This window comes from Heloderma suspectum, chromosome 4 (assembly GCF_057233095.1).
Source record: "Heloderma suspectum isolate Gila_16-S chromosome 4, 16-S_ref, whole genome shotgun sequence".
NCBI lineage: Eukaryota > Metazoa > Chordata > Lepidosauria > Squamata > Helodermatidae > Heloderma > Heloderma suspectum.
Window position 1 is genome coordinate 170,982,053 of NC_139461.1, and position 71,739 is coordinate 171,053,791.

Genomic DNA, 71,739 nt, shown 5'->3' on the forward strand with positions numbered 1-71,739 from the left:
GAAGGCGAAAGGAAGAGGGGCTGACCAAGGGCAAGGTGGACGGATGATATTCTGGAGGTGACGGACTCGACCTTGGGGGAGCTGGGGGTGGCGACGGCTGACAGGAAGCTCTGGCGTGGGCTGGTCCCTGAAGTCATGAAGAGTCGGAAGCAACTGAACGAATAAACAACTGCAGAATCCACAGTTTGGTTTCATATAAATCTGAACACATTTGAATCCATTGCAGATTTCTCCACCATTCCTATTGTTAGGAATGCTGGCCTGCTGTTGAGTCCTGCAGGCACCCATGGCAATGCCACTGATCTGAAGATAGCTGTCCCCAAATTGAAAATAACTGGGTGAGAACAAAGTGGCAGGTTTACAAGTAAATGCTAAATCTTTTTTTTATATTTCCTAAAAATATAAATTGAATTTAATATGGTTCTATTCTAATTGCAGTCTGACAAGAATATCAGCATGCACAATTGCATTAAGTAAATACATTTGGTTTTTGTGGTGCCCAGTTTGATAAACCTAAAAAAAACCAAGATTATGGCAACCAGCTTGATTGATAACTGGCAAATAGAGGGAGAAAACGTGGAGGCAGTGATAGACTGTGTATTTCTAGGTGCAAAGATTACTGCAGATGCTGACTGCAGCCAGGAAATCAGAAGATGTTTACTTCTTGGGAGGAGAGCAATGACAAATCTTGATAAAATAGTTTAGAGCAGAGACTAACTCTGATCACACTGACAACAAAGGTCCACATAGTTAAAGCAATGGTATTCCCCGTAGTAACCTATGGCTGTGAGAGCTGAACCATAAGGAAGGCTGTGCTTTTGAACTGTGGTGCTGGAGGAAAATTCTGAGAGTGCCTTGGACTGCAAGATCAAACCAGTCCATACTCCAGGAAATAAAGCCAGACTGCTCACTTGAGGGAATGATATTAAAGGCAAAACTGAAGTACTTTGGCCACATCGTGAGAAGACAGGATACCCTGGAGAAGATGCTGATGCTAGGGAAAGTGGAAGGCAAAAGGAAGAGGGGCCGACCAAGGGCAAGGTGGAGGGATGATATTCTGGAGGTGACGGACTCGACCTTGGGGGAGCTGGGGGTGGCGACGGCCGACAGGAAGCCCTGGCGTGGGCTGGTCCATGAAGTCACGAAGAGTCGGAAGCGACTGACCGAATAAACAACAAGAAGCTTGGTGAAACCTGCTTTTTAAATGCACACACAGACACACGTTATATGAGCAACAGCACGAGCTGCTGCTCCGAATTTTACATCCTCTTACGTAGAGTCTTCACCTCTGTTTAAGCTACAGGTGTGTTATTGGTGTACCAGTTTTAACTGTCATGGCATCGCCCTCTGAGAATGGCGTGATCCTACAGCTCAGCCACTATGTGGCGCTGGACTTATTTATAGCCGGATGGGGGCCGGAGGTTCCGGTTCTGTTCAAGAGAGAAAACTGAGTTCCTGCGTGTCTGTTAAGGCCTCATGGAAGGCTTAGAATCCTGGGAATTGTAGTTTGTTGTGATGCTGGGACCCGTTTTCCCTCAGAGCTGGGGGTAGCGCGGCGTGCGTTTAAGCCTAGATTTATTCCCCTCCGTCCCTGAAGCTTGGGCGGCCACGCATTGCTACGCCAAGGTCGCCGGTCCTAGGCAGTGCGCTCCTCCCACCCTTAGGGGGCAGCGTGAGCCTCCCGCTGCTGAGGGAAACTATAATCGCAGCCCTTCTTTCCCACTGCTCTCTATGGTTTTTGAAACCAGAGGGGGTGGGCGGAGTCGTTAGTTCCCTCAATGTCGTCGTCGTCGTGGCGAAAAGGGCGCGCGTGTGCCGTTCGCGCATGTTCACGCTCTGCGCGTGCGCAGCTGGGCTCGCGGGCGGGTTGGTTGTGAAGGCGACGCGCGTCGAGCGGGGCGGAGGGGCGCGCAGGCCGGGAGGGACGCGTGTGTTTGGTAGTGTGTGAATGTTAGAGCGGGTGGACCTTCTGTCAGAGAGGGTTGACTGTAAGTGTTGGAGGGCAAGAAAACCTATATAAATAAGGTGTGTGTGCGCGTGTGTCTCGGTTGGCTGAGGGGGCGGTTAACCCCAGGCCAGGCAAGAATGGTCTAGCGCTCATGGAGTTGGCAAACCTGTGGCTGGGCGGTTGTTCCACTTCAGACGCGCTCGGGGAGGGGGGTCACAGCATTGGGCGCGTCTGCAGTCACCCACCCGAGCAGACCACATAGAGAACTGGCATATCTGTGACAAAGCTATGTGCTACCTCCAGTACCTCAGGCAGCGAGCCTATTACATTTAGTTTCATTTATTATATTTCTATACTGCCCCAAAGCCGAAGCTGTCTGGGTGGTTCACAAAATGTGCACCGGTTGCTGGGGAATGTGGCTGAGAGGGTGCTGTTCCACTCATGCCCTGCTTGTGGGCGTCCTGGTCAACAGCTGGTTGGCCACTGTGTGAACAGAATCCTGGCCTAGATGGACCTTTGGTCTGATCCAGCAGGGCTCTTCTTACGTTCTTAATTAGGCAGGTCACGAAGAGTCGGACGCAACGACTGAACAACAACAACAAACTTCCTTCAGACCCACAGCACAAGTCTATCCATGCTTACTTAGAAGTAAGCTGCATTAACTCAGGGTTAGGGAGAAGGTTTTGGAGAACTTTCACATGTCATGTTCATGTGGACTGGCATTCCTTGACCAGGGTTAAAGAGGTGTAGTATGGGGTAGCCTGAATTGAGTCAGCTATTTTGTTTGTAACATGTTCAGCTCTCCCAAGACCTTGGGAATGGGAGGGATAGAAACGGAATTAACTAAATTTCCTAAACAGAATTATTTCCATGGATATGGTTTAACCTGGAAGATATACATGATGTAAAATGTTTCATGTACATATGGTGATATTGCATGAGGTGATCACAGGTATTGTACAAATTCTAAGTGCCTTTCATGTAGGACTTTTCTCTGTTTTTTAAAGCGTGCATATTCCTTCCTTTATCAGCCAGCTCACAAAAGTATGTACATCCAGGTTGAGGTTACTAGCTCTTCATGAGAATAATCTGTAGGCTTCTTTATGTTTAATGCTGCACTGCTTTATGTAATGTTCTATATAATCTGTTAGGATGCAGAAGGGCCAGTCACCTCAAACTGGACTAAGAATGTGGCAGTTATTGCAGAGGAGATCAAATGATGGTGGGAGCAGTGCCACCAACCTTTGGGATGGTCTCCTGTGCAAGACTCGCCCCTCTTACCCCCCCCCCCCAAGACATGTTGATGAGATTCTAGCCATATGATCAGGGAAGATACGTTAACCAATTTCTGTTTACTCATCTTCTCTTCCTGCTGAACCACCCACCCATGGGATAGTGAAAAAGTAAATTGCACCAAGCCAGGAATGTTTTGTAGTCCCTAAATCATAATACTACCAGCTCATAACAGTCACAGTGGTTGTTGAATGCATTTACGTGCACAATCCAGGCAATGTTAAACATCTTTATGTTCAGTTGATCTCAGTGTGGGAGTTAAGCACATGTTTATCAATTTTCAGTGGGAGAGAACATAAAGGAACTTAACTTTGGCTGGATTGTGCCTATGGTGTTTGCCAGTATTGCTTTTTAGGAGTCTGAATGTTGGTGTTTGTCAGTGCAGGGGAAGAGGGATGGGAAGGAAAATAACTTTATACCCAGTTCACTCAGATTTAAGTGTGGGTTTGTTTTGTGGTTGTGTTTCTCTGAGCTTGGGACAAGTGTGCTTTAAAACTTATTCTACCTTTTGAGGGCTCCTAACCCAGAAGAAATCTGTTCCACAGGGGAGCGTGCAGACCTCCTTGCAAGCAATTATGTTTAGCCAGCATGTTATTGGTGTATTCGATGCTCTGTGGTTTGGGAAACTATCCCAATGCTGGCATTAGAAAAAGAATAGATTTCCAGCTCTCTCCTAAAATCATGCATAGGGTACCCCCATATGAACAAAGCAGCATCTGTTTCTGAGTTCCTTTCCCCCCCAAATTGCACTGTGATGATGGGGCAGTGAGGGTTCAGCCACCCACATGAATCCTATGTGGATCAGTGAAAATCCTGTGCGAGGGATATTCAGTCCATCTAGATCTGGCTGGTAAGGGTGGAAAGCATCACTTGCTTCAAGATCCTATCCATCCAAGGAACTTTGAGTCTCCCCTCCAGGGCTTTTTGTCCCCAAGAGTGACCTGCTGCATTGGTTTATAGTACAAGCTTTGTGTGCTCCTCTGTTTCAGTTCATATGCTGTGTTCTCCCTTGTCTACCAGGTGATAATGTTCTCTGGTGGTTGTGGACCCTGTTTTCACCCAAAACAATATTTATTTTCTGTCTTTTTCACCCCCTCAGTGTAAACATGTCAGATCAAGAACACCTGATGAACTCATTGAAGAAGGAAGTGAGGTCACTCCTAACGCCAATCAAGGAAGGCCTCACACCTTCCCAGTTAGAAGAAGAATACAAATCTATGATAGGACAACAGCTTCCATTTCGTGCCTTGGGTTACCATTCCATCATGGAACTGGTGCAGGATATGCCTGATGTTGTTAACGTATGCCCTAAGGGAGACGGCAGTGTTATCCTCAAAGGTGGGTTTGAGACTAGTCTGGCAAGAGCAGGGGAAATGTCCATAAGGTGGAAGTTATGTTTTGCAAGCACACAAGGAGGATAAGCTGGGCAGTACAACAAGGAATTGAAGTTGGCCAAAGAGTTGTCTGTTGTAAATATGCCCTGTAGTTTTGATATAAGATTTCACAGGCTCTCTGAGCATAACACAGTCAAGGGCATGCTTGCAACCTTGCATTTCCCGGCGGAGTGTTGATTTGTTTGCATTCCATAAATACATTGCTTAAATATGAACCAGTTTTTAGACCTGGGGTGATAAAATCTGAAAGCCAACAGTGGTGCTTAATATATTTTAATGAGCTTAGACCTTGCTTCACTCTCTGGGGTATCAGAATTAAGGTACTCCAGCAGCTAATAGAAAGTTGAGATTTGGACACGCATCATCCAAGACATCCCAACTACTTCAGCAGTATGGGCACAGCAGATTTTAATGTCTTATTTGAAACTAGGGGCAGTATGTCTACCTAATAATAGCAGCCAGAACGTCTGAAGGAAGCAAGTCAAACTATGCATCTAACAGAACTGAGAGTTGTGGGCATTTCCCTTCACATATGTTACTATTTATTTAATGCATTTTACCTTGCTCTTCAGCAGAAAAAGGCTCCCAGAGTAGCTTACAAAGATGAGTCATAAAACAGATCCTGCCCTCAGGCTTACAGTCTAAAAGATCTGACAAAAAAGTCAGAGGGAGGAGGAAAATGAACCACAAATAGTCAGGGGTGGATGGTTTAACTGTAATAGCTAGTGAAGTAAGTCTTGAGATGGAGGACATCACACATGAGACAAAATGGAAAGGTGTGGGAGTTTCTCTTCATGCACTTCAATAATCCTGGCATTGGGGTGGGTGAGGGGAGAGGATGAGCTTGTGGTCTGGAGAGTTGAGAAAATACATATGTTTCCAGAATGTGTGTACCAGTATTACGATAACTAGCTTTATTCAGCATTCTGTTGTAAGAGGTTGGCCAAAAGAAAGAGGTGCTGGGGGAAGGGAGAGTATTGCTAACATGTCACTTTAACCATATTGGCTTTTGTCTTTTAGCTATTGCAGATGAGTCCACCAAGGGAATTGCAAGCTTGGTTGCCAGACAGAAGAAGAACAGACCTAAGCCACAGCCTTCCAGGCATAGGCTGAATTTCTCTTTTCATTCCACATCTTGGTCTGGCCTGCCTTGGCACCCCCAAATTTCTCTAAGCTTACCTCGGCGAGGCCAGGTCCCTCCCACTCTGCCAGCTGTCATAAAAAGTGAGCTGAAGGAGCTGCTGAGCTTTTCCCCTGTCCTGCTGTCAGATTTTGACAAAGCCTTTGTTAGGCGCTTTGGACGGACATTTGAATTTATTCGTTATGGGTTCTTCTCTATGTTTGAGGTGCTGAATGCAGCTTCGGATATCATCGCAGTTGTGCAAACAAGGGCAGGCTCCCTGTTGACTCTAAAAAAGAACCCGTCCCTTAAGAAACTTCCAGAAAAGCTGCCAGAGTGTAAGACAGTGTTTGCTTAAATTCAGATGGGGGTCGGGGTACTTCTTATTTAGCACTGTTGCATCCTCATTTGATTTACTCACTAAGATCACATAGAAGTGCCCACCCAATAACAATGTTATGGTTTTCCCCTTTCAGTGAAAAACTTAAGTCCTAGATTCTCAAACTGTACCTCAGCCCTCATGGGCAGTGGTATTGCTACCAGGGGGGATCCTGGAGAAATCATCTGCTGTTGGAAGACAAGTAGTCACAGGGGTGGTGGTGGAATTAATTGCTTTCTGAGAATATGCTCTGTCTCTCTCACAGACAACAAGCAGGAACAAGCCGGCAACATTCCAAGAAAGGAGCTTCTCAGCTCCAGTTTAAGTTAATATCTGCAGAGCCAGGCTGGCTTTGTTGCCAAGCAAGAGAGTTAGAGTAGTGGGTGTGAGACAAAGATAATCTACTTGTATTAGATAATCGTTAATGTTAGTTCTGTTGCATAGATTCTTACACACAACTGCAAGTTGCACATATTGTTGTGGACAAGAATTTATATGTTTGTATGTATATATACCCATACATAAACACATTCCAACTAGATGATTGATTTAGGCTAGGGCATGTGTTTGTCCCAGATCTCAGTAAGCTTAGGAAGAGGTAGGATGGGCAGGGTGTTTGTGTCAGATGCATTGATTTTGACAAAAATAGGCTGCAGTCCTAAGCACAGTTACCTGGAAGTAAGTCCCATTTAACTCAGTAGGGCTTACTTCTGAGTAAACATGCATAGTATTACACTGTTAGTCTATTCAAGGCAATGTTGCTGCAAAATTATTGCCACATACTTTTCCTGCAGCATTTGCTAATGTATTCCCCCCACCCACCCCGAAACTCAGGGGAAAGCCATCGTAAAATTAGTATTCACAACAACTCTGACAATAAACTACCTTTCCCTTCCTGGAATGTGATGCTTTATCAGCAGTATAATGCTCATCCTTGTTCTAAGACACATGCTGGTTAAACATGCAAGTGATAAATAACAGTAAGGGTCTGGCTTTGTACTTCAGTGTTGACTGAAACTGAGATTTTCTTGCTCCTGTGAGTCTTCCAACATAGCTACCTAAGGCAAATAGAAACTGGTCAAGTGAGAGCTGAAACCCCTTTCTTGTTGTTATTAAGGCAAAGTGGTGACTCTACCAGAGAAAAGAAAGGAGACCTTGCCTACTACTGTGCCAGCACCTGCAGTGAAGACACCCTCTCTGACCCCTATGCTGCCTGTGGATAACCAAAGTCTGACCCCAAATCAGGAATTGGATATTTCGCAAGTGCAGTTGGAACAAGTGGAAACCCCACTGGTGAGAACTGACGAGGGGATGAAACAAGTAAGTAGTCGAAGTATTGCTCTCTGAAGGTGGCTGAGCTAAGGAAAGATTCATTTAGATAGTTATGAGATAATGAGTTTGAGAATACTTATGGACATACTGTATTGTGTTGGCTGTCTTGCTCTTCTTTAACTTCATGCAGAATGTCTCTATATCAGGATTTTAAATCCTAACTTCTTAGATCTTGTTAGCAAAGCTGAGAAAAATCTGCTTTAAAGTGGGCAAAGAAATGAGAGGAAATGGTTCCACTTAATAATGCTTTTTATGTCTAATTAGAGGCAGGCTAAAAAAAGGAACAAGTCCTTGTGCACCCTTTGACAGAAATATATTTATTTTGTTCATTACATCCCTATACCACTTTTCTACACCAAGTGTACTCAAGGTGGCTCACAACAAAAGTAGAACAATAAGCACACATACAATCAACAGTAAAATATGAATAGTAGCTTTAAAATGGTACAGAAGATAGGCCAAAATGCATTAAACATACTCTGGAATAAAACCATCTCCACTGCTACATGGGTGGAATGTAGCAGGATATACACACAGAAAAAGTGCAGTACCCTTGATTGTGTGGAAGTCAGTTGAAATTCCACTTGTAGCTTGCAGTAAAGAGTAACCATTAGTTGTGCTAGGAGCCACCTGTCTGGAAGCAGCCTTCGAATTGTTCCCTTAGTTTATTGGGTTTTGATCAGTGCAAATGTGGTTCAAAAAGCAGACTGCTTTGTAAAAACAGGAGGGTTCTTGCCTGAACGTTTTGACTTGATAATGGATAAACATTCACTTGGCACTTGAGGCAGCAATGCTATAAACACTTGCCCGAAAATAATGGAACTCTTGGGACTTACTTCTGAGTAGATATGTAGAGGATTGAGCATATCCAGTGTGTTTTTTAAAAACAACAACTAAAGACTTAAGTTTATGCCTAGTAATATTCAGCAAATTAGGAGTGAACAGTGACCTGGCCAAGTTTGCTGATGACACCAAATTATTTAGTTAAAACTCCAAAAGAATCTCTGCAAACTGGGAGATGGGACATTAAAATGGCAAATGTAGTTCAGTATAAGGAAGTGTAAAGTGATTATGTTGGGGTAAAAAATTCCAACTTCACATGTACATTGATGGGGTCCGAACTGACAATGACTGAGCAAGAAAGAGATTTTGGGGTTGTGGACAGCTCGATGAAAACGTTGATACATTGTGCAGCAACTGTGAAAAAGGCCAATTCCATGTTGGACACAGTTAGAAAAGGAGAATTGAAAATCTGCTAATGTTATACTGCCCTTTTACAAGTCTGTGGTGCAACTGCACTTGGAATACTGTCCATCACTGCACCTCAAAAGGGATATTATAGTTTTAGAAAAGGTGCATAAAAGGGCAACCAAAATGATCAAGGGGCTGGAGCAACCTGCCTATGAGGAAAGGTTACAACCTCCGGGACTGTTCAGCTTAGGAAAAAAGACAAGTAAGGGGAGACATGATAGAGGTGTACAAAATTATGCATGGTGTGGAGGAAGTGGATAGGGATACCTTTTTTCTCCCTGATAATCCTAGAGCCATGAAGCTGATTGATGGGAGATTCAGGACAGATAATAGGAAGTACTTCTTCACATAGCATAGTTAAACTATGGAATTCACTGCCCCAAGATGTAGTGATGGCCATTGTAACATATGCTTGTTAATATAAATGTATGTGTTGGAATTTGTAAAATGTGATCCAGGTAAGTTAGGGTTAATAGAATGTTAGAGAGTGAGTGAAAGGTGGGAGGGGCTTGTGAGTGAGAGTCAGTATTCTGAGATTTAAAGATAGATGAACTGACAGTTAAATGGTCAGACAAGAATTGGGGATTGAAGGAGTGTACGTCTAGTGAGCGAGGTTTCGGGAATAGGATTTAGAAGAGGTAGAGTAGGTAAGTTAGAAACAAGTATATATTTATTAATAGTATGTATAACTCTTCTTTGTGATTAATACATTTTATTTGTTTTATTATACATGTTGTTGTTCAGTCGTGTCCGACTCTTCGTGACCCCATGGACCATAGCACGCCAGGCCTTCCTGTCCTGCGCTCTCTCCCAGAGTGTGCTCAAGTCCATATTCATTGCATCGGTGATGCTATCTAGCCATCTCTTCCTCTGCCGTCCCCTTCTCCTTTTGCCTTCAGTCTTTCCCAGCATCAGGGTCTTTTCCAGGGAGTTTTCTCTTCGCATTAGGTGGCCAAAATATTGGAGCTTCAGCTTCAGTATCTGTCCTTCCAATGAGCACTCAGGGTTGATTTCCTGTAGGATGACTGATTTGACCTCCTTGCAGTCCAGGGGACTCGTAAGAGTCTTCTCCAGCACCACAGTTCGAAAGCATCGATTCTTCGGCGCTCAGCCTTCCTTATAGTCCAGCTCTCACAGCCATACATTGCTACTGGGAAAACCATAGCTTTGATTATATGAACCTTTGTCGGCAAGGTGATGTCTCTGCTTCTTACTATGCTGTCTAGGTTTGCCATAGCTTTCCTCCCAAGGAGCAAGCGTCTTTTAATTTCATGGCTACAGTCACCGTCTGCGGTGATCTTGGAGCCCAAGAAAATAAAATCTGTCACTGCTTCCATTTCTTCCCCTTTCATATGCCAGGAAGTGATGGGGCCAGATGCCATGATCTTAGTTTTTTTAATGTTGAGTTTCAAACCAGCTTTTGCACTCTCCTCTTTCACCCTCAACAAGAGGCTCTTTAGATCCTCTTTGCTTTCTGCCATTAGGGTGGTATCATCTGCGTATCTGAGGTTGTTGATAATTCTCCCGGCAATCTTAATTCCGACCTGTGATTCATCCAACCCGGCGTTTCTCATGATGTACTCTGCATATAAATTAAATAAGCAGGGTGACAATATACAGCCTTGTCGTACTCCTTTCCTGATTTTGAACCAATCGGTTGTTCCATGTCTGGTTCTTACTGTTGCTTCTTGACCCTCGTACAGGTTTCTCAGGAGACAGGTAAGGTGGTCTGGTACTCCCATCTCTTTAAGAATTTGCCAGAGTTTGTTGTGATGCACACAATCAAAGGCTTTAGCATAGTCAGTGAAGCAGAAATAGATGTTTTTCTGGAATTCTCTTGCTTTCTCCATCATCCAGCAAATGTTGGCGGTTTGATCTCTAGTTCCTCTGCCTCTTCGAAACCCAGCTTGTACTTCTGGTAGTTCTCGGTTCACATACTGCTGAAGCCTAGCTTGTAGGATTTTGAGCATAACCTTGCTGGCATGTGAAATGAGCGCAATTGTACGGTATTTATTATACATACAAAACCCCATGTGTTGGTTTGTTTTATTACTCTACCAGATTTAAAAAAAAAACCCTATTTCCTTGTTACTTCTCCTGTACTGGGTAGAAGAATCCAATTAATCATATTGGGTGTCTCCTTGACCCAGGGTAAAAGGGCTGAAGCTTTGTGGGTTAGTGAGGACAATTGACCAAAAGTAGAAGCAGACATCTTGAGGGGTTTTTCAGTTTCAACAGGTGGAAGCTGGAAAAGGTATAACCTCAGAGCAGGAACATCACAGCCACCAACTTGGATGGCTTGAAAAGAGGTTAGACAGATTCATGGACGATAAGGCTATCAATAGCTACTAGTCCTGATGGCCTTATATTACCTCCAGTATCAGAGGCAGTATGCAGTACAGCAGTCACTGGGGAACACAACCAGGTGGGTGCTATTGCACTCATGTCCTACTTGTGGGCAGGCTGCTGGTTGGTTGCTGTGTGAAAAGAATGTTGGGACTAAATAGGCCTCTGGCCTGATCCAGCATGGCTGTTCTGATGTTACCTTGTTGGCCTAGGGTTGTTTGCAGTGGTGTCATTTTGTTAGCGCGAATGGCATTCCATCAGTGGAAACCAAGTTCCCAACTGTACACAAGGGGAGAATCTAAATAAAGTTCCAGTCATGCAATCACTTGCACATCTTAGGTTTACAAAGTGGTCTGCTAGTGCTTGCGCAACTGTTTGCTGATCAGGAAACAGCAGCGGAGCTCCATTAGCGCAGCAGTTTCTTCCATTAATAGTAAATTGGATTTAGGCCCTAGTTTCCATCAAGGCTCCTTGAGGGAATTTTTAGTTTCTGGTAGTGACTAGGAGACTTATTAACTACCTGTGGTAAAGTAAAAGATTCTGTGAGATTGCTCAAAATATTTTCAGTTAACTTTCTTTATAAAGGTCCTCCTAAGACTAACGTAAAGGAAGGGAAATTTCTGGAAGTCAGGGTTTTGGTGAATTAGACTTCACTAGCCTATATAATTAGTGGTGGGACGTATAACTTGTTACATTACATTACCAATCACATTCCAGTCACATGTTGGATGTACCAATCACATTCTAAATTATAGTCTTTAAGAGTGAAGTCTTACGCATGTTTAGACAGAAAAAGTCCTACAATTCCCCGCATTCACCAGCCAACGTATCATAGCTGGCTGGGAAATGCTGGGAGTCGTAGTACTTTGAAGCTTCTTGTAACATTTACATTAATATTCATAAAATACCTGAAATGCAAGTTCTTGCAAAAATGAATTCCAATTTGCATGCACTGGCTTTCCCTCTCACTGTTTGGTTATCTGTGGATTCCCCCCCACCCCCCTCCAAAGTTAGAGAAGGAGATGAAGATAGTACTTGCCCAGAAAGGACCTGGAGGGACAGTCAGCTCAGAACTCAAGGAAAAAATAAAAACTGTAAGTATTTTGATTAAGGTAATTTAACTTAATCTTTTAAGACAAAGGGCTGATGCTGTTTGAATGAGCCTTGAAGGACCCTCAAACTTGCATGCTTCCTCTTCCCACCATGCTGTGATTTATGCACACAAACCCTTCATGGTGTGAGGCCAATGGTCTGCCAGTTTGTCTGGCAAATTCTGGTTTTCACTTGCCATGCAAACCAGGATTGGAAACTAAGGGTAGCAATCCAGTGGGGCCACTGCCCCATTATGTGAGCACCACTGACATGGCATGTTCCAGAAACTAGCTTTCCCACTCATTTTTGGTTCCTGTCTGAAGTGCTACATCCCTGTTGCATAAGTGGTGGGTCCTGCTGGCTCTTCGGCAATGCTGGATACTGTCCCAAGGAATTTAACTTAAAAACCAGCCCTTGTCCCCCTCTACCGGACCACCTGCTTTGTATTCTAGAAAGTTTATAGGTGCTTTATAAATTTGTGAAATTGTAGAGTAGCCAAATTGCATGCAGTTATGTACAGAGTAGTATATAGTGACCTGGTTCACATGACACAACAGGCCACGTTGGGTTAATTTACCCATGGGGGCTGTTGTGTCATGCTGGGTGCCTGCAAGCACCTAGTTAGCCATGGGTTGTCATGTTGTGCGAACCCAGGTGGCAAGGATTGTTTGAGGGTTAGATAACCCTCAAACAACCCCTGCCGCCTGGGTTCGTACAACATGACAACCCATGGGAAGGTGGGGGCCTGGCATGGCACAACAAGCTCCACTGGTGAATTAACCCATGGTGGGCTGTCATGTCATGTGAACCAGCTCAGTGTTTGTGGCAGGATGTTTTTCTATTATAAATGTTTTAGATGGTGAAACATAAATATTCTGGCTTGAGTGCAATTCATAAATACTCAGATATTTTATACCAGAATTCATTTTGTGCACAACATTCTTAATCCACTGTTTGGGCTGAACTTTTAAGTAGGCACAACAATCAATTTCTGGTTGGTTTGTTTTTAATTTAGATTGTATCACAACACCCAGAAGGCTTGCTTGCTTCTAAGTTACCTGGTGAATTTGAGGTACGTTTTCTCCCTTAGTTAGTGGTGTTAACGTGAACTTTCCTTGGCTTATTGCCTTTTGCTCTGTATGTGTGTGTTTTGTTGAAACCAATATTGGAATAAGAGTCAGCTAGTAGGGGCAAACTGCCAAATTGCAGTTTGAGCTTCAAAACATATAATAGGCAAACAGTGGCTTAGAGTTGCTTCTCTACTTTTGTTTTTTATCCTCATCACTCTGCTTCATACGTTCATTTCCATCTCCATGGTGTATCAGCCTCTGGAGGTGGAGTGATGGCCATAATTATCAGTTTGTCAGTTCAGACACCACTTCAAACCCTGGTTTAAAAAGCCACTTCGGACCATGGTTTCTGATTCTGACTTGTTGGCTGACTGTAAATTGTGGCCTGTCAGTTCAAACATCATAGTTTGCCAGCCATAGTTAAACTGTCTTAACTATTCTTTGGCATCATATCTGTGTTGAGCCATTGCGGCCTCCCTTTCACTTTGAGATGGAGCAATGTGTGAGCTACATAGTCTCATTCTATTTTTTGGAACTGTTTCCTTTCTTCTGATTCTTCTGCCTAAAGCTAAAATTGTACAGTTGTGCAAATGATCTCAATTTGGGCTAAAACTTGTTCCGATTAGATCAACGGTGGTGGGCAATACAAATTGTGGTAATTTTTACTGGGCTATTTTTTCTGGGTGAGAATGGAGACGCTTTTCACTTTTCACAGACAATTTTCATAAAAATCTCCTATTGAAAGTTAATTTAGCTCAAGAGTTTACCTCATTCTTTGGGACCAGTCAGTTTCATCACTGCTCAAGCTAAATCTTTTTAGGAACTTGTTAGCCAAAGTATCTAGTTTTTTAAATCGCTGTTAGTATAAGTACTGCAAGTCAAGCGATGGGGGAAAATACTGCAGGGCACTCCCAAGCATTCTTTGATTTGTAAGATTTTCTTTTCATCTAGGCGCATTTTAAAGAAACTTTGCCAGTAAGGAAGCTGGGTTTCTTAAACCTGGTGGAGCTTGTTGGTGCCCTTAGTGATGTTCTCCAGATTGAATGCAAAGAAGGGGAACAAGACTGGCTTATCTTTGACATTGATTCACAGTGCTTCACAGGTGGTAAGTGGGGACACTGCATTTGCAGATTCTTCCAAGGCAGCTGTGTGGATTGCTTCCTTTATATAATTTGGTAATATAAGCTTGCATTTGAAGTATCTGAATGCTTACTATGCAAGAATAATGCAAGAATAAGTATTAAGGTATAAGGCTGCATGTCTTACACTTCATACGTATATGAATATTTCTGCTTTACTAAAGAACAAGTAATGGACCATTGTTTGTATGCCATTAAATAAGTTTGCTGCTGGGATGTGTTGATGGCCCCCTATAGTGGCTTCCTTGGTATGCAGTATACTATGTGTTTGTTTTTAAAGAAAAAGTGCAGCATGTAGGCACTTCCACTCTGGAAATCAAGAGTCCATCGTTTATTTTTTCATCTCTGTTTAGACAGCTCAGGGAGATTTTGACATTTACTTATTCACAGTGTGATGTCCTGCGGGCCCTTCAGAGATTCCTTACCTTGGCACCCCAAGTGGTCATTAGGGAGACTGAAATAAATGGGTGTCTGCCACAACTTTATATTTGTGAATAAACTACCTAAAAATATCCCAGTGAATTGCTAACTGTCACCACCTATTAAGTTGACAGAGCAATAGGACTAAAGTATTATGAGAGGAGAGAGTTGAGCAGGATACCAAGTCACCAAGTGTGTTTAACTTGGATGCTTTTATTTTGGAGGACTCAAATCAGAGCCCTGCCCCAGTTTTCTGCTGAAAATGGCTCTTGGCCACTATGCACCTTTGGGATCAAATACCAGCTGGGGGTGGGTGGGTAGGGGGTCAGCAGAAAATCAGCACAGGGCTCTAGATTGGGAGTGTTTGGGATTGAAAGCCCCATTACTTCTTTTTCACCAAAATGAAAGCAGGCAGGTTAAGCACACTTGTTTAAACACATGTCTAGCATGTGTAGTTTGGCACTATCTCTGTTATATAGGGTTATTGAGTGCAAACTTCCTTTCATGCAGTTGAACTTTAGGAACGGACAATTCTGACTTTTGAATGTGCACGTTGTGTGCATGTCTTGTAATATAGTCTGTGTTGTTCCTGCAGATGAACAAGCAAATGATAAGATTGGCCAGTCATTAGCATGCGAGGAGACCCCTGATCAGCCTGAGCTGCCCAGTTGGGATTTTCCTTTGGAGGATGCTAAGAATCTGGAGACTAAATTCAGCATAGTAACAAAGATGATGACACCGGTAGGGGTGATATCACAGTAATATCATTGTTAAGTAGCAACATATTTCAGAATGGTAGGCTGGCTATCAAGAGACAACTAACAGTTGATGGTATTTATTTTTATTAAAGTATTTTGAATGCCATGCTATGCAATTTTTACATTATTTTATCATTTCAGAATTGTTTTATTAGCCAAAATACAAAGAACTGTGATAGTTCTCAGTGTGCAAAGGGGCTATAGACTCACTTTCTGAACAGCAGCTGCCCCCTCTCCTCCTGAATGGCAAACTGTCTTGGAAACTGAGGGGAGTTTCAAAAGCAGATAGTTGTGACTTGGAATGGAGGTCTATTGGTGAAAGAAGAACAATAAATAGTTCTACTAGGCTAGTCCAAGTCCCTCGTGTGAGCCTGATCATCTCTTCGGATTCCAGTCATTTTTCCATTCAGATAGAACTTGTGAAATATTCATTAACGGATAGATTTGTTATGCTTTTACTTCGATCAGTGATATTAAAATCTGGCTTATTGATCATAAACTAGTTTTATTTATTTTATTACTTGTTAACATTATACGTGGCTGTGATGTGTTGCCCTTCCCCCACCTGTGATTATTATAACATCACTCCTCATAAATATTTTTACAACACCAAGTACTGATTCTAGCTCCAGAATTTCAGTACCTCTATATTCTCCCAACCTCTTCCTTGAGGTAATACCTTAGAGTGAGTGTGTGTGGAAGGAATGCATCAACTAAAACCCCAGCAACCACTACTGTTGTGTTTGTCTCCCTTTTTTAATAGAAACCATTTTTATAAACCTTTATTATGACACTGCCAACATCCTCCTCATGAGGCGAGAACCTTTGATTTTTGTGTATGAGTGGGTGTAAATTCATAGACTGTGGCTTATTTCTTTCATAGCTTCATCTAACCCTTTTTCTGTAACAAATGAGACCAAGAAAAGCATGGTTTGCAAATCAAAACTGAAACTTTATTTACAAGGTATAAGATGTTTCAATGTGGTTTGAGCTTTATGTGATAAAATTCTTGTTTCAGGTTTTTATTAAGTCCTTACCTACTCTACCCCTTCTAATAATAAAGCTTTAAAATAATAAATATACCTCCCTCCATCTCCCTAAGCACCCCCGAAGCTAGTGCCCTAATCCTACCTGAGGTTATAAAAGGAATGAACTGATAGTTAGAAATCAGATAGGGCCTTAAGGATTGAGGAAGCAACATCTAGTGAGTGGGGTTTGGGGAATAGTATTTAGAAGGGGTAGAGTAGGTAGGTTACAACCAAGCATAGATGGATTACTAATAATACTTAAGTTCTCTTTTATTAAATAATTTTGTATTTGTTTTATTGTAGCTATAAAATCCCACAGGTTGGCTTGTCTTATTGCGCTACTGTTAGAAAAACATATTTCCTTGTTACTTCTCCTATATTGGGTAGAGGGAACCAATTAGGCATATGGGGTGTCTCTTTAACCCAGAGAGTAAAAGGGGCTGAAGCTGTATGTATCAGTGAGGACAACTGACCCAATGGAGGCAGACGTCCTAAGGGGTTTTTTCTCAGTTTCATCGGGTGGAGGCTGGAGAAGTTAGAATCTATGGCAGAAGCATCACAGTCGTCCACATAACCACTTCAAATCTCAGGATGACCTCCCTCAGCACCTTTGTGTAGATCTTGAACATGGGGGATAAAATAGAACTCTACGAGGCTCCAAAGCATAAATGCTGAGTCGAACAGAAATCCCCCAACACCAGCTTCTGGAATCTGCCATCCAGATCAGAGTGGAACCATTGAAAAGCAGCTCCCTCTACCTCCGACTTGGACAGCCTCTCCAGAGGGATACCATGATCAGTAGATTTGAAAGTCACTGAGAAGTCCAGGAGAATCAACAGAGTTTAACTTCCCTGTGTCTCCCCTGGAAAAGGTCATTCCACAGAGCAACCAAGGCAGTTTTCATGCCAAAACTAGGCTTGAACCTGATTGAAATGGATCCAGACTAAGTTGCATCTAAGAGTGCTTGAAGTTGACTAGCAACCATCTGCCTGTCATTCTAGCATACTCCCCTGAAGAAGAGTATTTCTGGTGTTAGGATAAATCATCTTCAATATGTTAAAAGATGTGATTTGTCACTCCCCCCCGTCTATTTTTATTTTTGTGCATTCCTTCTTGTTCATTAAATTAACATGAGTTGGTGTGTGAAATGGATGAGAAGTTGGGGTGGGAGAGGAATATCTTTCTGCAAATGATGTCAGTTTCACTAAATAGGGAGATGAACTTGGTGGGCTTTGTTTTACCATTTTCAGTGGAGATGTGCGCTGTAGTGATAGAGAGGGTGGGAGTGCACAACAGTCAAATACGAAGGGTGGACGAGTTATCTGGCATGGTGGAGGGATGGATTTGTGTTTTCTTGGTAGCTAAAGCAAGGAAGTTCTTGTATACCTTGATTTAAAAACCTTAATATAAAAAGGAATATAAAATGACACGAGAGAAGGAGGGATTTCCCAACCTCTGAAGCTTTAACACTGCAAAATGCATGTCAAAAGGGGTTATCTTCAAATAGAATCCACTTCTTCCAAGGACTTGTAAAACTTAAGGCTTTAGTATGCATTGTAGAATTAAACCTCTAATTGAAGGCTTACCTTTTTGGGGAGCAGTTTAAGCATTGCTACAAAACAGTCAGCAAATTGTCATGAAGATCTTGTGTTTGTTTACAAAGCATTCCTATAAACGGGAATAGCAGAGAAAGCTGAAGGGAGTGGATGAGGTGGGATGCACCTGAGTAGAGCATGGAGTTGAGCAGGAGGCAAAGGTGAAGTGGAGCTGTGAGCATCATCACTCTTGGGAAGCATCAACTGTGCTATCATACAGTTCTTGCGATTTGCAGTTGGGGGGTGGGCTAGGGAACAGAATGCTAGGAAAATGCAATTTCCCAACAACAAATACTTCAGGGATTATTGGCAGTTGATTACAGTTGCGCATTGTTTGTGCTAAAAACCAAGAGTCTAGAAATGCCTGTTGGGCACTAATTAACTATTGGCCCTAATGAAGATCCCCTAGGAATACCATCCACTGATGGTTCCCTAGTTCATTGCTCATCTTATTGCTCATCTTATTGCTGTTTTTTGCTTGTTACTGGGCAGGTCTAACAAGGATCTATGTATTACTGTGACCAGGCAATGTACAAAGCCTATTTACTTGTGAGCCGTTCTTTTCTCTTTTTTTTTTTTTAACCTACTTCCTTCTTCATGGCATGCCTCTGTCGATCCTGTGGATCCAAGTAATTCAGGGGAAAGAGGGAGAGGCTTTGATCTTTGAGTAGAGCCTTGTCATGGAGGAATTCTTCTCTGATATTTTTGAAGCCTTTCTGGCTAAGGAACACAGGAGTGGGGGAAGGGTGGTCTGTGGGTTCTGTGGTAGTGTACAATCTTTTTGAGCCGTAGGGAATGCATTCAGTGCTGTGTTTATTGGGAAGGGAGACTGCAGGTCTAGAAAAGCATTTCAAATTCTTTGGTGACCAGGCATATGGGATCTTCCACCATTGTTTTGGATCTTGCATGAACATGGGTTTCTTCTGTTTTCTTTGCATTTGCAGCACCTGGGTATGGAGGAGCCTCACATTATGCAGGAGATAATGGAAGAAGAAATCCCACCAGATGCTGTCCAGGGCAGAAGCCTTTATAGACTCCCCCAGCTTGGCAGCAGTGCTTTGGTGGGCGTGTTTGTGGAGTACGTTGTGTCTCCTTCACAATTCTATGTCAGAATCTACAGTGCAGAAACCTCTGACAAACTCGAAGACATGATGGTTGAGATGAGGTGAGAATATCCTTGGTCGGTTCTGTCAGGCAGTGGAGATGTCTGGGTTTCACGTGTATATTTATATGCCTTTTTTAGGGAGAATGAGAACCCAATCTGATGTAGTGTGACTGCATGCTTGTGGGATGTTGAAACTTGTGTGCACAAATATCGATGCATTTGCAGTATTAACTACTAGGAAAGGGTATTTGTTAATGTGCGCATTTCAAAGTGTAAAGCTTTCGCATTTGATGTTATAATCATGCATGTTAAAAACAAAGGTTCTGAAAAATGCCGTATGTACAGTAATACAGATGCAGACAAGAACTGGCTAATCAAAGTGAGAAAGGAATAATGGGGCCTCATTCTTATTAGATTAAATTTAAGTGAAATCCAGACTAATAATTAAATTGTCTCTGGTGGGGACCAGAGTTCTTGGAATTCTAATTGAAGCCTCAAATCCTGTATGGGTTGTTATATTCTTCTAGTTTCAGGCATTTCGATTCCTCTATCCCTGACAATAAGGTATGTGCGCCATTTCCACAAGGACAAGCTCCACAAATGTTAGGGTGAAGTAGGGATTATTTCTGCAGACTAGGGATAAAGGCTGCTAAAACAGCACTGGACTCCCTCATGGGAGAACAAAATGCAAGCAGACATATAAACAACGACTTCAGATAATACAAATACACTTGGTCAATTTCTTTGGAAGAGTGGGTCTCTGACTATCTAAATATTAACCATTTCTTACAGAATTGGATATCTGACGTTCACAAAAGTTGGCTTTCCAAGTTATACAACTTTTTGTTTCCTAGGTAACAAAATGTATAATGCCTGTTTTGCTGGAGCAAAACTTCCCAACGTTTTGTGCATACCCGGTGACACCAACAAAATTTCTAAATTCTGGGTACTTATCCAGCTGGTTTTCATTGACCCTAAATTAGTTGCAGATTGTGTTAATCTAAGGTTATATCAGCAATAGGTCAACTTTTATATTGTAACCTGACAGGCTGATATTAAGTATAGATTCATATACAGTATATATTGGGATGTTTGATGTTGGCAGATTGCCCCTGCCCCCCCCCCCCACTTACAACATAGATTACTGCTGCAAACTGTGGTTAGTTCCAATGTTTCTAAACTGAGGTTCCCAAAAGTTTCCTTTGTGCGAGCTTTTTATTAAAACGTGGGCAGCAAGCTAGGACTTCTTAAAACTGAAATTTTTCCTATCAGTTCTAAACTTAGACTGCAGTCCTATATCCATTTACCTGGGAGTAAGCCCCATTGAATTCAACAGGCTTTACTACTGAGGCATGCATAAGATTGCATTATTCATGACCTATTTGAATCCTGTCTTTCAGACGATGCTATTCTAGTAAAAATGTAGTTGACCGTTACATCATACCTGAAGCCTCAGTCCGACCTGGCCACCTTTGTTGTGTAAGGAATTTGGAAGACAAATGGTGGTACCGAGTTATCATTCATCGAGTGCTTAATGACCAGGAAGTGGAAGTGTTTTACCCAGACTTTGGAAATATAGGGATAGTCCAGAAAACTTCACTGAGGTTTCTCAAGTAAGTAAATTGTACATTGGCTAAGGGCTAATCATGTAGCTGCCTGGCATGGCACAAAGAAACATAACTGAGTCTTCCGTAGTCTCCTGATGTTTGTTAATTTTGGAAACTGGATTATTTTGGAATTTTGTTGTAGAATTGGGGTACTCCTTTATTGAAGGGAACTATGGTGTTCAACTCCCTTTTGTCTCATTCAGCTATAAAAGTGTGTGTCTCTGAGCCCTTGTAGACAACAAAAGTACCTTAGTGTTAGCCTTCTCACCCCAGAGTAGCTTGGTAGTTTGTATCATCCAGCCAACTAAGAGAGATAATTTTAATGCACATTGGGTCCAGGTATGTTGTAAGGTGGTCATCTGTTTGGGCTCTGTTTGTAGCACCACGATATGAACAAGCCTTGTGGTCATACTCTCTTCTCCCCTTCCCCTTGTGAACTCCGTTCTTCCCATGGTTTGCCATTGCATCTGAACCAGACAAATGATGGCTTGCTGCTAAATTGGAAGTGACAGTGGAAACTGGAATGTGCATTATGTCTGAACTACCTCAATGTCTTGTTTGGACTCAGACGTCCTTACCTCCGTGGGGCGTGTCACATCTCAACCCTTGCTTCGTTATCCAGTGTGAAACAGATAAAAGAGTTGGCCTGGGGCAGCAAGGGAGAAGTGGCACTGGGCTGCATGTGCTGATCTTTGTTGATAGCTGGGGTTCTAGCACTTGCATAGTTGTTGTCTTTTTACTCAATGTGAAAAGGGTCTCTTTTGGAATGCTTGCTTCATAGGCCACCTAGAACCACCCTTACTTCCCAGTTGTATGTCTTATTGTTCTAGTCTAGACTTGTTCTCTAACCACTCCTGCCCTTCTCAGTTAGAGGCAACCAATAATTTCCTGGTTCAGACAAAATGGCAAACTACGGTTTGCCTCAAACCAGGAAGGCAGGGAGGGAAGCGCAGTGTATGTGGGGAGCAGGGAGCAGCAAACCTGAGCTTCCTTCAAGGTTCATTCTTGTAGCACCAAACCATGGTTTGGCAATAAGTCTGAAGCAGCCCATTATGTGGTTCCTGTTACAGGTATTGCTATGCAAAGCTTCCTGCCCAAGCTATCCCTTGTTCCTTAGCCTGGGTGAAACCCACAGAGGTACGTATGTAATTTTCACTTTTTAGTTTGTCTCATCCCAAGTGTTTGCTGGAGGTAACAAATTAAAAGTAAAACATGGATTTTGCTTGTTTTGAAATTAACAGTGTATCATTCTGGCCAAAGTTATAATGTTGCTTCCAAAAGGTGCTCAGTTTTCGGCAGGTCCCCAAGGGAGGGAATTTCATAATTCAGCCTTCCTCAACCTGGTGCCCTCCAAAAGTGTTCAACTTCTATCAGCCCCAGCCAATATGGCCAGTGGTCAAGAATCCTGGAGCTGTAATCCAAAACATCTGGAAGGCACCAGGTTGGGGGAAGCTATCATAACTGCCAGGCATTTATTGAGACTTCCTCTCTGTATGCCTTTTTGCATAGCTGGTGTGTGGAAGGAATAATCAAAGGGACACTTCCCAGTTAGGTCTGTATATAGTTTCTTCCATTTGTGAATGTCAAGAGAGTATGGAGTAGAAATTGAATTTTTGTTTGCTAAAAGGAGAGCATGGTGCCCTAACCTCCAAATTCTTTAGCCTGCTCCTACTCCTGTGATTTATCTCTAGGGAGTTGGCAATTTGCTTAAATCAGGATGCTTCTGACAATCACTTCTCAACTTATTTGGCGGCTGGTTCACATATGGATGTCATATTCACCACTGATGACTTGTAGAATGGATTCCATTAAAAAGGATTGTTTGGGGGAATGTGAGGTAGTTGAACATTCAATCACTGATGCTGGGTTTGTAATAGGTCATGCACACATGCAAGTTGCTACTTGGTGTTCGTCAGTCAAAGTGATGAATTATTTATTTAATCAATTTATTGACTGGTTGACTATATCTAAAAAGACATCTCGAAGTAGTTTACAACATAAACAACTAAAATACAAAACATCTCAGTTAAAAATATTTAAGCACAAAAGATAAAATCCTCAATTTAAACATTTTAAATCGGAGGGTTATTTACTCACTGTGTGTGTGTGCACGCAGCCCCAAGTCTTTTCCCTTTCTGCAACGTATTATTTTGCATTCTAATTATTCATGCTGTAAAGGTGTTCGTTTCCAGGCCCAATTCAAAGTGCTGGTGTAGAAAGCCTTTCACTGGTTGGGGCCATTGTATCTAAATGTGTGCATTTACCTGTATATTCCTACCCAACCCCTGAGATCGTCAGCAGCAGCTCTGCCCTGTGTGCCCTTTTATACTAAGGAATGACAGGTGGCTGTTCAGGAGCAGGCCTTTTCAGTAACAGCTTCCCAGTTATGGAATACTCTGGGGAGAGGGCTGCCTAGTGCTTACTTTGTTATCTTTTCGGCACCATGCAAAGACCTTTTTATTCTCTCAGGCCATTTACTCTTCTGTATATTTCTGCTGATATATCGTAAAGTAGTTTTATTTCTGTGACAATTCTTAGGCTTTCTTGTGATGCATGTTTTAGTTTCTGCTGCTTTTAATGGATGTTTCTATTATGCTGCTTTTATTTTGATTTGTATGGATTTCAGTTTTATTTGTGTTTTTATTGTAGGTTGCCCTGAGAGCTTTTAACTGTAGAGCAATTAATAAATCTTAGAAATCATGGATAGGAAAAGTCTATTTGAGCCCTTTCTGACCTATCTTTGGTATTAGCTTTTCTTAAATCTAATAGTTAATGCAACAATCAGCATGTTTACTGTACGAATCCTCAGCTAAAGTCAAATTCCTTAAGTATCCCAAAAGTACAAACTTAAGATTATATGGTGTAATATATATCATGGTATTCTTAGTTTTATCAAAACTATTTTCCCCAAAACTAACAACGACTGGACAACTGCAGAAGATATGACAGATGTCCACCGTTAAATCTTATTTCATAAAGATGGGCCCAAGGAAAAATAAATTGCTAGGTAGTATGGACAAAGAAGAGAGGAAGAATTTACAGTAGTTTTAAAGGAATTTTAGTATTGGAGTTTAAATACAAAGGGTAGAATGCCTCAATAAATGAAAGGCAGGAAAAAGAAAAAACAAGTAGAAATGTGGGATGGGGGGGAGTTGGAGGCATATTAAGAAACTAGAGAAGAAATTAGATTTGAAGTTCAGTGGTATTTTAGAGAAGGCTTCTTCCTGTGAAGAACAGTGTAGACACCATGAAAAGCAATTAGTATGTATTAAAACTAAGCAAATACAATCTGAGGAACAAATTACATGATATTAGTTTTTCCATTTTGCTTGGCTTTGTGCTTTATCCTTTTTTCATCAGGGTGACTGGACTGTCAGTGCTGTACTTGAATTCCAGAGGTTGTGTGGGGTGAAGCTGCTGGTGGGAGTGGTGGACGAATACATAGATGGCATCCTTCACCTTTTCCTTTGTGACACTAGCTCTGATGAAGATATCTACTTGCACAACATACTGAGATTAAAGGGCCATGCGCTCATCTGCCGAGAGAATGTTCCTTCTAAGGTGAAAGGAGGCCAAACTATTTGTGGGGAGAGGGGATGCTGGAGGGGGAGTGATACTAGATTAGTATATTTCTAGGGTAGGGTGATTCTCCAGCTGGTTTGTAAGGAGTGGAAAGAAGAACTGTCCCAAGTGTTCTTAAGGGTAACTTGAACCAAACAAGAAAGGCTCATAGCTGAGAGTATATAAGCTAAGTATTAAGCTTGGAACCGGAAGATCCAAACAAATGTGACACGCTGTTATTTCTGAGAGAGCTGTATGGGTTTGTTGCTTGGGGTTGTTGTTTGTTGCATGGGTTTGTTTACAAGGTGGCTAAAATCAGTAGTCATTAAAGATTAAACATTAAATTATTAATTATCTCTGTTTTCAAATATAACCTAATCTAAAATGAAATCTGACTTTAGTACAAACAAAGCAAGTTCAAGTCAATTGCGTTGGATCTGATGCTGCCTGTCCACTAGCAGAAGAAATTTACCCTTCTCCCTGCAGCCACCTGTGTGCCCCTCAAATCTCCAGAGGATTGGGGGATCCCCAGAACAGATTTGGGGCATGCGCAGTGGGCTGCAGTGGGGAGGAGAGCAGGGGGAAGTCCCATTGCACAAGCAATTTAACCCTATACAACTACCTTTTAAAACAACTCACAATCTAGTAAATAGTAAGTCAGTTCAGACTAGGGATGTACGAAAGTCCCTTACCTGAACTGAAACTTGCTTCGCGGTGCGGGGGAGGTGCCCCGTCCCTCCCCCCCCCCAAAATTCTAGCCGGGGGGGAGGCGCCCCGTCCCTCCCCCCTGAAATTCTGGCCAGGGGGGAGGCGCCCCATCCCTCCCCCCCCAAATTCTGGCCGGGGGGGAGGCGCCCCATCCCTCCCGCTACGAATCCTGGCCGGCCGGGATGCAAATGGCGGTGGCCGTAGCCGCCGCTGTTTGGGTCCCTGCAGTCAGCCGTGATAGGCTACGTAAATGTTTACGTAGCCTATCACGGCTGAGTGAAAAAAAAAAAAACCCCGCGCATACGCAAAATTGGCGCCGCCATTTGCGTTCCTTATTTTGGCACGTGTAGTCTACGTAAACATTTACGTAGACTACGGCGAAAATAAGGGGACAAAATAACCATTTGCGTTCCCCTTATTTTCGCACGTGTAGTCTACGTAAACATTTACGTAGACTACGGCGAAAATAAGGGGACAAAATAACCATTTGCGTTCCCCTTATTTTTGCCGTAGTCTACGTAAATGTTTACGTAGACTACACGTGCCAAAACAAAGGAATGCAAATGGCGGCGCCCATGGGCGCCGCCATTTGTGTACGCGCGTTTTTTTTTTCTTCACTCAGCCGTGATACGCTACGTAAACATTTACGTAGCCTATCATGGTGTTTTTTAAAAATCTAGCCGTGATAGGCTACGTAAATCTTTACGTAGCTTATCACGTTTTTTTGGTTGGTTTTTTTTTAACTTGGAAATGGCGGCGGCAGCCGGTCGGAAGACCGGCCGCCGCCACTGCCAGGGACATTCGCACAAGGTAAGTCCCGTCCCAAGGGGGTGGGGCGGGGGGGTGGCAGACCGTTTTGCCACCAATTTCGGGGGGCCGAATGCGCTGGCATTCGGCCTCCCCGAGATTCGTGGCAAAATTCTCTGACATCCCTAGTTCAGACATCCCATTAGCCATGGTTATGCAAACTTAACTATGGTTTGGTGTGATATATAAGTTGATGAGCCATTCTTATGGCCGTCACTTTGCCTTCAAGACCATGCTGCACCATGGAGATGGGAGTGGACAGTTCTAAGGACAGAAAATGAAAGCAAACAAGCAGCTCTAAACCATTGTTTGCTTGTTGCATGTTTGGAAGTTCAAACTCATTGGTGCAAAACATTTCTTCATTCTCTTGCCTTTAACAGGGTTTCAGAGAGCTAAATCCTTCCACTATGTATATCAAATCCAGTCTAAAGGAGCAGGCTGGTTTGACAGAGTCAGACGCTTCCTTGCTTCAGCCAGAGTCTTTTGGTGACCTCCCAGAAATAACAGATTCAGAGCCTTGCAAGAATGAAGCAGTTTTTCAGGTGGGAAATGTAGAATTGCTAAAATTTGGCTCCCCCCAAAATCTATTTTCTCTTAGCCCCTTAACTGTTTTAAACTCTCCTGTGCCAAATAATTCAAATTGTGTTATGTTGTGATTTGAAACTGCAATTAAAAAGGATTTCAATGTATCTCCTAATTCAAGACCCAGGTGGATGGTCTGACTGCCAGCAGGTAGATACTTCTCTGCTGATCCTGTTGGACTCTCAGCAGCTTCCAATGTTTGGGGATTTTGTCATGCTTCTAAAGAGACTTGAACAACTGATCAGGGTGTATGGGCTTGAATTACTGGAGCTCCATTCTTTTTGTCCGACTGCAGCAGGAGTGTGGTCATTGGTGACAGTAGCTTGCCCCCTTGGGAGCTTTCTTGTGCTGTACCACAGGGATCACTCAGTATTGTCACTGAGATTAAACATGTATATGAATCTAATGAGTGAGATCATCCAGAGCTTTGGAGTTTAGTATCTTCAGCTTGCTGATGACACCCACCTCTCTGTTTCCTTTCATTAGACACCAGGATGAGCATCTGTCTCTATTCTGAACAAGTATCTCATAGTTGTGGTTGTGTAGATGAGGTTAAACAAGCTGAAGGCATATCCAGACAAGACTAAGTTGTTCCAGGTGTAATGACATGAAGGCCTGGAAAAAACCCAGCAAAATTCAGGAAAAGGAAGGTTTTCCTCCAAGGACCATTTTTGTTTGTTTTTTCTGAAAAAACTGAACAGCTTTGGATTATGAAATATTTTCTTTTAGAATTTAAGACATTTTATTTATGTATTGTTACCCAGCCTTTACTAAAATGATTTCTCAAAACTATATAATAACGCTTTTATAGAAAGACTAGAGATGTAAAATGTCTGGGAATAATGAAGCCATGGAGAAAATGTAAGATTTCCAGCATAGTTATTTCTTTAATTCCATATTGAAATTATTGATCTAACTGATAGACATTTATGCTGAGTTTCCCAACATGTGCGTAGAGTCACCATTGTGCATTCTTGGCAGTAAATGTACATTCTTGACAGTTTGTGTTTTGTCCTAGTAGTCATTTAATGTAGTTCTAATCTATTTGGACAATAATTACAAATTTACTAACTGAGTTAACTTTTAAAAGTTTTAAAATACAATAATTTTATGAGCAAACTAAGTTATATGTAAAATAACTTTAGGAACAGAAAGCCTGCTTTATGTTCCTTTTTACTGTTTTTATGGTTTTATCGCTTTTAATATTTTAACAGTTTTTATGTGTTTATTGCTGTAATCCACCTTGGGAGGGCTTCTACCCTGAAAGGCGGCCAAGAAATATTTTAAACAATAATAAAGCTGCCCTCTTCAACCTAGGGCCCTCCGGATGTTTTGGAATACGGTGCCCAGCATTCCTGACCATTGGCCATGATGCCTGAGGCTCATGGGAGCTGAAGTCCAAACTATTTGGAGGGCACCAGGGTGGGGAGGGCTGTCTTAAAGCAACCAAGTGACTTTGGATCTGTAAAGAGTGCTAAAAAAAAGTATTGCTTATTTTTCCATTTTTCCTAAATTTTCCATCCCCCCCTCCCCCAAACAAAAAAACACCACCCTGGGGAAAATACCCTTTTTTCCCCCATGGTCTCAAAATTCTAGAAACTTTACTTCTCTATCCAGATGTTGGATAAGATGCATGGCACCAGACATTTTACAAAATATTATTTCAGCACAGCTTTTTGGCGTAATGATTCCAGGTTAATAATAGACCCAGGAATTTCTTTAGCTCTGGTGGTGGAGTTGGCAGGCTACTGCCCATGCCCTTTTGAAAGCCAGAAAGTTAAGCTGCTTAGGATAATGATGCAAAGTTCACCAAGCATGCTTCACTTCTTGCTGTTCTGCATTACAGGCTGGGTAGCGTTGAACTGACTGTCTTAGCATGACTTAAAAACATTTGTGAAGATCCAAAGAGCTGCTTAGGATCATGGAAGGAGCTTGCAACAGATTCCCTCTCCCTTCTCCATAGCATGACCAAAAAAAGTGCCATTGAAACTGAGGGGGAGTTTCAGAAGTAGTTTGCAATGCAACCTGAAGGGTTGGGCCATTGGAACTAGCTTTTTTGCAGTTTGGATCCTGGTTACTGTCATGATGGGTACTTCTGGTTTCATTATAGGTTTTTTTTTTCATTTTGCATAGCTTGAACAAAATGTGTTATGCAAGAAAGCTGACAGTAAATGTGCTTTTTCTAGAGATTTGATGATAATGGGGAGGATTTGGCACGTTTGGAACCTGAACAGTTGGAGCAGGGAGACAACTGCTTTGCAGATTCATCTTATTGTTCATGTGACTTCCAAGAAAAAGGACTCTTCAAAGACTGTCATGAGAATCCAAGCCTAGAGCAAAATGAACAGATGTTGGAAGCTAAGGTGCAGAAAGAAGTAGTTCCTTAAAAAAAAAAAGTTTACAAATTTTAAAAAGACAAAAATCAGCATATAATAGCACACTTAGATGTAGATAATAATATTTAAAATTCTCAAAGGGTCCTTATTAAGAAGACAGACTTGGGGAACTCCTCTTGAAGGGCAGAATCGGAATCCTGCCTTATATGTTCCTTGGGGAGAGAGAAACAGTGGGTAATTTGTTCAGTACTAGTTGCTTGCAAGATTTTGTATGTGAGCATTTCCTAAATTGTCAAGTACTTTACTGATTGGGGGGGGGGAGTTGCTTAATTATTAGGACTGTGATTGTTCCTAATGAGGCTTTAAAAATGAATAAATGAGCCAGGTTCTCTTAACTACCATTATAACAAAAACTCAAGATGAGAAAAATGGATCCTTTGAAAAATTGCATAAATATTTTTCTCACATTGTTTAAAATGGTTCCTTGATAGTAGAATGGATATAATTCTGCCTTGTATTGGTGTATTTTTCCAGTATTTTAATTTCAAGCCATGACCATGAATCTCTTATTACTCAATTGCATAATCACTTTTTAAAATGTCTTTCTCTAAAATGAGGCCCCATTTAAAGTGAGTGGGGAGATGAGGAAATGAAGCATCCAAGGAGTGTTTAAAACGAGAAGGTGTCAACTATTTAGTATCTTTTATTTATATGTTCAAAGGAAATAAAGGGGAAAAAAGATGAGTAAATACAGGGGAAAATAGATGAGTAAAGTATCGAGGGTCTCTGAGACCAGTTGCACATTAATACAGGGGAGTAGGTTATTTAGTATGCAATTCTATGCATATTTAGACAGAAAAAAGTCCTACAACTCACAGCATTCCCCAGCCAGCCAGGCTGGGAGTTGTAGGACTGTTTTTCTGTCCAAACATGTATGGGATTGTGCCCTTAGCTTCCAGGTGTGATCCCAGTTTTGTCTGGAACCCTTGTCAGATCTCTATTTTAGGTCCCAATAGCAGTTTACTAAACTATGTTGTGTGTGACGGGGAGGAGGGTCCAGTGAGTGAATTCTTTAAAACCATGCTTAAATAAAAATTATTTTCCTGTTTTAAAGTTGACAGAACTGTAACTTTGCCCTGAATCATCTTGTAGGATACAGCAAGCCTGTGCTCTGACATGCCATACCTGGAACCAGTGTATTTATGCAAAGAAATCTGGGATGAAAACTGGATACCTTCCAAGTATTGTGAAGAAAAGGAATATGGTGATATTTGTGATAATTTGTCCTCTGGTAATGCAATATTTTCCTGCCAGCCTCTAACTGATAAAGGAAGCAAGGATGAGGCCTACCACAGCCAGGACCTGATGCAACAGGTAGTGGTTGTTCAGTGCCGAGGGGGAGGGAAATGGGCAAGTGGTCATTAGTGATGTTATTACCCCTTGTTACAGCACTTATCCATGTTTATAGCCCTTTATTATCCCAAAAGCTTAGACAATGCAGTGCTCTCCATCTCAAGAATTCACATATTATGGCATTTATTTATTTTAATGTGATATCCCACTTTTCTTTATGAATAAATTTTAAAATGGCCAACATACAAATTGAAAACAATAACAAGTCAAATACAAAAAAATATTAAAATTAGCAAACACAAGAAGCTGCATGACAGCATGAACAGCCCCCCCCCCCCCCAATCACTTAAACCAGCAACTCAACACAGAGAATTAATAGCATTACAATCTCTGGCAATTTCAGCTGGTGCTAAATGCCTGCCAGATTAGCCATGCTGTCATCTATCACCTGAAAGGATACAGTGTCAGGGCTCCACTGGCCTCCCTGGGGATGGCATTTCATAAAAATGGAGCCACCACTGAAAAGGTCTGCTATTAGGGGACTCGATTGAATTTCAGTTGCTGAGGGCTTTCAGAGCAAGACACTTTGTATATATGTGGGAATCTGTATATATGGGGGAAGGAAATCATTAAGGTACCCAGATACAAGCTTGGGCTTTATAGTTTGGAACCAGTACCTTGAATTGAATCTACAAATAAATAGGCAACCAGTGCAGCTCAAACAATGCTGGAGTGATATGCTCCAGTTATCCAGTCCAGACAGAATTCTGCACTAGTTGAAATTTCCAGACCCCTTTTCAGGGGCAGCCCAATTTAGAGTGTGTAACAATAGTCAAGCCTAGAGGTTACTAGGGTGTCGATAACTGGCTGAAGCTGACTTCTCCTGGAAGGGATACAGCTGGTACACTGGCCCAAACTGGTCAAAGGTGCTCTTAGTCACCACCACTCCTATCCGATCCTCTAAAAGAAGTGCTGGATCAAGGAGTACCCCAAGACTGCAAGCCGGATTCTTCCAGGGCAATGCAACCCCGTCCACAGCAGATTGTATCCTCAACCCCGGAGCAGCTGATCCTCCCTCCGTCTTACCTGAAATATGTTTGTCTGTCCCCTGCCCCCCCCCCCCCCAAATCTGGGTCTTTATGGCTATTGGGCCACACTTTACATTGCCTGCTGAGGATCTGTTAAAAACAGGAGTGAAGGAAAAAGAGAGGAAAACCTGAACCACACCATTTCCCTTCCCACGCATTCCTTGGTACTCACCAGAGAAAGTCCCCTGCCTGCTTTAGCACAATCCTCCCTAACCACATTTTTTCTGCTGTGTTCAGATTACCCCTTTCTTGGTTTTATTAACCCTAGATGCACCATTTTGTGGGCCTTTTGTTTACAAAACGTGTATATTCTGGCAGGATGTGGATATTTCCAATGCTGTTGAGAGAACGAAAAGTCTTAGTCTGGAACCTCTGAGCAGAATCCTGGGCTCATCTGGAGGAATGGAGGTAAACTTGTTTGTGTTGGTTTAAGTTGCAAGGGCAATTTCTGACTTAAAAGTAGCACAGTCAAATTTTCTATGGCACTTAGTAGGAGGCCAGCATGTCTGCATAACTCAAGATATATTGTCAGGCACTACAGATCAGTTGAAAGGCCCAGCATATGCTTTATCACTTCATTAGGGCAATTTCTTAAGCCTGGCTTCAAGAGAAGCCTCAGCCTGTGTGGAGTCTGCTGACATTCCACAAGAGGCTTTCTGGGCTTATAGTTACTGCTTTAGAGCCCACACCGCTGTGTCCCTGCCCAAAAACTACTGGGTGCTGTTCTGTGTAAACCTTACTCTTCCATCTTCAGTCCCTTCTTGGCTCCTTCCCCTTCAGTGGTGGAGGTTATCCAGGAGTGGGTTGCTTCTCTCACTTGGTTTAGAGGCAGGGCAGGACTTTGCTTGGTCCCACTCAGTGGGAGGAGACTTCGCACCCCACCCCTCAGTTCCATGCCTGCCAGTTTCAAGGCAACAGGCTTTTCCAGAGCTCAGTTCTGAGAACCGTTTTTTATTGTGCTAGCAACTGTATTCAGTGTTTACCTAGCCATTATGTGACCCTGATGAGGGAAGTTTCTGCTGCATATCTGCTGTACCATTCATGCCCCATGGAGGGGAGAACCAGAATTGGCTGCAAAGAGGGCCATAGCTCCCTGTTAGTTTCTGGCAGGAGACACAGGCATCCCAGGGAGAAAGCGTCCTCCTCCTGGATGGCAGTGAGAACAGCTCTTCTGTGTGAAGAAGAAAGCCAGCTCTGGCCGTAAAAGGAGCTCTGTTCCTGGGCAACTTTCTGGCAAGGAGGCGCAGCTTGCAGCTCAGGCAAGGAGCATCCTCCTTTCTCCTGTCAGGGAGGCCAACTCCCCCAGCACAAGAAAACTCAGTCAGGCTGCTAAGAGGAGCATAGCTCCCCGGCTAGTTCTGCAAGGAGCGAGAGAAACCACAATGGCAACCCTTCCGGTTTTGCTAAAGTTCAGGTTTTGTAGCAAGATTGGAACTTTGCAGTTAGCTATTTACAAGGGTGAGCGTTATTCTAAGAGAACTAGCTTTCTGGATGAGAGATCTGAGATGAGGAAAGAGTTTCCCTTGCTAGTGCTGGCAAGGGAAATCTATTGTGGTGGGTGGGTGGGGGGAAGAATACATGTATGGGGTGGGGAGTGTGTGCATGCATGTGTGTATGTTCCCCAACCTTGCATCTGGCACTGGAAATGTCCTCAGGGCCAAAAAGGTTGTGCACCCCTGCACTAAAACATAGGGCATATGTGGGTGGACTGGCATATATTTTGGATAAATAGGCAGGATTGGGCCTCAACATTCTCTCTTTCCACTGTAAGGTATTCTTTCAGCTGAGTTTCAGTGCAACCTATTATATCCATTGTTGTATCTGCATGTTTTGCTCCCATTGTTGATGCTAATATGAATGGGTGCCCTGCAAACCCACCCCACTTCTCCGTTGCACTTAGGGCTGTTGCACTCTTCATGGGAGGCTGTTTTGTAGTCAAAAACTGGGTTAAAAAATAAATATGTGGCAAGGGAGTTTGCCGCTCCAAATATAAGCAAATATGCAATAAACACCATAAAATCTGAAATGGGAGCACATCTGTAAAAAGTGAACACATGCTAGGGAGCTGGGGCAGTTGGCCCTTCCCAGTGTGTGTTCACTGCATGTTCTCCATTTTACTGTGTTTGCCACCCCCAAATGCAGTGTATATGTAGCAGATACACTTGCCATGTGAAGTATAAATCAACTCTCAGTCCCTTTCATTAGACTGCAACATGGGTTTCCTTGTACATTAAACCAGGTTTCTTTCTTGTTCATTTGAATGCAGACAAACTCTCTTGGAGCTACATCTGATTTGTTGTCACAAACACTGGAAGAGTTTTACATCTCCATTTCCCATTCCAAGAAATCAGGAGAGTTGAGCCAAATTGATTTGGATGTGAACAAGTTATCTGCGCATAGTTCCCAACCTCTTCCATCAGCATCTGTCTTGCATGGTACTTGTGGGCTTATAGCAGAACTGCATGAGTGCATAAATCTAGTTATATGAATCATGTTGGAGTAGTGATCTGCAGTCTTGTTACTCTAATAACATTAAACTGTGCAAATCTTAAGAATGTCTGTGCTGGGTCCCGATCAGTCAGTTGGTGGAACACAAGGCTTATCCTCTGTTAAACAAGGTTGTAACTCTGTTGATCCCACAAAATGAGATGCAGTACCGGAGACAAGAATTCCATCTGGGTGTTTAGGCTGTCATCTTTTGAACCGTGTAAGGTGTTTCTTCAAGTGTAGATGGCATACTTAATGCTGGCATACCAGGAAAGATGGTTGATCACCTGCCGGCTCTGAGAACCAAAGTAGTGTGGGTGATACAGATTCTAAAAGGGTTAATATTTGACTCAACAAGGTGAGCGAGGTGGGGAGAGAGGTCTGGAAAGCTTCCTATCCTGAATGTCTTGAATGGTTGCTTGTGCGTAACATAATCCTACACCTCTACATTGCTTGATGTATGGGAGTATCCTGCAGTGCATATAGAGACCAAAACAATGCTTTCGTGCAGTGACATGGAAGCCGCTTCCCCATGGTTCAGTTCCACAGGGCTCTAGTAAAAAGTTTGGGGCAGGGGATCGCATGGATGAAGCAAAGGGCAAATTATGTTGTCGTTCCCCCCCCCCTCCCCTGAGCATTTCCTCTCCTCTGCTGAGGGTTGTCTTCAGTTGAGAAGGAACTGTATAATTTGTCCCTCCCATATGGTTCTAGCCTACAGATGTTATCAGAGAGGTGTGAGGAGAAGCCATGGGAAAGCCGTGTCCATGTTTGTGCTGTAAAAGTATGGCGTGTCAGGACAGAAAGCTGAATCTAGATCCTATCAACAGTGTATCACTAAAATGATCACGGGGCTGGAGCAACTCCCCTATGAGGAAAGGTTACAGCAGTTGGGATTGCTTTGTTTAGAAAAAAGGCGAGTAAGGTGAGATATGATAGAGGTGTATAAAATTATGCATGGTGTGGAGAAAGTGAATAGGGAGACAGTTTTCTCCCTCTCTCATAATACTAGAACCCAGGGACATCCCATGAAGCTGATGAATGGGAGATTAAGGATGGAGAAAAGGAAGTACTTCACACAGCGGATAGTTAAACTATGGAACTCACTACCACAGGATGTAGTGACTGCCACCAATTGGATGGCTTTAAAAGGAGGTTACACAAATTCCTGGAGGAGAAGCCTATCAATGGCTACTAGTCTTGATGGCTACACGCTACCTCCAGTACCAGAGGCAATATGCCTATGTGCACCAGTTGCTGGGGAACATGGGTGGGAGGGTGCTGTTGCACTCTTGACCTGCTTGTGGGTTCCTGGTCAACAGCTGGTTGGCCACTGTGTGAACAGAGTGCTGGACTAGATGGACCCTTGGTCTGATCCAGCAGGGCTCCTCTTATGTTCTTACATAACCCCAGGCCATGTTTATCCTCTCTTTTTACTGTGCAGGAGAAGCTCCTTCAGAGAAGAAGGTGGATGATACCTCCAGGACCCAAGTAGTCACCTTGTACAGTGCTAGCAGCTGTCCTGATCGCAGAGCCATTGGTCCCAATGCCTTGGTGTTCACTGCTGAGCTTCAGGGGTCCCCAAGATTCTGTGTCCCTTGCAGCCCTACGGTGGCCCTGGGAGCTTCTGCCCGCTTAGCCACATCTGGGGGATATTTCTCCCTTGGCCTCCTGAGGAAGGTGAAGACATGAGGAAAGCCACAAAGTGCCTGGATGCCTTTCATAAAACTTCAGTATTCAGCTACTTGGATATGGTGGTCAAAAATCTTTTCATTCGAGGCTGTGGGAACTCAGCCTCCTAATAGCTTAGAGCCCAGTTTTAATTTGGACTAAGTGCTGTGATTAGTGTTACTTTTGCCCCGTGTATTTTCCCCCTGTTGTATAGTTGTGTTGACTTTTTTATTCTTAATATAACATTTTCAGAAGTAATCTGTGAGCTGTCTTATGTCATGTAAAATTCGCAGTCCCTCTCATGTCTGAGAATGACTTCGTCTGTTTAGTTTACTAGCCCATCACCAGCCACAGGACAGTACTAGAAGTATGGAAAGTGAAATTTCAGAAGTGGATTTTTCATTTGCTTAACATGATGACCTTACATGTTCTCAATGTGGATCAGGAGGACGTGATAAATGAAAGAAAGCTGATTCCCCTGGTGTGACACGAGTCTGTTTTGCCCCTGTAGAGCCATTGGCTTGAGCTCTCTCTTGCCAACTTGGTGACTGTAATTAAAAAGAATTTTAAAAGCAGCAGCAGAAGAACATTCTCTGTCTTGCCCACTGCTAACCCTTGTCTTGGGCAGTTTATGGGCGGAAGGAGCTCTACCTGTACTTCATCCATAGCCAGCCACAGAGTGGTGGAAGCTTGAGGGAATTTTTTTTACCGTTCTCTTTAGGGCAGAGTGATGTTGAGGCAAGTAGTGCTAGAATGTGTAATAAGGATGACTGGTTGTGTACACAGGAGTCAAGAGTCTAGGAAGCTTGAAATGACGTCTTCCTCTGTCCTGTCTCTTCATCTAAGGAATTCCCCAGAGTTAATGGGCAGCATCTTGGAGGGATATGGTGTGGCCATGAGTAATTTTATCAAGCTTCGGGTTCTCTTACACATGTGCAGTCCAGTGGGGTGTGTGGTTTCCCCAGAGGCCTCTCACTTGGGTTAGGTGTCACATTGCAGTGAACACTCTCAGGGTGTCTCTACATTAAAGAAAAAAAAAATCTGCAGTCTTACCTGGCTTTCTTTGTTGTGTAGTCTTTCCGTGTTTACCATGGGCTCCCAGATGGCAACCACGTGATTGCCGCGAGGGGAAGTTCTCGATTTTCAGTGCTCCATAGTTTTCAATGAAACAGTGCCATCTAGTGGCTGTTTAATAGGGCAACACCAACTTTACACCCTGCGGAAAACCCGCGATAAATTTAAACAGTTTGTTATCTTTTTAAGGCGGAATAACTGGGAGGTGTATCTGACAGGCCAGGCAGTTGAGGTTGGGATGGAGAGAATGAATTTGTAGCCTCCTGTCCCTAAAGGGGATCTTGCTCGAATGTGGGGGGTATTGATGCTGAGTTCTAAGGCAGGCTTTCTCAAACATCTAGATTACAAGTTCAAGATCAGCCCAAAATCTCATGGATATTCTGCTGGTTCCAAAGCTCGATGCTGCCACTATTGGTTTGCCATGCAACTGAATTGCAGAGATCGTAATAACGGAGAGGAAGAATCCACATTGAAGAAAAACTTTGTAGTTGTGATGGCTGCACTTTGGCACATTACTATATTGTTATTTTTGCTAGAGCAGCATACCATAACCAGCTCCTTTCCAATATCCAGGATCAGGCCTTACAGAAAGCTTTCATAACCTAGCCTTCATACTACCTGGACTATCTAAAAATGCTGTTCATCACCTGGAAACAGTAGCTGAAGCTATTAATGTGATTCCTTACATTGGGGTTATCACATTAATAGCTTCTGGGGCTGTAGGCACATTTGGCAATTTGAGAAATTGTCCTGGGCAGTGCCACAAAATGGCTGCAGGAGATGTGGCAAAGGACAAGTAAACCACCCAAAAAACTTGAGTACAAGGCAGAGGTGGGGTCTGAGCCTCAACAGCCTATACAACCCCTTCGTATGCAGTTTTCAGCACCAACAGAATCCTATTTCACAGCAATCCCAGCTGCCAGTAAGAAAATGTATTAATGTGTGGCTTAAGTAGGTTTGCTGAGGAATATAAGCTGTATTGCTTTACCTTCGTTCCCATTAGCGGATTCCTAAAGGAAGAATGTATCGGAGCTTCCATGAGTGTGTGTGCTTTCATGTGCTTCGTGTTCATGGGCATGTTACAAGTGAGCAATGGGATAACGCCATGCATGGGGCTCTGAGCTCTTTTAGAAGAAGAATGCAGTACAAATAGGCGAACATCGCTTATTTATTAAATCAATAATTGTAAATATAAATAAAATAGGTTAAGCGGGCAGCTTAAGATGCTGTTTATAACTGAGAAAATCCAAATAGTTTCTCCATGGTGGTAAAACATACTAATTGTCAACTTGCTGCCCTGTAATGGTCTGACTGAGGCAGGGCAACACCCTGCCTAATGTTAGGACTGGCCTCGGTGATAAGCAGTGTAATTCTGATATGTAACAATCTGCACAATTAGGTCTCCCAGAAAGAGACTCGCCTGCTTCAGAGGAGCATGCTAAGATGAACCTGTTTGCATTGTCATCTCAGCAGTTCTGAAGGCTTGTGTAAACATGGAATATCCAGCCTGAATATTTTCTTGTGCACTTGTGTGTGGCTGGAGAGAGAGGTTGAAGTGCTCGTGTCATTAGGTGCTGACTGTTTCTAATAACGTTGCTGACGGCAGCAGCAGCTGTCTCCTCTGGCTTGTGGGCAGCATAGGTTAATAGTTTACCCATGTCAGATTCTTGTGTCCTTGTGGTGTTGGATGGCTTTGGAAGATCTCTAGCACGGGATGCTCCGCAGTTGAATTCTACTGGTAGGTGGAGGTAGATGCACTGTCCCTTTTTATTTGGGGGCGGGGATGAGGCGAGGAGCAAGTTCTCACTCCATCTGCCTAGCTTGCTGCTTAAACTTGAACAGGTGTATCTGAGAGTCACCAGATCAAGAGAATATGAGGGCTTTAAGGACAGACCTCACTCGATAGATTTGCAAACTTCTATCAGGTATTGAGGGCTTGTAATCTGAGGCAGATTACAAACAACCCTAAATACACACAAATTATAATTACTAAAAGTATAATGAAAATAATAGCAAACATATTTGTCAACATAGTAAAACCTAGGTTCTTAATCTAACAGTCAATATCAAAGTTTCATATTTACTTATATGGAAGGCATGGTGGGCGAAGCCAGCCTAAGCACATAAGGTGGGTTTCTCGTTCTAGGATCTCTAAACAAATCAAACCTTGGTCTTTTACAATCTTCATGAAGTTGATGAACTCATCTTTATGTTTCAGACCTGGTCTTGCCACCATTCCCATTGTTCTTGATGTAACCAGGCCTGCCATTGACAGCAGTGACACCTTGACAAAAGTATCCCTGCTAAACGAAGCAGTGTGCGGCTTCCAGTACCTGGTCAACCCACTTGTGGCGGCCTTCTTTTAATTCTAAGAATACATTCCATTACTCATAGTTATTTCATAATGCACACACACGGAACTAGTCACAACTACAAAATACAATAAATTCTTACCAATTCTACACAGTACAGCGCATATTCTGCTACAGGTAAAAACAACACTTGAAGAGTTGCAGAGGTGGTTTGATAAAGGAATGCATTCCTTTCTTTTCTAGGATGATCCTTGGAAAAATCTGTTCTGCAGGTCTCAGAATAGTTCAACCTGAATGGAGGAAAGCCAGGTCTGGAGGGTGGCTAGCACATCTGATGTCATCAATTCCCTCCACCCTAATATTTCTTTAAAATGTTGTGTGGAGGTGGGAGGGGGGGTGTTACATGATGGATGAATGTGTATACAAATAAATGTGCGCAACCCACTTGATGCTGAAGTGGCACCATGTTGCCTGCTCCTGCCTTATGCTGTAAACACCTCAGGGTTGATCCACATCTATCTTCACCCTATTTCTTTCTTTGCTGGACTGCAATCCCAGCTTAGACTCTCCTATATATTTAGAGTCGTATCTAAATACCCAAGTGTTTTGCAATGCAGATGTGATGGCCCTCCAATTTTTCAACTGCTCTTCCCAAGTAGCCTAGCCACCAAGGGAGCTTGGCTTGTTAATGCTATGATGGGCATCCCATCCACCCTGGGTAATCCTCACTCCGCTTTTTCACTTGAGACCAGATTAAGTTACGTTGGCAGTATGGTTGCCACTTCCTAGTGATTGGATCTCTTGCTGCTGCAACAACACCTAAATCTGGTGTTAGGCAGATCACATGGGTGTTAATATGTTTGCACCCATCCCACATGATCATTACAGCTAACTGTTGCTGTGGTGTGGACCTATGCTACACAGGCAATGTTTACATTGGCTTTCAGGTTCCTTTTAGATTTTAGCATTTGAATCCTAAAAGAGGATTCTTAGCTGTTGTCATGACCTAGCCAAATGCTCATAATGCTATCTCTTCAGAAGTGTTCCTGACCATCTTATTAGCATAGTCTTTTTCCTGAGGCTTTTACAGTTTCTGCCTGTTCTGTTCTAGCTCAGGGGATTCTGAAACCCAGTAGGGAATCTTGTAGTCAATATCCAGACTTATTAAATCTACATTTTAGCAGGCTTCCTTTGTTCTTTCACCATACTTCTCAGCTGTTTTGGAAAAAGATGATGGGTAAAAGGAACCTCCATGTTCAGAGGCTCTTAACTTGGAGTACTAGAGGTTGGGTATTAGTTCCATTCTCTGCTTGTGAGCTTCTTGGGCGCAGTTTGAGTGACTGGCCACTTTTGGTGACAAAATGCTGGACAACAAGGACTTTTGGTCTGATCCAGCAGAGCAAATTCTTGTGTTCCAGCTTCTGGCAACTAGATGGCACTCAAGCACAGGACTTTGGTCTCAGGTATGTTACCGGCTCTGCATAGTTGTCCTAAGCCTAAGGCTATTTCTGGAAGATACACTAAAACGTTTAGCTCTAAAAATCCAATATAGGAGAGGACTACCTTGACTGAGACTACCTTCAGCACGCTGATGTTCCAAGTGCCAAGAAAATCAGGAGCTGAACTTGTATTTGCATTAAGAACGTGGGATGCTGTTTTGGGATTCCCACCTGCGATTTACTTACCCAGTTCTCTGGGCGATGTTAGCTGGTAATTTTAAAGGTAGAAAGCAAATACATGTGTTCAAGCTGAGAAAGCAGTTGACTTGCCTTACAAGCAAAGCAGGAAAGGTGTGTTTAGAAGTGCTTGATTCAGTGTGCACACATTTTTACCTGAGAGAGCGATGTTAGCAGAGTGTGTGTGTGTTTCTGATTCTCCGCATGTGGAGTACGCTCCTAGCTGCAACTTGGGGCTTGTTCAAGTATGCATGTCTATTGCGTTATTACTCACCACTACTCAGCTGGTGGCTGAGTGAATGAGCAGACTTATCTGAAAAGCACTGTGTTTGAAGTGATGTAAAAGTTCAGTCTGTTCTGTGCTGGGCTCAGAGGTGCCTCATACATGACACTTGAGTAGCATGTATGAAGTAGTCAAAGTGGGGAAGGGCAGTAGCTCGCTGTGCAAGTACATGTTTTGCATGCAAAAGGTCTCAGGTTCAATGCCTGGCACCTCCAGGTAGGGCTGGAAAAACTCCTGCCTGAAACCCAGTCAGTGTCGACAACACTGGGCTGGATGGAACAACAGTCTGACTTGGCATAAGGCAGCGTCCTATGCTCCTAGAGTGTCAAGCATGGACTGGGAAGAACTACATTCAGGCCCCCAGTCATCCATGGAGCATCCTAGGTGGCCATGGCCACATTGCTCTTTTTTTGCGTAGCTTTCCTCTCATAGGGGTGGAAGCAGTCCATAAAGTTCCCTCAGGACTGTTACTTTTGGAAGAGCCAAGTATGCACCCACATTTCGTAACATTCTTGTAAGTTGTGGCATGGAAAAACTCGAGATGGTATATATTCCAGGGTGCCCAACCAGGGTACCCAACCTTTCTGGGTCTGTGGACACATTTGGAATTTTGAGAAAGTGCTGTGGGCACTAAAGAGAGGTACATACACAACACACACAACATTCTCCCTCTGTCTTCCTCCCTGCCCCCGGTGTCATTACACCACCCTGTCTCCTTACCCCTTGACACTAGAGCTGCAAACAAATATACTCAGCATCCCCAATGGAGCACCTGCAGGAACCATAGCAGCTGGGAGGCTATTGCTGGCCCCACTCACACAGATGTTCTCATCTGGGCAGGTGGCAGCAGTGCTTTTGTATGGGAGTTACTTGGCTCCTATTTTTGTGATGTGGCAATCACTTTAGAACCTCCAACATGCATTGCCCAATACTGGGCCATTCGTTTTGGGGATTCTGAAATGCTTGGAAATCTTTGCCTTTAATGTGAGATGGTGATGTATGTTTATGTATAATGTTCATCCATGCAGCTTTTTTAATTTAAAGCTGGCCCACCTGGAGAATGAGGAGAAAGGCAAGATGATTGCTGACCATCATTGTGCTTGACAGAATGTACATCTGTCATGCACACTGCAGAGCTGTGAGGAAGCTAGGCTCGCACCATGGGTGAAAAACCCACTATGATTCCTCTTTAAACACCAAATTGGTCTTGTTGCCTATGAGGTTGATGTGTGTTGGTGGCTAACCGCTTGGCCTCCAGTCCAAGCATGTCTCAATCCACTCCATTCATGGGCTGAAATATTACAGTGTCTAGTGTGTCTTTCTTCTTTCTTGCACTCCTTCTACTTGCACATATTCTGGAGCGGTTTAACTGGAGAGAGCTGTCCACTTCCTTGCCCTTCTCATGTAGCACCAAACTGCATCTTGCTGTAACTGCTCCTTCGGCACTACCTTTCCAAAGTGCCAAGCAGCCTTCCTAACAAGGTTGCATCCTGTATTTCAAGCAAGGCAGCTTTCATATTTTAGTGAAGTTACCCTTCTCCCTCTCCAAAGGTTATCAGCAGCTTAATGACAGAATTGAGATAACTCGCACTGTATGTAGCCTTTGGTGAATGGAACTTAATTAAAGTTGAACAAACAAAAAGCTTTCAATCAGCACAGAGGATCTCCAAGAAAAGCAAGGGCAGTTTCTCTGCATCCATCTAATCACCTCCTTGGAATTGTTGTTGATGCCAAAACCTCTGAGTCAAGCTAATCGTTGTTTTTTTTTTTTTAATGTGCAGTGTGGTATGGTTTATCATGAAGAATTACCTGACACTCTTGATATGAGCTAATTTTGTCAGGTGTAAGTCCTATTAATTAAGCCCCTGAGAGGAATGTTGTACTTGTTGCAGGACACAGACTGAGAACGATTAGATTAAAAAGTCTATCCTTTCACTGTTCTTTCCCTGCAACCCTCCCTTGCTCCTTTGCCCTACTTGATGCAGTAGACACATCTGACAAATCCGACAAAGGGAGAATGCAAATGGGTGTGTGTGTGTGTGTGTGTGTGTGTGTGAAGCATCGCTTACCTACCACTGTTTCTCCACTGCAAATCTCTCTCTCTTTCGCACACCCCCCACCCACACCCTGACCCTGTTCAGGCATCATGCTAAGCCATGATGGTTAGGAGTTTTGAGCTAACTATGGTGGCTTAGCGTGACGTCTGAACAGGGGTCAAACCCAACCATGGTGGTTTATTAACCACAGACTAACCACGCTCACTAACCACTTGCTGCAAGATAGTGAATGGGCTCCACTGTGGTGTAGCGTGACATCTGAACACCCTCCATGGTTAATTTGCAGCTATCACAGAGCTCCACGGCAAGAGCGGCCAAAGGAGGAGTAGCCACTCATGCCTGAGCGGCAGATCTCTATGGTCAAGATCTGCCTAGCAGCACATGTCACTGCTGTCTATCCCCATCTGTGCCAGTAGAGCTGCAGCTTACTCCCACCTGTGTGCTGGCCCAGTGCCACCATGGGCATGCTCCTTTTCCCACAAAGGGTGTGTCCTCCAACTGTGAGGGGGGATCTGCTGCTGTGACTGAAATGGCCACTGTGAGCGCAAAGGCTGCTGAGATACCTGGCCACCCAGCGGGAGGACTGCAGGGTCCTGCGGGAGGAAGGACAATTAGAGCATGGCTAGTCTAACCACATTGCGGAGCATGGTTAGCTGCCTGTTGGGAAGTGGCACTCGCAGTGGTTAACAGTAACCACCATTCACCATGGTTAGCCTAGCTACCCTTCCCCAGTGTCTGTCTGAACATGGTCAATCTCTCTGTCTGTACACAGGAATGGCAGCTGGTGCCTTCTAGCCTCATGTTTGCTAGCACGTGTGTAGTTCTGCTAAAGTAAAATGAGAATTGGCCTTTGTGACTACAGTGAATAAACCAGTGAGCGCCATCCACTTAGCCAAGCAGTGGCACAGACATTCTGATTTCTATTCTTTTAAAATCGTTTTCAGGCTTCTTTATCACTTGATCAAGCAACTAAACTTGGGGCCAAACTGCACATTACCTGAAACACATGGTTGCAGTGTGCATGCTGTAAACAGAAGCTGGGAGATCCATCAGGATCTGTACTGTGGTGATAAGGAAGGGTGTGTGTTAACCCTCCTGCCCCCCAGTGTAGTTCTGATGCTCACCCACCCTGCCTCTGAAGCTAGCAAATACTAGGGAGTAAAGCTGGAATTGGTACCAACAGCAATAAGTGCTTCCTTACTTTCATAGAATCATAGAATAGTAGGGTTGGAAGGGGCCTACAAGGCCATCGAGTCCAACCCCCTGCTCAGAGCAGGAATCCACGTCAGAGCATCCCTGACAGGTGGCTGTCCAGCCTCATCTTGAACGCCTCCAGTGTGGGAGAGCCCACCACCTCCCTAGGTCATTGGTTCCATTGTCATATTGCTCTAACAGTCAGGAGGTTTTTCCTGATGTTCAGCCAGAATCTGGCTTCCTGTAACTGGAGCCCAGTATTCCGTGTCCTGCACTCTGATATGATCAAGAAGAGATCCTGGCCTTCCTCTCTGTGACAACCTCTCAAGTACTTGAAGAGCGCTATCATATCTCCCCTCAGTCTTCTCTTCTCAAGGCTAAACAGACCCAGTTCTTTCAGTCTCTTGTCATAGGGCTTTGTTTCCAGTCCCCTGATCATCTTTGCTGCCCTCCTCTGAACCCCCTCCAGCTTGTCTGCATCCTTCTTAAAATGTGGTGCCCAGAATTGGACACAGTACTCCAGATGAGGCCTAACCAGTGCTGAGTAGAGGGGAACTAATACTTCCTGGGATTTGGAAGCTATGCTTCTATTAATGCAGCCCAAAAGAGCATTTGCCTTTTTTGCAGCCACATGACATTGTTGGCTCATATTCAGTTTATGATCTAAAACAATTCCAATATCCTTCTCGCTTGCAGTCTTGTTGAGCCACGTATCCCCCATCTTGTAACTGTGCATTTGGTTCCTTTTTCCTAGGTGCAGAATTTGGCATTTATCCCTATTAAATGTCATTCTGTTGTTTTCTGCCCAGCGCTCCAGCCTCTCAAGATCACTTTGGATTTTGTTTCTGTCTTCCAAGGTATTAGCTATCCCGCCCAATTTTGTGTCATCTGCAGATTTTATCAGCATTCCCTGCACCTCCTCCTCCAAGTCATTAATAAAAATGTTGAAGAGCACTGGGCCCAGGACTGAGCCCTGCCGTACCCCACTCATTACCGCTCCCCAGTTTGAGAAGATCCCATTGATAAGCACTTCTTGAGTCCGATTCTGTAGCCAACTGTGGATCCACTAGATTGTTGTTTCATCTAGCCCACGCTGTGCGAGTTTGCTCATCAGGATATCATGGGGCACTTTGTCGAAAGCTTTGCTGAAGTCAAGGTATATTATGTCCACGGCATTCCCACAGTCCACAAGGGAGGTTACCTGATCAAAAAATGAGATCAGATTCGTCTGGCAGGATTTGTTCTTGACAAATCCATGTTGGCTTCGCATAATCACTGCATTGTTTTCAAGGTGCTTACAGACTGATTGCTTTATAATCTGCTCCAGAATTTTCCCAGGGACTGATGTCAGACTGACTGGTCTGTAGTTCCCAGGTTCCTCCTTTTTACCCTTTTTGAAGATAGGGACAACAGTAGCCCTCCTCCAGTCATCTGGCACTTCACCCATCCTCCATGATTTCTCAAAGAGAATAGACAGCGGTTCTGAGAGTTCTTCTGCCAGTTCCTTTATTACTCTGGGATGCAGTTCACCTGGCTCTGGAGATTTGAACTCATTCAAAGTAATTAGGTGTTCCTTGACCATATGCCTATCGATCTCAAGCTGCAATCCTGCCCCTTCAGCCTGTACTTCACCTTTGCCAGGGGGCTCATAGACCCTCTTTCGGGAGAAGACTGAGCCAAAGTAGGAATTCAGCACTCCTGCCTTTTCCTTGTCATCTGTTATCATTTTGCCAACCTTATTAATAGTTGAACCACCATTTCTTTCCTCTATCTTTTACTATGCATGTATCTGAAGAAAGCCTTTTTGTTGCTTTTAGCATCCCTCACTAACCTCAGCTCATTCTCAGCTTTAGCCCTCCTGACACCATCCCTGCAGTTCTGTGTTACGTGCCTGTACTCTTCTTTTGTAGCTTGGCCTTCCTTCCACTTCCTATATGTGTGCTTTTCTGTTTTCAAGTCATCTCTAAGCTTTTTGTGAAGCCACATTGGCTTCTTCTGTTGTCTTCCACCTCTTTTTCTTGTTGGAATTGTTTGTGCCTTGAGAATTTCCTTTTTTAAAAGCTCCCACCCATCTTGGACTCCTTTTCTCATTAGAGTCACTTGCCATGGGACCTTATTTATCATTGTTCTGAGTTTATTAAAATCGGCTTTCCTAAAATCCAGGGTACACGTTTGGCTACACTCGGCTTTTGCTTCCTTTAGAACCAAGAACTCAAGTATAACATGGTTGCTTTCCCCCAGAGTTCCTGTAACTGTTAATTTACCCACTAAGTCATCTGTGTTGGTTAGGATCAAGTCAAGGATAGCCGATCCTCTAGTTCCTTCTTCTACTTTCTGTAGGAGGAAGTGATCCGCCACACAAGTCAGGAATTTCCTGGAGGCGCCATGTTTTGCAGAATTTGCCTCCCAACAAATATCAGGGAAATTGAAGTCTGCCATTACTGTCACATCATGCTTCCTTGAAACATTGGCTATTTGCTTTTCAAAAGTTTCATCCTCTTCTCCTTGATTGGACCACCATATTTCTTTTATTCTTTGCTCCATTTATTTTAACCCAGATGCTCTCGATGGGGCTACCAAGCTCATCCTCCTGTAGTTCTGTGCAGATATAAGTATTTTTCACATATAGTGCACCTCCCTTTCTGTTCCTCCTGTTATTTTTGAACACGTCATATCCTTCAATTGCTGAATTCCAGTCATGAGAGTCATCCCACCAAGTCTCAGTTACACCTATCAAGTCATAATTTCCCTCTTGTATTAAGAATTCAAGTTTGTTCTGTTTGTTTCCCATGCTCTGGGCGTTAGTATATAGACATCGAAGACCGTGTGCTTCATAGTCTGGCTTTCTTCTTACATGTTTCTGAAGACTATTATTGGGCGCTATTACAGCTGTTCTCTCCATTGAGGTGCATGAGCCTTCGTCCATTGTTACCCCCAACTTTATATCTCCCTTCCCCGTAGGATTCAGTTTAAGGCCCTCCTGATGAAGTTCTTCAGGCTGTGGCCAAACACATTCTTCCCAGCCTTTGTGAGGTGTAACCCTTGCCAACAGCCCATCTTCCAGGAAGTATAGCCCGTGGTCCCAGAATCCAAATCTCTCTTGTCGGCACCACCTTCGTAGCCAGTCATTCACTCGGAGTATTTTCCTTTCCCTTTCTTTCCCTTTTCTAACTACTGGAAGGATGGATGATAAAACTATCTGGGCCCCAAAGTTCTTGAATTTCCTTCCCAAAGCTTCAAAGTCTGACGTGATTTCTCCGTAGCTCCGCTTGGTGGTATTATTTGTTCCCACGTGGATGAGAAGAAAGGGATGCCTGTCAGTGGGCTTTATGAGTGCAGGCAACCCTTCAGTCATGTCTCTAACCTGTCCTCCTGGGAGACAGCATACCTGGCGAGTCCACGGGTCTTCGCGACACACTTGGGTTTTGATCCCACGCAGCAAGGAGTTCCTCTGCAGGCTGTCCTCCAGTCTCATCCTCCAGTACCTGGAAACGGTTCCATAGCTCCACTGCTTCCACTGGTGTAGAGTGGCTTCTAGTTCTTCTGCTTCTAACTGTCACTGTTTTCCAAGGAGTATCCTCTACTGCATTTTTCCTCACCTCAGCATTTCTCTCTTATGCCTCAGCTTGCAGTTGCTCTTCAAGCTTCTGGTCTTCGCTTTGCTGCTGTAGTTCCACCGTTCTGTCCAAGAACTCTTCATGTTCTCTTATTCCCTGGAAGGTCGACACTCGCAGTCCAGTCCTCTTACTTTTTCTTCCAGCAGCGTGATCAACTTGCACTTGTTGCAGGTGTACACCATGTTGTTCTCAGGCAAGAAAACAAACATTGCACACACCTTGCAGGTCACCACCACTGGAGAGTCTTGTCCTTCCATAGTCTCTTTTCCCTTTTTTGTGTCTAGCTTTCTGATTGTTCTAGAGTAGCCTGTGCTTGGTCCTCTACTCACTGGAGGTTAAAAACAGAGTCCCACGCTTTGCCTTTGTCTCCTCTTCCACTGCAACTCCCCTGGCCAACTCCTGTTTGCTTGCCCTGATCGCTCGCTCTCTGGGAGCTTGCTTGCTTGCTTGCTTGCTTCTGTAGTCCCTAGACCAGCTGGAGCAGCTTCCTCTGCTCTGCTGAGCTGGGAGATGGGAAACAGACTGAAACTTCCTGCCCACACAGCTGCTGGGAGTACACAGGCCACACCCCCTCAATTCAATTGGAGCTCTCAAGAGCGCATACTGAATGCACGGAGATTCAGAATGGAAAAGGACAGCCCCCTGGGCTTATTCCAGCCCATTTACCTCTTTGCCTTTGTCTCCTCTTCCACTGCAGCTCCCCTGGCCAACTCCTGTTTGCTTGCCCTGTTTGCTCACTCTGATTACTCGCTCTCTGGGACCTTGCTTGCTTCTATAGTCCCTAGACCAGCCGGTGCAGCTTCCTCTGCTCTGCTCAGCTGGGAGGTGGGGAAACCCCCCGCTTCCCAGCCTTTTCCCCCAAAAACTTTCCCCCAGTTTTTTCCCCAAAGAAAAAAAACATTGGGAAATAGCAGCGGAGTGGAGCGGGGCGGGGGGGGGGGTGCGGGCGCGCGTGAGAGGTTTTGTTGGGACTGTGGCATGGAGGGAAGGGATAAATCCTGTTCCCATTTGCCTCTGTCCTGCTCCCCCCCACCTCTTAAAAAAAATGTGCACAGGCACATTAAATGCAATCGCACATGCATTTGTGGAGGGAAACAGGGAGAGTAAGGGTGAATATGAACCAATGCAGCTAGATGGACTGAGGCTTCATTTTGACTGAAGATTATGGGGTTGGGCCAAAGATTTCACAGGAAAATGTGGCCAGTTTTGAAGGGAGAAAAATGGTACCATGTAGGTATTCAGCATGTCACTCCTTTGCTGAGGAAACTGCACTGGCTGCCTGTTCACTACCAGGCCAGGTTTAAGGTATTAGTACTAGTGTGCAAAGCCCTAAACAACTTGGGACCAGGATACCTGAGAGAGCACCTCCTTCTTTACCAACCTGCCTGGCACTGAGGTCATTGGAGGGCTCGCTCCTGGTGGTTCCTCATGGACCTATGGCCCGGTTGGAGTCCACCAGGAAAAGAGCCTTCAGTGTGGTGGCCCCCTTCCTGTGGAATTCCCTGCCTTTGAGGGTCAGGCAGGTGCCAATGTTGTGTTGCTTTTGGTGCCTCCTGAAGATGTTATCTCGAGAGGCCTTCCCTGAGTGACCAACTGCAGTTTATTAAGTTCAGAATCTGTTCTTTTAAAATGTTTTAGCTGTTTTAATTATGGGGTTTTATTCTTTTATCTTGTTGTTCCCTGCTCTGAAATCTTTGATGTGGAGCGCTACATAAATATGGTTAAATAAATAAATATTATTGGATGGAAATCCAGGCATAAGGGATAGGTAGTAAGAGAGAATGGGTCAGATTGTTGGGGGACTTTGGGGGGCTGAGTTGGAGAAATGGTTTCAAATAAGGATATAATGGGGGGAAAGGCAGAAAGGGAGGGTTAGATGAGACCACAAAGAGCTTTAAAGGTGGACAAAGGGGACAGGAAGCCAGTGGCAGGGACTTGAGGAGCGGCCAGGGCCAGCCCAAGACCTTCTGCTGCCTGAGACAAAGGACAAAATTCTCCTCCCCTGTTCCATGTGAAGCCAGCCCATTTGATCTTACTTCAGTGCTGTCTGCCTCCATCACTCGGTGCGGGTAGCAGGTTCCTTTGGGGCATGTAGCTCTGCCCTGCAGTACCTTGCCACCACTCTAGGATCTGCTGCCTGAGGCGGCTGCCTCACTCTGCCTAATGGTAGGGCCGGCCCTAGGAGGAGCTGTCACATGGACCGAATGATAAGAGAGGAGAGTGAATTTGGCAGTGGAGTTCTGGACAGAGAAAAAAGGAATGAAGGTTCACAAGAAAAGGCTGCAGTAGTCTAAAGCAGGAGGCTAGTGGAGTATGAGCCACAGTTTCAACTGAGAAGACACAGAAGAAAACAAGAACTGGCCCCTTCTTTCCTCATCCTTGCATTCAGTGGTGGTGGGAGGAATACACCACCATCTCGAACACACTATGCAGCTGGCATGGGCAGTCATAATGAGGGGTAACTGGGGAATCCACCAACCATCTCCCATGTTCTAATGCAGAGGACAGATGATTCTACGGGAGTCTACTGCAGCCTTCCCCAGCCTGGTGCCCTTCTGACGTTTTGGACTTCAACTCCCATCAGCTCCAGCCAGCAAGGCCAATGGTCAGGAATGCTGGGAGGGCACCAGTTTGGGGAAGGCTGGTCTACTGCGTCAGTGACAACACTTGGAATGTGCAGTGGGGCATTAGGCGTGAGAGCCATTGGGGGCAGTGAAACTTGCAGCCAGTTAATACCATGGCTGGCAACAGGTGTTATTTTAGCGCGGGGGATTATAGCACCGGAGATCCCTGAAGGGACAACAAAAATGTCTAAAGTGAATTAAAATGGAAGTTCAATAGAGTGTTCCCTCTCACTCCAGCTATTCCTGAAAGCCAGGGCGCAGTAAACTCCAGTGAGGTGTGCGCTCCAGGAGAGCTTCTAATGGAAGCCGGTGATGTGTGGGGTCATAGTTCACTGCATTTATATTGATGTAGCCTTAGAACAGAGGTGCTCCGAGAACAGCCCAGCCCAGCAGCCCCTCTCTTCAGCTAATAGTGCTAGTAGATGATGGTGAGGGTATTCTAGTCACCTTCTTCTTCTTTGCTTGAGGGGTGGTGCTGTTTTCAAACTGTACTCTAGGGAAACCTGGGGTTCCTTTGACACTTGTCAGGAGGCCCTCAAGGAAAATATAAGCACTGGTCAACAAGTTCCCCTGAAAGATTGCTTGCCAACCACTACTGATCTCCCCCTCCAATGTGCACCCACAGAGGTGGTCATGGGAGGTAGCTTCTAGGATGCACCCTTGGCTCATGCAGGCCAACAGTGAGGCCCAGGGAGCCTGGCCAGTGCTTGGTGTGAGCTGACCGTGTGCCTTAGAACATGGGGAGAGGGCATGAGGGCCACAAGCAGCAGAGGCAATAGGAATTTGTGAAATTCTTGGAAAGGAACAGGCAGGCCTGTTATCCTGTCTATGTAGTTGTGAAGGCTTGAGGTCTACAGAGGCAACGGGGGGGAAAGGTCAGGCCTAGAAGCCTGGTTCTTTTTGTTGGGAGGGGGTATCCCTGAGAGGAGTAGTTTCATTTTCCCAGTTAAGTTTCAGTTTCATTTCTCCAGCTAAATTTCATTTCTTCAGGTTTGAAACAATACTTTCAGTTTTAAGGGAGAAGGGTATATATAAAGAGAGCAAGAGAGCCAGTAAGAGCAGAGTCAGGGAGACCAGAGACTGAAGAGTGAGCCTGAAGAAGCAGCCTCGAGAAGTCTAAGTACAGCTAGGGTAAAGGAACTTGTGTTTTGCAACTTTTATTTTCTCTTAATGCCTTTTGTATCTCTCAGCTCTGTTGTGTAAATACTTTTAGTTGTGATTTGCTTGCTTTAATTGACCAGTAAACTGTTGTGGTTAAACTCTGTGTCTAGAGTGTCAGTCACCCCACGTCTACAGAGCATACCCCACGTTACTGGAAAGGGGAAGGTAAAAGAAGGAAGGTGGGACTCTTAAGAAGGCAAGAGATCCTTAAGGAGTTGCTCAGGGGGTCCAGTTATAAGGGGAATCCTGACAGTAGTAAAGTCAGGTTTCTACTTGATTGCTCCTCTTATGCTGCATTGCTGCCTGTGATGGCTACCACCTCAGGAGTAACTAGATTAGTTCACAAAAATGACCCCATGCTATGGGCTAGATATTTAGTGCGGTGCATTGTTTCTCCTACGCTGTCTCTTACTTTGGATGTGACCCATGGCACATTTGCCCCCAAAGTTGGCCACCCCTGCTAGGCTAGCCTACCTGTGAGGTAGGTTGGGCTGAGAGTCTCTGGGCCAGTTCACATGTCACGGCACCCATGGGCTGCCATCAGTGAGCAGGAGAGATGCACTGCCCGCAGTGCCCACCCTTCCGTGTTTCCTTAGCAACCCACGGTTGGCTCCATAGTTCCTTAGCGTGTTGTCTGAACCTGGACCAATGGTTTATTTAGGGGCTAAACAACCCAGTGATTAACCCAACAATAACCCATGGGTTAAAAAATCACCCGGTGCGCTTCATGGCTGAGTGAAAATATATGCTGGAAAAGAGTGTTGAACATGGACAAACTAAACTCTTGTTTTCAAATCCCTGGAGGGGCATGAAACTCACTGGGTGGCCTTGAGCCAGTCATGCTCTTGGCCCACCCTACCTCACACAGGATGGTTGTGGGGATAAAATGGGTGACCCCACTGCGGATGGCTCTGAGCTCCTTAGAGGTAGAGAGGGATGCAGAGACGACCAGTGGCTATTTGGTGGCATCTTCCCCTCTTCTCGAAACAGGCCACAGGACGTGTCCTAGGCCAGCCTTCCCCAACCTGGTGCCCTCCAGATGATTTGGACTTCAACTCCCATCAGCCCCAGCCAGTTTGGGCAGTGGTCAGGAATGCTGGGAGTTTTAATCCAAGACATCTGGAGGGCACCATGTCAGGGAAGGCTGCTCTAGGCAGTTGCCCAAGTGCAGAATCTGGGCCTGCCCCCAAAGCTCACGTATTCCAGGTCTGATAGGAAGCTTGGTGTCTGGGCTGTCCTTTCCTGGAGTGACTTGCCAGTCAGTCCCCTGTGGTTCATCTGGATGGCAATCCAGGTTTCACAGAAGTCAGCAGGTGTCAGTCCAAGTGACTGGGACACAGTCCAGAAAAGCGAATGGAATGGGCGGAAGTGACTCTGTGCTGGACTGTGGCAGACAGCATCCTGAGGGAGGGTGGGAAGAGGTCCTCGGGGCCTGGGACAGATCAGAAGGTCCTGAGTGGCTGCTTGCAACAGTATATGCGGAGGACTGGGCAGGCGAGCTGTGCTGCTGAGAGATGTATTTATTTATTGCATTTATACCCCACCTTCCTTCCATCGTGGAACTCAAGGCGGCTGCATGTGGTTCCCAGATGGTCTCCCCTCCAAGCATGGACCAGACCCTGCCTAGCTTCGGCAAGGTGGTGGCCTCGCATGCTTTCAGACGATGTGCTGGGGCCTGAGATGAAGCAGAGAAGCAGTGAAGTGGCTGAACCGCAGAGCCAAGCATCTCAGGAAAGGCTGGAGGCCGAGATCCATCCTCACCCTCTAGCGTTCCCCTCCCCTCCCCCCCCTGCTGTAGCAGTCAGCAGTTATATTGCAGAGACGGTTAAGCGGGAGCGCTTTGAGTTTTAAATGGGCTGTCAGAAAGCATCTGGGGCTGGCAGGAGGAGGCTGGGAAACGACAGCTCATTTCAGTTTTAACAAAGTGCGGCTGCGGCTGCCAAGCTCTGAGTGCTGAGCACCTGAGGCAGCTGCTCAGCCCGGCCCGTCGCTGCTGGAGGAAGTCTGGGCTCCCCTTGCTTGGGTTGTGGGCCGAGAGCCGAGGGGAGGATTGGCAGGGGGATGACCATCTTCTTGCCTCTAATTCATACCGGAGTAAAACTTTGATTGGGAAGTCCCTGGATGAAGGGTCTGCGGTCTCCCGGTCAAGTGCAAGCAAAGGACCAGAGGCCTCGAAATAGACATTTGCCTGTACGAGATTTTCAAATAGCATAATCATCTAGTCTAGCCTTCCCTGACCAGATGTGTTGGACTACAACTAGGGATTCTGGGAGTTGTAGTCCAACACATCCAGAAGGCCCCAGCTTGGGGAAGGCAGATCTAGTCCATACCCATTGATATCTTCAGTAATACAGCTCAGGGAAAGCAGGAGCCAGTTGCGTAACAGCTGGATTGTATATTTTCAAAACTGTGACATCAAACTTTTCTACCATTCATGTGCTCCGCCAGGGGCAAGTCCAGGTGGAACCTGAAACTATCCCATCACCTGCTAGAGAAGGGGTGCAGAACTGGATGTGGGCAGGGCCCGAATTGGTCCACCCCCACCAGGTCCTTCTGTACTGAATGATATCAGTGGGTGGCATGGCCATGCTCACTGACATCATCACTCTGTTCTCTCCCCCCACCTACCTATCTTGCCTTTCTCTATGCTGAGAGAGGCCCAGAATTCCATACCCAGAGTTCAGCATGGAGGAAAGGATTCGGACAGTGCTGGGGGGCATGTCTGTCGCACAACAAACATTGGGAAGAGCTGCTGCTCCTCCCAGCACCTGCTGAGTCCCTGGGGCTTCATGCAGTGCATATCACCCCATGGAACTCCTGAACAAATACTGGCTTGGTTCACACATAACACTAACCCATGGTTGTTGAATTGTGGATTGTCGTGTTGTGCAAACCCAGATGTGCTAACAAACCATACTTTGTTAACCAAGAACAACCCAGAAAGAGAATCCATGGTTTGTTGTTAGGTTGTGAAGTCTGGGTTGTTTAATGCATGGGTTGTCTTTATGTGTCAACCGGGAACTGTGGATTGTTTCATGGGTTGTTTTGCCAGGCTACAGAGGCAGTGGCCAAGAGTGTTAAAAAAAACACCAATCATCTGCCAGACAGACAGACAGACTAGGGCAGCAAACCATGGGTTAAATGAAACTTCAGTTAACATTATATGTGAACCAGGTCACTGCGTCTTTTGGTTCATGTTTTATGTAGGACATTACTAAAATATTTGTGTAATCCAGTGTATGATTAAGTTGAATGATATTTTAAATATTTATTTATTTAATTTATCTTCTACCTTTCCACCAAGACGGTGGCAAACAATAATAAAATGCAGCTAAAATACAGAATTATAATTAAAACATACAAATTAATTAAAACACAATGAAAACCTCAATAAAAGATATCTATACATACATACATGGGATTGGATCCAGGTTCCAATTACATGGCATTGGATCCCGCTTTAAGCTGCATCAGCTGCATTGGTGGAAGTGGACATCCCCCTGCCCTTTTCCCACAGCAGCCCTTTCACCCCATTGAAAATACTACATAAAGCGCATCTCTACACCAGCCTAAAATCCACATTTAAAACTGTGGTTTCAGCTTCTGTTTTAAATGAAGGATCATGACAGACTCCCTTTACATGTGCTTCCTCCCCCACCTTTTCCCCCTTATTGGAGTCTTCCATATGTTTCATTATATAGCCACTAGATGGTGCTGTGGTCCAGCTCCTCTTATTGTGATTTTTCAGCTTTTCTGGAAGGAACTCAAGCAGAAATCAAGTGCTGTAATTTGATAGCTTGTTATCTTTGATCTTTTAAAAGATGGAATAAAGGTCATTTAGTGCGGGAGACGCCCAGGAGATTGATGATGCCATCTGAAGGACTCACAAACCTCTGTGAATAACCAATCTCAATGGCAGGATAAAAGCTCCATGTGAAGCAATCCAGAGAATCAGGGGACCCTGCTGAATGCGATGAGCTGTGATGGGGAGAGTGGGGAGACCCAAAAAATTGGGGGGAGTGACCTTCCTCTGACTAACTCTGGCTCCAACCCAGTGTGTGTGCGCGAACATGTGTGTCCACCACTAAATACGCATCTGGCAACTATCACATTTGAACTGTTAGATTTCAGGGCATGTCAAATATAAGAGATAATACTTGAATATGTGGGGACTAGCCAATGGCTACTTGGCATCAGTATGTGCAGTGGAGAATTTTTAAGAGCAAACTAAGTTCCACCTCTGTTTTAGGCATATCAGGGATACAAGACACCAGTGCAGGTAGCCCCTGCTGCATGCGTCAGATAGTGGACCAAAAGCGCCCTTTAGTTTTTGAGCTTTTCTGAACTAGGGAAATTTCTAGCACCTGGTTCCTAGCTATTGTGTGTTAGGAAAGGGTCCCTTCTGCCAGTGCACTCTTATGCATGTTTACATGTAAGTAAGTCTCACAGCGTTCAATGGGGCTTTACTCACTGGTGAAACTGGGTTTAGATTTGTAGCCTCTGTGTGTTTCCCAGTGCAAAGTCATCTAGTAGTGCAACAGTTTTAGTAGTGTTCCATGTGTGTGGAACTGAGTGTAACTAGTGTAACTGAATACTAGTGTTAATCCCTCCCGCCAAATGTGCATTTTCATGCTTTAGCCTATGGGGGAAATGTGCATTTTCAGCCATTCTAAAAAATGCTTATTTTTCTACGACAAAATTTGCGCAAAATTCCTGAAGGCTAGAAAAATGGTCCGCAAGTCCATGGAATCTGCCCGACGGGGACCCAGTCCGCTGTAGAATTCACAAGTCAGATTCATAAAAATCCAAACTCATTTGGTTCTGTTGAGGATTTCTCCGATATCTTTAGGAGCAGCCAGTCCTCTAATTGAATTTTTTAAAGAGTGAGACAAATCCCTGGTAGGTTATGAGCATCAACAGCTTTCAACTAGGATGCTCAAGGCATCTGTCCTAATGCACTGAGTGTCCCAAATACCTTAAACAGCTGGAGGCTAAGAGTGAGCGGCAGCAGTGCAGTGAGTACTTTGTGAGTACTCTGTGCTCTCAAAACATCTACATCAGATCCTACATCTGTCAGTGGGGCTGTGAATCTGCTCCAGGTTGCAGTCAGAATCAGTCAAAACTCTTAACAGAGCTATCCAAAGTGCTGCACCCTACCCCCAAAATGGGTTCAGAGTCTTGGATAGCTCCTTTGGATTTCTGACAGGTTCAGACTGAAACCCAGGGTGAATTCACAGCCCCACTGACATCGGAGCCACCAGCTTCCACTGGTTGTAGGCCAAAACATCTGGGTGGCCACGAGTTGCCCACCCCTGCCCTAGGGAGTTGTGCCCCCAATGGCCAGAAGCTGACTGAGGCTGGGCAATGTGTTTGCTGGCCTTAGCCCTGCATCCCTCTCCTCTGAGTCCTGTCCATGGTCCTGACGGCTTCTGCTCTGCACTGGTGCTTGCTGGCTGTGGGATGCCTGAACCCAGCTATTTCTTGCCAGGACTGAAGGTATTTGGTAAAGTTCTGCCCCCATCACCAGGCAGTAGCTCTTCCACAAAGCTCAGCCTTGAACAGGAGACATGTGCACAAATTCTACTCAAAGGTATCCTACTAAGAGGAAAGTTTTCCTCATTTTTAGTTCAAAGTTACTTTATTGCCATGACAAGGTTTACCAGAGCTGCCGAAATATATGGGACAGACTGACCTCCTGCAGAAAATAAGGGGTCAGCAGCAATGGACAAATCTTGGACTAAATTTGAGCCTTCAGTGTGGTGGCCCCCTTCCTGTGGAATTCCCTGCCTTTGGAGGTCAGGCAGGCGCCAACATTGTGTTGCTTCCATCACCTCCTGAGGATATTATTAGTTTGGGAAGCCTACCTTGAGTGACCAGATGCAGTTTATTAAAAGCAGCCTTATCAGAACTTGTTTCTTTTAAAAATGTTTTAATTGTTTTAACAATTTAACAAAAAGAGGGTAAGGGGAGACATAATAGAGGTAAAATTATGCATGGTATGGAGAATGTGGACAGGGAGACATTTTTCTCCCTCTCTCAAAATACTAGAACCCAGAGTCATCCCATGAAGCTGATTGGTGGAAGATTCAGGACAGATAAAAGGAAGGACTTCTTCACACAGCGCATAGTTAAACTATGGAACTCGCTACCACAAGATGTAGTGATGGCCACCAGTTTGGATGGCTTTAAAAGGGGGTTGGACAAATTCCTGGAGGAAAAGCCTATCAATGGCTACTAGGCTTGATGGCTATGTGCTACCTCCACTACCAGAGGCAGTGAGCCTATGTACACCAGTTGCTGGGGAACATGGGTGGGAGGGTGCTGTTGCACTCATGCCCAGCTTGTGGGTTGCTGGTCGACAGCTGGTTGGCCACTGCGTGAACAGAATGCTGGACTAGATGGACCCTTGGTCTGATCCAGCATGGCTCTTCTTATGTTCTTAACATGGTGTTTTATTCTTTTATCTTTGCTGTTCACCACTCTGAAATCTTTTGATGTGGAGCGGTATGTAATTATTGTAAATAAATAAATAAATTTGGCCTCTGGCAATAACCACTTACCTATGCCTTCTAGTCACTGAAAATCACTCAGACACCTCCCAACAGTCGATTGATTGTTTGATTGATTACATTTCTCAGCCAACCTCCCAACAGTTGACTGATTAATTTCATTTCTGTGCTGAAGCTCTCTGGGTGGTTCACGTATTCCCATAATATGTCCCATATTTTCTCCCTAGAATTTATCTTCCTTTCCCAGGATAAATATGGTGCACATCTAGAGCTTTCAGATTTTGCCAGCATAAGGTTGCTGGAAATGCCTGCGGGCCACTGTTATCTACCATGCTGAGTATCTGGAAGCAAGCTAACTGCAAACTAATTGAACCAAGAGTCTGAAAACTTTGAATCTTACAGGGTGATTCTTCAGGCCATAAACATTTAGTACAACAATATGGCAGGAGTATGTTCTTAATTTTCCAGGCATACTTATACCTGGTTGGGGGTGGGTGGGATAGCAGCTCTAAAAATAAAGGATATAATTTGTGGAGGAGAAGACTATTATTTATTTATTTATTTATTTATTTATTTATTTATTTATTTATTTCATTAATCACCCATCTGGCTGGTCACCCAGCCACTCTGGGCCATGTACAACAATAAAAAACAGTTCATACAATAAAATTCAACATTAAAAACATCACATTTCTAAAATTACCCTAGCCCACCCCAAATGCCTGCCTGAACAACCATGTTTTTAATGCATGGCAGAAGCTCATTAAAAAGGGGGCATGGCATGGTGGAGTTCCCTAGGGAGGGAGTTCCACAGAGTGGGAGCCACCACAGAGAAGGCCGTCTCCCTCATCCTCGCCAGCCTAGCTGTCCTGGCTGATGGGACAGAGAGAAGGCCATCCGAGGCTGATCTTGTTGAGTGGCCTATCTGGTGTTGCTGGAGGCGCTCCTTGAGATAGGCTGGGCCGGAACTGTATAGGGTTTTAAAGGTCAAAACCAACACCTTGAATTTGGCCTGGAAAACAACTGGTAGCCAGTGCAGCTCCTTCAGCTACCTCCTCTGAAACTTCCTCTCCCAGTGAAACCTCCTCTCCCAGTGCTACCCCCTGGTACCTGCCGGAAAGGAAGGTCTGGAACCACTGTAATACAGTGTCTCCAGTGCCCAACCCCTCCAGACTGTCCAGGAGGATACTGTGGTCAATGGTATTAAAAGCCGCTGAGAGGTCAAGGAGAACAAGGAAGGAGCATTCGCCCCTATCCAGAGCCCTCCTCATATCATCCACCAAGGCGACCAAGGCCATTTCTGTCCCATGCCCAGGCCTGAAGCCCAACTGAAATGGATCTAGATAATCGGCTATCAATGGCTCCTAGTCAGGATGGCTATATCTTACCTCCAGTATCAGAGGCAGCCTGTGTCTCAGTACCAGGTGCTGGGAGCATGAACAAAAGGATGCCATAATTGTTCTCATGTCTCACTGGGGCATCTGGTTGGCCACTTTATGGACAGAATGCTGGACTTGATTGGCCTTTGGTCTGATCCAGCACAGCTCTTCTTAGGCTATGAGTTGGCTCTGCTATTGATTCAATTAGATTCTATGGCTGCAATCCCATACACACTTAGCTGGGAGTCAGTGCCATTGGGGCAAGTGGGGCTGGCTTGCTTGCTTTTGCAGAGAAATGTGTAAGTTTGCAGTATAAATGGCCCTGTGGAAAAGAATTTGTTTCAAAAATTCTCCTTTGCAGTCATTTATATCTAATATTCCCTTAGAATATTATTTCAGATTTAATCATTCTAGAGATATTCCTCAATATTTGTCATGCATTTTCCACAATACATTGCGCTCAAAGCAGTTCACAAAAAGTGGACAATTTAAATGCAATAAAAATGATAATACCACTGAATATAACATTGACAGTTCAGCAATCAAGTTCAGTTAAAACATATCAAACATTTAAATAAGTATAAGACATACCAATAGACCAATTAACAATATCCAATATGAATGACATCGACATTATATCCACATTAAGCATTCCATTTGGCAGTTCATATAGAGAGACCTAAAAATAAGATACCTAACCCCAAATCAAACTAGCTGCAGAAGAGGAAGCAATAAGACTAACACAATTGAACTACCCTTACAATAGTTGTATACAAATAGTGAAAGACATCCAACAGTATCTGAAAGTTGACATTTGATAGTGCAATGGGGTTTCCTATTTCACAGTTTTTAGATACTAAACACCACTGCATGACAGTAGTCGAACATAGATAGCTTATGGAATTTGGCATCTGCCAGACACAAAACAAGCAAGAAATGTCAATAAGCCTAAAGCACTTGAGTTGTGAGGTGAAATCTGCCATTAAAAACTTTGACTTCACATTGAAAAGATGCATTTCATAACTAGAATTTTTCAGTTTCTGAATTCTTGCCAGAATTCTCATGTTCACTTTGAATTTCAAACCCGTTAGTCCAAACTGAATTGCTAAATGAGTGGTGCAGCTAGGGTGGCTAATGATGAGGGCACGAGGGTGGCAGAAGCCAACTCCATTTTATTCCGGTAGTCATGATGGCGCTATGATTTAAGTGAGCTTAAAATGCAGAACTGCATGTACTCAGAAGTGGTTGTTTTTCAAATCAGGGCTGGCAAACATTCTAACATATAAGGCATGTAGAAGCAGTTGTACAGCATGGAATGGTGGTTGTGGGAGGGAGAGAAGAACATAAGAGGAGCCCTGCTGGATCAGACCAAGGGTCCATCTAGTCCAGCATTCTGCTCACACAGTGGCCAACCAGCTGCCCATGGGAAACCACAAGCAGGACATGAGTGCAACAGCACCCTCCCGCCCATGTTCCCCAGCAACTGGTGTGCATAGGCTCACTGCCTCTGGTACTGGAGGTAGCACATAGCCATCAGGACTAGTAGCCACTGATAGCCTTCTCCTCCAGGAATCTGTCTAACCCTCTTTTGAAGCTATCCAAATTGGTGGCCGTCACTATGTCTGGTGGATAAAAGTTGTGGGTTTCACAACTGAAGTAATACACATGGCTGTCTAAAGGAGATCCCCATAAGACCATGAAGTCCAGGGTCTAACAATTACTGAGCTGGCAAAAAGTGGTGGGTCTCTCCTTTACTGTGCCACGTGTGGGTTTCTATGTAGCTTTGAGGAGGAGACCACAAATACATTCTGGCAAAGATTAACCCCCCCCCCCCGGGGTTTGTTCTCCTGCACTCTCAGTGCTTTCTGCAGTGAAACCTGTCCCTCCCCTCCCCTCCAATTCTTTCCCATTGCTCTTTAATCACTCTGCTGGATCCCCTCCCCACCCCAACCAAAAGGTTTATTTTATGGTTCAGCTCTTTAAGGAGTGAGGCTGATTGCAGGGTGATGAGATCTTACTTACTGCTTTCTGGCTGCCACGATTGTGCTTTTAATCCCACTGCTGTCAAGCTCCATTAGGAGAGTTGAGCATCATCTTTCCACCTCTGGGGCACAGCCCTAGATGGGCTTGAAATGAGGACAGCACAGAGAGTGATGGATGCAGAAAGAGGTCTTAAAGACACAGCAGCACCCTGCCTCTTGCCCATCTGTGGGCATGACTGTAGGGTTTGTGTGTGTATGTGTGTGTGTGGGGGGGATTGCCCAGCTTTTGGCTGCTGAAATAAACATGTAATGTGGTGGTTCTTTGGTGCCCCAAGGCTTGAACCAGGATCTCTGCTGCTCAGGCATTGGCTCTCTATGGCCTGCAGCTCCAAGACTGCGGACCATTCAAGCCACTGTCACTACAGGCCAGAATCCTTCTAGTATTCAGGTGACACCAGGGAGCCAATCCCACACTACTGCTTCCAAAGAAGAACTCATATCTCCCGCTGTTGCTCAGATTGGAGAACTTCTTTTTGTGTGGGGCCGACAGACTATCTTTGCTTACCTGCCTGCTCCACACCAGCTACTTGCTAGTCCTTGGGCCTGAGTGGCAGGGGCTGTAGCTCAGTGGTAGAGCACCTGCTTTGAATGGAGAAGGTCCCAGCTTCAATCCCTGGTTAGAAATAGTCCTGCCTGCAACCATGGATAGCTGCTGCCAGTCAGTGTTGACAATTCCGGACTAGATGAACCAAGGTCTGACTCCGTACTAGGCAGCTTCCTATGTTCCTATGAGGGGTTTGCTGTGGTGGTCCACACAAGAATACTGGTTTTCAAACTACCTTTGAAACAAGGGAGAGGGACTTCTCAGTGGTGTCCCCCAATTGTGGAATGATCTCCCCACCAAGGCCCACCCAGCACCAACATTATTATCTTTTTGTCCCCAGGTCAAGACTTTTCTCTTTTCCCAGCCATTTGGCAGCATGTGATGAGTTTTAGTTGATCCTGGATTTGTTTTATGGTTTGGCTGATTGCTCAAAGTTGTTTTTAGATATCTGTTGTCTCTGTGTATAGTGTCTGCCTGTTTTTTATGTTTTAAAGTTTTACACATTTTTAATGTTTTTAACCTTTGTAAACTATGCAGAGAGCTTCGGCCATGGGGCGGTATAGAAATGTAATAAATAATAATAATACCTTCAGGGGGCTATCATCAGCTAATCTATCAAGGGCCCTTTGTACACCTATCATGGAACTCTGGCATATTGCAGAGGATTCTGGGATGTGTTCTCAGGTGTATGCCCATTTTATGGAGGGGATTGGCTTGTTGGACTTCACCTTCACCCTGCATGCACTGGGAATGTACTGTATGACGACACCTTCCCCCACCCCGCAATGCTGCCCACAGCTGAGGAAAGATGAGTACTGGTAGGCAAGCCATCTTTCAGGGCAGTTTGTCCAGCAGCACTGATTCTCTCACAGGGGAATTCAGTTCAGTTCCTGATGACTCCCAGCCCTCCCTAGAATATGGTTGATAAGCCAGTGGAATAAAACATATATCTGTAATGTGGCAAAACTGTTGGCCACAATCCCTCATCACCTTTTGACTCCTGCCTGATAAAATGTTGGATCCTGTTTGCCAACCACTCATTCAGCTATCCTCAACCTGAGTCCCCCCAGCTGTTTTTGACTACAACTCCCATTGACCCTGACCATTGGCCATGGTGGCTGGGGCAGATGGGAGTTGTATCCCACAACACCTGGAGGATCCCAGGTTGGGGAAGACTGCACTGGTGTGTTGCATATCATGTTAGACACTGTTCCTCTGCTGTATCTTTCAAGGACACCTCTGCACCAGCATTGATATAGTGTCTCTACACGAGGCATTTATCGTATGCTTGTGATTGTTCACTCACAGAAGTTTGTGGGTCCTTTTCATGATGTCGTCAGCCTCTGATGCCTCTCCCAACAGTTTTCAAGCGGGAATCTGCCATTTTATAAAACCCTGAAAATGCTGTAATAAATCGAGATTGCACAATAAAACAGTGCCCTCTGCTGGCAGTATAAATGAAACATATGGGAAGAAAACCGGCAAAACGGGAGGAGGAGGGAGTGCGTGTATTGTGCCGAGCGTTAAACCCATGTAATCTCCAGTAGACAAAGCCCTAGTAATGATGCGGGATTTTTGCTAATGTGGAGAAGCCCATAGTTCTGACGAGGTGGCGTGATATCCTAGGTGACCTTGTAACACTAGCACAAACCTGCATGTTGTGACATGGTATCACTGCAGCAATCCTTGTGGCCCATCCTGCATGTTCACGTGCTAACATGGGGAGTGGCCACTGCTCACTGGTAGGGCAGATGCTTTCCATACACCAGTCTAGTCCCCAACATTTCCACTATATGGTTCTTGGGTAGCAAGAATGTGAAAGCCCACTACTGGGTACCCATTTAAGACAGCTTCATACGTCCATATGCTTCATAGGTTGGGTTCAGGGGAGGGCAACTTGTACCCCTCCAGAGATTTTGGCCTAAAATTCCCATGATCCCTCACTATTGGTTAAGCTGACTAGGGTTGATGGGAGTTGTAGGCCACCCCTGTATCCTGGGACAAGTTGCCCACTCCTGTACCAACACAGAAGATGTGGCTGTACATTTTATTACACGTCGGGTTTGGAGTCTCAGGTGGCATAAAGCCACAGATCATGACGTAAGCTCCATTGTAGCCAAGGGATTTACATTGGCGGAAGTTCTGCTCTGTAGCACACTTTGGCATCTTACGGGTCAGCCAGTCTCTCTTCCTGCCAACAGTTTTCAAAAGTTGCACATGTAATTGACTGAAAAGCGACGGATGGCTCTCTGACAGTTTTGGAGGTGACCTACAATAAAAATGAGATATGATAAAAGGACCAAAATGACATTGACATTACAAGCCAAACTTTACAAGTTACAGACAGTGAGTCAAACTGTCAGTGCACTGCTTGTTGTAAAAGGGGAAAATGCTCGTTTCCCCTATTCACAGTTGTGGCAAGCAGCTTGCAAAATGAATGGAGGGCAAGTAAAATGCCTTCAATAATTGGATGGAACAAAAAATTAGGGGCTATGCTGCATTGTCTAAAATTACCAATTTTGTAAATTGGGGGTACAGATTAGGAGTATGTGTGTCATGCATGTATTGGGGTAGAGTGAGTGGGGCTGTGATAAAAGAGGGAGTAATACATGGGAAAAGAGACTGAAAATATGGGGGAGTGGGATAATCTAAGGGGGTGACTAGGCAGAGGAGCAACAAGGTGCGTATGATAGGAAGGAGCTTCTTCCACAGGCAGTGAGATGTGTGTGTGTGTGTGTGTGTGTGTGTGTGTAAATATGTGCTTCCAAAAGTGTCTGTGCAGGGAGGGGGTTACAGAGAGTGTGTGATGGGGGTGTTCCAAAAGTGACAGGGGTTGATATGTTGCAGAGTGGATTTTGAGGATGGTGTAAAAGGTGGATGGGGGCTACTCTCAAAAAGGGGGTGGGGGGAAGAATCCAAATTGTGACAGCAATTGGAGAGGGAGTTGTTGCAAGACCCTGAAGAAGAAGGACATTTTCAAAAAGATGGGGCAAGGGAAATATGTAGATGGCTTTAATTGAACTGAAGCTTGGGGTATTTAATTGTATTTTCTTATTTTATGTAAGCCATTGTGAAGATCCTTCTGGGTCAATATAGGAGGAAAAATGAAGAATGTAAATAAATAAAGGATGGCAGGCAAAGAATAACCACTTTTAAGGAAAATTGGACCCTTTTTATTAGTTATTGGAAAAATCAACATCCAAGTAAAATGTATGTAGCCTCCTCCCCAATTTGGGATTTTTTCTCCTAATTGTTATATTGTATAATGTTGCATACACATATTATTGTTTTTAATAATACACATATTATTGATAAATAATAGATTAAAAAAGAAGAGCATCTTGCTGAGGGTTTTGTTCTATTTTGTTCTACATCAGAAGCCAGTATTTTGGACTTCTCTGTGAAAGTTGTCTGCTTATTGGAGAAATAGGCATTTGGGTCAAGTCAGTGGAGCCAAATGTTGAATTTCTTTTCCTCAAGCATATGTTTTCTATATAAAATGTACACGGACTGTACTTTGTTATGTTGGCCACTTACACACAAAAGAGAGCACAGATTTTCATAATGTTTGCATACGCCAATTTATATGTGTAGACACACATTTAAAAGTTGCTACTAAAATTTCATCAGAAATACAATGCTTCTCACCATACTGGGGGAGCCTGTAACTAGGCATGTTGGAGTTTGGATCATGATGAATCCGATCAGCCGATTCCGCAGTGGACCGGCTTTCCCCCTGTTGGATGGATTCCACTGACTTGCAGACTGTGTTTCTAACTTTCCAAAAAAAAAATTAAAAACTGGCTGAAAATGTGCTTTTCCTCATAGACTAAAACATGGAATGCATATTTTAAGGGATTTTGCGCATTTGGGGGGAATGTTGTGCATTTTCTCCCATGCACATTTGCGTAAATTCAGGGGACTAAAAAAACCCCGATTCCATTGATGGGTGGACTGTGGAATGGAAGGCGCCTGACAATCCAGGAAACACAGACGGAATGGATTTCAAATGGTCTGTACAATTGTTTGAATCCGTACAATTCAAACAATCCCTAGCTGTGTGCCTGCTCAGTGCTCAGATGGTTCTCCAGGTGCTAACTGTGAATTGGCCACTTCAAGGCTCTGCTGTCCTGCTCTTATCATCCTTGACCTTTTGAACCAGACTTGGACTGGGCAGTCCTTCAAATAGAGGGCCCATTCAAGGTAGAGGACTGTCCTCTGCCAGCCCTTCAAATAGAGGACCATCCCCTGTAAAGTAGGACACATGGCCACCCTATGTTTCTGGCATCTCCATTTGACGGATTTGGGGTTATACAGCTGGGAAGGACTTCTTTCTGAAACTGTGGAGAGGTACTACCAAATGGCATAGTAGGCAGGACTTTATTGGATGGACCAATGGGGCTGGCTTTCTTTGGCAGGCCGTGAGCCAATAAGAGCCAGTGCAATGTATTTTTTTTTAATGGACTGATTAGATTTATATATCAATCTTCATAAGAAATCATAGCATGGTTTACAAATAAAGAAGCAATGAAAAACACTAGCACTAATAAAATGATAGCATAAAACTTTAAAAACACATCAAAAGCAAACCAGGGGCAAGATAATATTGACCAAAAACTATTCAGCATTTGAATGACTCAACATCTCATCAAGATGGGCGAAGGCCATTTATTTATATATTTTATTTGTACACCACCTTTCTACCAAAAACTGGCACTCAAGGCAGCTTACAAAACCAATTAATATTAATAAAAACCAAAACCATGCACAAAAATGCAACAAAAACATAATAATTACAGGAACAATATTATTAAAAACAGCACACAGTCTTAAATAAAACCAGTGGCCATCTCAAATAACCAATGAAACAGAGTGACTGAAGATGCCTTATGCACCTCTAAAGGCAGGGTGTTCCACAAGGAGGGTGCCACAACTAAGAAGTCCCTTGCTCTGATCACCACTGTTTGGGTGTTGCCCATACGTGGGACCAAGAGCAGGACCCCCACTAAAGATCTCAGAGGTATATACTGAGAGTGGTGCTCCAGCAAGTATTTGGTCCCCAAGCTGTTTAGAACCTCATAAGCCAACATCAGTATCCTGAAGAAGACTCAACAGTAGCTTGAGATTTGACTTGGGTTAAGAAGGCCTAGATTCAAATCCCAACTGCACCATGAAGAGCAGAGTGACCTTGCTTGAGTCATTCTCTCTTAACCTAATCTACCTCAGAAGGTTGTTGTGGGGGCAAAATGGGATTAAAAGGGTTTGAGCCTCTATAAGTCATTCAAAGCCTAGTTTATCCCGGCAGTGCTCACTCTTGTGCAAAGAAGAAGCGAAGGTGAAAGGTCATGTATATTCTGAAGGAAAGGCTCCAAGGAATAGAAAAACGATATCAAAAATAGTCCCATTTGTTGATTTGGGGATCAGAGCTAAACTGGCAGCATGTTGGGAGGATGCTAATATGTTTTGGCCTGACAGGATTTATGTTTATGTGTAATGTGATGTCTTAGTGGGTTCTTTGTACGCTTTTTTTTTTTTAATATTGTCTCATCCATTCAGAGCCTTTGGGTGGCTGGCAGGTCTATCGCATACCATTCACCAGCCTCATATACATACACCTGAAATATACCACATGTTCATAGTGCTGCCAGTTTCCTTCTCCTTTGCCAGAACATTCCCATCAAGAGCACACAGCTTAAAAAAAAAACTTCTGAGCAATCAGCATGTTGAAAAACACTCCATGACACCCCAGCAGCTGAGCCAAAAGCTAGAGAGAGTTCACTTCGATCAACTGAGGCTATTGCTCTCACAAATACAGATGGATGAGGTGAGCTTTTGAGGCAGGTTTTTACAAGTTTCTGAATTTCTTCCCCAAATCCTGCTCATGAGAACTTTTCTAGCTTCTCTTTACTCACAACCAGTAGCTACAGATGTTTCAAAGACTGCAGCTTGCATTTACTTGTGCAAATTGCTTGCATTTACATCCCCCCCATCAAATATACCCGATTTGTGGGATCAATTTGAAAAACCACATCCCCTCTGCAAATTAATGCATTCTGTGACTTAATTTGATATCGCATTCATCTCCCTCTGATCACAGTCCGTGCCCTAAGTTGGCTTTGACTTCGCAAATAGATTGACTTCAAATGGGTTATTGTCCTCACACCTAACTTCTATTTTTATTTTTGTTTTTCTTTAATCTGCTTCTTAGCTTAAAAAAATTAATGTCCTATATAATTTAAGTTTTTGTGTGAAATTAGCTTTGTTCATTTTTAATTTGGTTTCCATTTAATTAATGTGTATAATATCTGAAAGTCTCTTAAAAATACCTTTTAAAAAATATGGGAGAAAGGGGCTCGTGAACTTCAGCCTGCCCAGAACAAAGAGCCTGGGGTGCTCATCTTAGAACTCTTTAAAGTCTCTGAGTCACAGTCTTGTACACAATTTTATTCCTTGTCCTACTCTGCAAAGATCAGGTTTGTCCTTGACAGTGTACAAAGTAGTTAATTCCCTGTGCTCTGGGTCAGTCCCGGATGTCTGGCAGCCCAAACTATTCCTGTGACTCCTGCCTGCCCTCCAGTCCTATGCGCTGCAGTGCATTCTGGGATGCAAGCGGCGGACTGAAGCCATATTAACCACATGTCCCAGAGGGCATGTTGCCTGGCGATGCTGAATTAAGCTCCTCTGCCCACAAGCTTCTCAATGGTGATAGATGAGAACCTGCCAAGCCAAATAACATCTGTGGCTTGGCAGACCCAGGGAAGACAGCATGCCGTACCCAAGGGCCTATTGCTGTCTGATCGATTTTGACCTTACTCAGACAACCCTTCTTTCTTGTTTAGTCATGGCTCCTCCAATGAAAACCAAAGCTTAACAAGAAGTTCAGTCTCCTTAAGAACAGGAAAACTCTTCTTCCATGAGGCCAAAGCGAGCAACGCACATACGCAGGCCCCTTGGCTTGAATACACATGGGGATGTCGCCCCCTGCCATTTTGGTAACCTAGCCTGACAGGAACTGAGGGGAGATCATTCCCAACCTATCCCTCTGCTTCCCAAATTCCTGTGACTGCCAAGTGCTAAGCATCCATCTCCATGGGATTACATGCCACCACCCCACATCCCATTGCCATTTTCATTGGATGGTTGCCCCCTCCCCACACACACACACTTGTCATCACCCTCCCTAACATTCAACATTAAAATGGGGGTGGTTTGAGTAGGCCTTTGTCTCCATCTTCATTTGCTTGGACCACCTCTGCTGCTCCCCTCCAAAATGAGCCCTGTTCTGTGTGCACATCAGCTGGAGATATGGGCGGAATCTACATGGCAACATTTTCTAAAGCATTTTGTGGCTATATCCGGATTTTCATGAAATCGCTTTGGTCCATCAGCAGCACACAGAGCAAGAAATGTGCAGCATACACTACCTAAAAACTCACTTTCATGGTCACATGGCGCTTCAGACTGCCATGCTTCAGGGTTAGGTGGGTGGAGTCCAGTGAGTAGAACTGAACACCAGCAACTGCGTAAATGCTGCTCAGCCAATGAGAAAGGCTTGCTCCCTGCCCGTGTCCACACTCCCCTGCTCAGGGAAGTTTAATGGAAGCTCTGAATTAAGCCACTGTAGTTTACCCCAAACCTCTCCCCTCTCATCCACCATTGGGATATTGTGAAAAGTTAAAAGGTTGCTACTATGATATCATAAATGGGAAAATAGCGCTACTACAATGCCGTGAATAGTTTTCAGAAAGAGGTTAAGTAATTTCACTTAACACACACTATGGGAAGGGTGGGAAACTTTTTTGGTGGGCAGGGGCCCCATGCTGGCACTGGGCATGGCCAGAACTGGCAGTAGGCGTGGCCTGGGCTCCCCCTTCCCTTTCTCTCTCATGTATACACTCATACTCAAATGCTCCTCAGCTCCCTCCAATACTAACTGGCTGGGCACTGGGGTGTGGGGAGGCATACAAATAATTTGGGGAGCAGGGAAGGGAGGCCTGCGGGCTGCACTGAGGTTGACTGAGGTCCATGCGCCATTATGGTTAGTGAAATCAGGGCACAGTGGTGGAGAAGGAACAGCACATCGGTAAGCTTATGTAAGCAGTGCAAGAAAACAAGAGGAGGAGTATCTTCTTCCTATGGTGCAGTAGGAAGACAGCATATGGGAAATCATGTAACGGGGTGGAGGAAAGAGAAGGGAAAGGAGAGTGATGGCAACGCTTGTATGTGGAGAGGGAAGAGCTGACTGAGAAGAGGAAGGTGATGCAGCAATGAAGTGGATGATTAGAAGTCAAGAGCCAGTGTGGTGTAGTGGCTGGAGTGTTGGACTGGGGGTTGGGAGACCTGGGTTCTAGTCGCCACTCGGCCATGGAAGCTCACTAGGTGACTTTGGGCCAGTCACAGACTCTCAGCCCAAACTGCCTCACAGGGTTGTTGTTGTGAGGATCAAATGGAGAGTAGTAGTAGTATGTATGCTGCCTTGGGTTCCTCAAAGAGGAAAAAGGCAGGATATGAATGTAATAAATCCATCAATAAAATAAATAAATATCTGACCTCATCATGGTAATCAATAGTCTAGAAAAATTCCAGACCAAAAGACAACTTGAAGACTAGTTCCACTGCAATCCTATGCATGTCTACTCAGAAGTAAGCCCCATTTATTTCTATGGGACGTACTCCCAGGTAAGTGCATATATGATTGCAGCACCTTTCCCAAGGGAGAAGGCAAGGATTCCCATTTGTTCCCAGGCTGGATGTAGATGATCTTTCTCCCAAGGAGTTGAAGCGGCCTGGAACAGGGATTGCACTTCAAGGCGCATGAGCAGCAGTCTCTGTTTCTGAACTCCCTTCAGCCCTCTGGAAGAAACATGTCCCCAGCTGGAGACAGCTGAGAAGGAATGGCACTGCCCCAGGATGCTGCAGACCTACGGAGATCGCAGGTTGCGAATATGGATTTCCCCAGTTTGTAATGCCCAGATGTATGCTGAGAAGAACTCTTTTGCCCTGCAGCTCTGACTTCGCTCAGGATGCAAAATAAGAGCTATAAGTTTGCAAGTAAGACCCGCAACGGGATGGTGCACCACACATTCTATTCCATGATTCTATGTCATCCCCAGCAGCGGTGCTCAGGGGTCAAGCTAGCCACACCCTCCTCCAGGATGCTGTCAGTTGTCAGTGGCTCAGTCAAGGCATTCCAACATCCCCATCCCAGGTTTCCATTTTAGTTTTCCTCAACGTTTTATGACCCTTTTGCGTGGGGTTGGGGGGAGAGCGTTTAAAGGATTTGTTTGTAGTTCTAGGAGTTCCCCTGAGCATGTTCATACCACCTTGTTGTTTTTCCGTGGCCCCATTTGGTTCAGATTCTGTCGGCACTCAATACTGAAGTTTGCTGTTAGGCAGAGTGATGTGTTAATTTTGCACCTGTACAGTCTATGGCCCTGTTCAGATGCACATTGGGGAAGGGTGGTTAGGCTGACCATGGTGCATGGTGGTTACCACTAAACACTGCGAGTGCTACTGCCACACGTGCAAGTAACCATGTTCTGCAATGCAGTTAGACTAACCATTCTCTAACCACCCTCCCTTCTGCAGGAACCCACAATCGTCTGGATGGGCGGCCAAGCAGCCCAGCAGCCTTTGTGCTGTCAGCCATTTTGGTGCTTGGAAGCTACTCCTCCTTTGGCTGCTCTTGCCATGGAGCTCTATGGCAGCTGTCAATTAACCACAGAGGCTGTTCAGACATTGTGCTAAGCTATGGTAGAGTCCACTATCCAACTTGCAGCAAGCGGTTAGTGAACGTGGTT

At 44.3% G+C, this 71,739-nt stretch overlaps 1 protein-coding gene across 16 annotated transcripts; it reads left to right on the top strand.

Moving 5' to 3' along the window:
• The first annotated feature begins 1,746 nt into the window (after positions 1-1,746).
• On the top strand, positions 1,747-36,512 carry TDRD5 (tudor domain containing 5). 16 transcript variants are annotated; one of them, XR_014790403.1, is made up of 18 exons: positions 1,747-1,866; positions 4,341-4,579; positions 5,656-6,093; positions 7,252-7,454; positions 12,074-12,157; positions 13,171-13,227; positions 14,177-14,330; positions 15,380-15,525; positions 19,110-19,330; positions 20,671-20,883; positions 21,948-22,014; positions 24,238-24,438; positions 26,334-26,495; positions 28,722-28,898; positions 30,024-30,245; positions 31,581-31,720; positions 33,579-33,747; positions 35,241-36,493. XR_014790403.1 is itself a non-coding variant. In XM_084851251.1 (18 exons), the coding sequence occupies exons 1-18, from the start codon at positions 1,826-1,828 to the stop codon at positions 35,486-35,488; spliced, it is 3,132 nt and encodes a 1,043-aa protein (XP_084707377.1). In that variant the 5' UTR covers positions 1,747-1,825; the 3' UTR covers positions 35,489-36,512. The 16 variants fall into 16 exon arrangements, 12 of the variants coding, with proteins under 12 accessions (XP_084707377.1, XP_084707382.1, XP_084707385.1 ...); XM_084851251.1 differs by having other exon boundaries at positions 31,631-31,720; positions 35,241-36,512; XM_084851259.1 differs by having other exon boundaries at positions 1,769-1,866; positions 5,656-5,859; positions 31,631-31,720; positions 35,241-36,512.
• Positions 36,513-71,739: the final 35,227 nt, after the last annotated feature.

Bases quoted from the DNA above. Each gene is read 5' to 3' on its own strand.
- TDRD5 (XM_084851251.1), top strand. From the start codon at position 1,826: ATGTTCACGCTCTGCGCGTGCGCAGCTGGGCTCGCGGGCGG. The intron at 13,228-14,176 runs GTACGTTTTCTC...CTTTTCATCTAG, and splicing joins AGTTACCTGGTGAATTTGAG to GCGCATTTTAAAGAAACTTT. The intron at 20,884-21,947 runs GTAAGTAAATTG...TTCCTGTTACAG, and splicing joins ACTTCACTGAGGTTTCTCAA to GTATTGCTATGCAAAGCTTC.